The sequence below is a fragment of the Anguilla anguilla genome, chromosome 2 (assembly GCF_013347855.1).
Source record: "Anguilla anguilla isolate fAngAng1 chromosome 2, fAngAng1.pri, whole genome shotgun sequence".
Lineage (NCBI taxonomy): Eukaryota > Metazoa > Chordata > Actinopteri > Anguilliformes > Anguillidae > Anguilla > Anguilla anguilla.
This window is the reverse complement of record NC_049202.1, coordinates 18,250,732-18,311,679: the sequence shown is the minus strand read 5'-3', so window position 1 is coordinate 18,311,679 and position 60,948 is coordinate 18,250,732. Positions and strand designations below refer to the sequence as shown.

The window sequence follows — 60,948 nt, the reverse complement described above, 5'->3', positions numbered from 1 at the left end:
GAGTATATGAGTGTGTGTGCGTGTGTGTCTGTGTGTTTGTGTGTTTGTTTGCTGGGCATTTTATGGGGTTTCTCTGACAGGCTGCACATGTCCAGACACATTGTGTGTGGTACACTGAGGGGAAAGCACTGTGTCTAAAACTGCTGTCTCATCTTCCCATACCCTCACTCGTCCCATTCAACTTCCCCATACTGAAAGCCTTTTCGTACATTTCCGTAAGCGCAGAGAGGAACTGCCAAATTTATGCAAGGGGAAACTGAGATAAGGCTTTCTGGGAGTTGAACAGGGAAACTGACACATAGGCTATTTTAAAAACTCCCAACACTTCCCCTTGGCTGGTCAAAAGGTAGCATGAAAAACCAGGCTTTTTGTTTCTGAAGTCTTTCGTGGGAGGCATCAACAGCAATGTCTTCCACCAGCAGAGTAAAGCAAACTTCCTTGTTCATTACTTATCATCCCTTCCAATGTGCTTCAACAGAATGCAGTGGATCCTGCTGCCAGCTAATCTAACACGATGTTGTTCGGGATGTTGTTTAAATGTAGGGTGTATTGAGGTGTATTGTGTTTTATGGATAGTGATTAGTAAAGCTCTTTAAAAATCCTAACCATGTATACGGCCTAGAGTATTTCATAAACTGTGATGTCACTAGAATGTCATGTCATATTGCAAGTCATGTGGAAAAATTTGTCTTTTTTCTGTTGTCCTCGCACAGGGTTCCTATTTCTTGCATAATCCTTTTCACTATAAAATTCAGGTGTAATATTCAAATATTCCATTTTCCATAAAACGTCAGAGAATTGTCTAGTGTAGTGTCATGTAGTATCTTTTTTCACATGGTTGTGCAATGCCAGTGAGCTGATATTTCTTGGAAATAGGCCTGCTGACCTACTGAACGTGAAAAAATATATAGATATTTGGAATGTAGCACGTCTAGGAAAGCATCCCTCCACCCCCTCACCCCTCAAATTTCATGTGCATTTGACTGATGCAGCAATAGCTGGAAATAAATCATGGAAAATATTATACTAATCTGAGTGCAAACCCTCTGTTCTTTGTCAAGTAGAAGTCCTGAAATGATTCACAATGAAAATAATACCAAGTCATTTCATCACACACCAGTATGAAGGAGGAAAAAATACGCACAACTTGAAAGAGCTGGAATTACGTATTATTACCTATTTTTTAAATTATTTTTCTCAGTCTTGGAATTCCCTATTGTATTGGTGCCATGTTCTATCAGAAATATCCTCTTTCAACACCTGAGGACAGGCTCTTTCATGATGAGGTGGGACATACCACTGTGACCCTAACCAACCCTGTGATCCAGCCTGTTAACCAATCATACTTTACTAGCATCAGCCTTGGGGCATATCACTGTGTGGGAATGTGTTTTCACAGGACGCACCAACCGGCAGCCCCCTGGAACAAGTTTTGTACATTACAGAAAAAATCTGTTGGACACTCTGCTAACAATTCATCAGGAATATCCAAAAGACATGTGTGAAATTACACAAAAGGAAAAAAAAAAACGAAGGGATCATTTCTTTCGTATTGTTCGCCCCACTGGAGATTGTGCATCACATAATTTCAATTGTGGGAAGTTAAGAGTGAAACTCCATCATTTAAATCTGTAATGTAGTGGCATGAATGACATATCAAAAGTTGTTTTATCATTGAACTCAACAGCTTCAGGTCACCCCTCAATTGGAGAACTTCTGTTGTACACTTAAGAAAATTACTCATTTGAATTGCTTTACAAAATATCTAGCTTTATAAAGAAAGATATATATATATATATATATACAACGTACATAATATAAGCTCCTCTGGATAGGGCATTTGATTTTTAAAAAATGGTATCTAATGTAAAAAAAAAAAAAACTATCATGTTAAAACTATAAGTACTTGTTTTTTCGGTGTTCAGAATAGTTAATCCATGTCACTTTTGTGTTTTGAATGTCATGACGCAGGCCAATTTATTTTAATCACTTTAGTCGAAACCGCCTAACCCGCCTCAGAGTGACAAACATGACAAAGCACTCGCAGAAAGGTCAGTGGGGACTGAGGGGGTGAGAGTATGTGTTGTTGGGCTTTGACTGTCTTTCAGTTTCGCAGAGAGTGAGGTTACACGCACACGTACACACGCCGTTCTCCTCTGCCTGTCACAAGCTTGCCCCGCTCTGCCACCGCTCCTCTCTGAATGACTGCTCTTGAGCAATAGGGGAAATTCCTTGCTCTGCCGCCGGCGATCGCGCTGCTTTATGGAAAGCGAGGGCAGGAGCCAGTCAGCTGTTTTTCCTCAGAACAGCTTCATATTGATTCACTGCGAGTGGGCGTGAGGTTCCCTCCCACCCCTTCCTCCTTACTGGGAAGTGACTGTCGGACGCACCGTGCTGAGCGAAAGAGAGAGAGCGAGAGAGCGAGAGGGCGCGGGAGAGGGAGAGAGGAAGACATGGAGGGGAGTGGTATTTAAGAACCCCCCTCCGGTCTCTTCGGTACCACATCGTGTCAGTGTGTGTGTGTGTGTGTGCTTGCCGCTGGAGGGAAGAGACCCCGTGGAAAGGGGGGGGAGGGTGGATCAAAAGGACTCCGGAGCTACCAGATCTTTTGTGGGGAATCCAGGTAAGCCGCTACCATTTAAGAGAGAGTTCCTGAGACAGTAAAAAGTAACTCTTCACATACTTCTTAAAATCACTCAGAGAGAGGTGATACAATATGAGTGCCTGAGTGCTTCTCACCAATATCCTTGTTTACTCACTTATTCAGCCCAGTGAGTGTCTTGTGTTCAATAAATGTTGGTGCTATGTTTTATAAGGCGGGGGGGGGGGGGGGGGGTACGTGTGTATGGGAGGGAAACAAATAATATTTTGAAACACCTTGTTAAGTGTTAAAGTACTGTTCCTCTGTAGAGACAAGGAAGACATATTTGTCAGTGGCAGCATCTCTGACCTGGTTCAGATCACTCAGATAGGGGGATAAGGGATTGGGAATGGGACTCCGGCTGGATCCAGCTGTCCAGCATCGATCTGGATCAGGCCAGAAAAACAGCTCGGGCCAGTGGAAGAGGCACACTTCAGAGAAAAGGGTTTTCTGTTCTTATTTTCTTCTTTTCTTTAAGAAGCGTCAGGTGTGGTTGTAATTTCAATGCCTGATTAGGAATGTTGACACAAGCGCAGTTGGTCTGAGCTCGTTGAAGAATGCTGAATGTTGTAATGTAAACATCCCCCTTTTGGGGGTAGTGTGCTTTGGGATTATGGAGAATAGGGGTCAGCAGGCTCAGCAGGCTGGACATTTTTGTGTAGCACACCCAGCTAAGTAATTCATTGCTATATGGCAGATAACACATGAGCTTAATCAGAATGGCCACAGTATTTCTGAACACAAAAAAAAGAAATGATACAAAATATGTTCAGGGGGGGCAGACCTCTCAGGGGGATTTGTCCTGCATAAAGTGTTAAAACTGAAAGTCCTCTAACTTAAAGCATTTTTCCCCAAATCTGACCTGTGGGTCTTAGTTTCCAGTAAATCTTGGTTCTTATAAACTCCTGTCCAATTTAATTGCGATTATTTACCATTTTCGAGGGTGTAAAGTGACAACGTTTTCCTTCATCTTTTCACATGAAAAAAATTACATTATCACATTAGGGGCATGAGACAGTCATTGGAGTGTTCAAAGTCTGAACATCCACACTCAATGCTAAGGCCATAAAACATTTCCTTGATGCGTACCTGGAGGAGATAACCCCAGTGAATAGAAGCTGTCAGATCGGTTCACCTGACGTTACACCCTGAGGGGAATGTTTACCTCATGTGTTGCCTCATTTGTGAAAACATTCCCGTAACACCGCACCAACAACGAAAAACGTGTTCCCTGGGTAAGCCGAGCCCTTGAGAAGAGTCGCTCGAATCACGGAGAACAGGCCTCAAAAACTCGATGGTTTTAGAATTTTGGAGTCGCATCAAAAGGACGTGTAACCCCTTTGCAGCACTGGCTGCTTCATAGCCATGAGTTCAGGGCATCTGCGTTACTTTGGCATTCATAGTTGCTGGCACCTGATCTCAAGCGGGCATGTGTCCAGCGCAGCAAGCTAGAACAGGCTCAGTTCGTTCCATTGCGTTGCGATTCAGATTCTCCCACTGTTGAAAGCAAGGCCCCACAGGCCTGCCTATGTGATATCACTTGGCTGTGACTCACTGGCACACAGCCCGTCCAGTTACACACCTCCGCACAGCGTGACTCAGCATGCGCAGACACAAGCCAGACGCAATCGCAACGGGTCTTTTTTTTTTGTTTGTTTTTTGGACGGACCTCCTGTTATGAAATACCTTCCCATTCCTACTTCCTCCGAACCGTGTGGTTTGACTCCTGCTTAAGAAGAAAAAAGTAGAAATACTTATTTTTATGTGTGCACTGGGGGAAGGGGGTGGGGGGATGAAAGAGGAGGATGGTTTGGCAGGGGCACAGGGCAGGGGGCAGGGGACAGGGGGGTGGGGGATCGGGTGTGTGTGGGTTGTTTTAAGGAGTAGGCTGCTTTGCTTATTCACCTTCCAGAATACCTCTGGGTCTCTGTGAGACAATATTCCTTTTGCAGTCCTTTACATAGTTGAAAGGAAAATTAAACTACTGTTTTAAAGTGTATTGTAAAAAATTTGAGGCTCTTTTTTTTTTTTTTTTTTGCTAATGACACCCCCTTTCCCCCTTAGGATTTCAAAAAAACCGTTTTAACACCAGTAGGAGGAAAATGTTATCCTTCTGCTTAAAAATAAACATACACCATTTTAAAGTTTGTGTGTGAATGTCTTGACCAGTTGTGCCTCATCGGGAGCTCTGTGCAGGTCTGAGGACTCATGACAGATGCAGCTCTTTGCGGGGAAACAGGAGTCGCTCCCCGAACACCTCTGAAACTGCCCGGAAAGAGTGCCGGGTCATGAGAACTGAATTCCATAGATGGCGGATAAGACAGAAAAACCCATCTATGGACTCAGCTCTTTTTGCCCGGCGCTCTCCAGCTCCTACTCGGGCCGGTCCGCACCGAGCAGCTGCGCAGAGAGGTGCTTCGCCTGCTCCCTCCACCGTGGAGCCCGATCGTGCTCGGCCATCACCAATGCCATCGACTGCTCAGACTAATGGTGTGCTCCTCGTGCCAAAGCGTGTATCTCTGCAGCTTTAAAGGACCGGTCAGCAGCTGATGGCTGATTTAGTGCAACATTTTAATTAGAGCCGCAAGCAATCAGCAAGGCAGAATAACTAAGTTGAAAGGACTTGTCCTGTTTAATATATATATATATATATATATATATATATATATATAGTAAAAGTGATTTATATCTGTATACATAGTACTGGCAGACCTTACTGTATATTTTTGCCTTCAATGTAACAGACACACTTGAGACATGAAATAAAATAAATGAACATTACCTCATAAGATGCAAAGTTGTTTTTCACATTCCATATTAGTCATAGCAGAAGACCAGACTGGCACACGTGAAACTGGATTGGACCAGTACGGCATATCCTCATATAGACTACTGTATGTATAAAAAGAAATACTGTTTTAAATAAACTTTACCAGCAATTTCCTTTTCAATTTCTTGAACTCCTGAATGGTGATAATTCAAAAAATAAATCACTTTTTAAAAAGGAACAAAAAACAGTCCCTGTAGTGACCAGGATGTTTTTCTCCACCCCCCATCGTGAGTTTCCATACCAAGCAGGTCTGTGAGAGGCCAGCGAAATCAGCTCCCACCACACCTACGAGGCGCCGGCCCTCCACAGCTCAATTTACACTTCCGGTTCTCAGCTTTGCCGTACATTGGTCCAATCCAAGCATCGTGCGTGGAAGAGCTGCTCCGCTCGTTTATGAAAATCCATTGCTGTCAGATTGAATTTATACCACTTTTTTCACAATTTCAGGGAAGATCCTCTCAGCCACCAGTAATGAGTAGCGACAACATGTGTAATACAGGGCAGCTATTTTGCACCAGAACGCTCACCACAAATGAGCTGATTTTGAGAGAGGTGGATCTGTCCTTTATATAATGCATGAGCTGCTATGATATTTGATATAAAATAAGTGCATCCACATAATATTTAGAGAATTGATGCATTGAAACTCATAGTGGAGTACTACAATGGCCTTAGGCATTGTAGCCAGCCTACATAAACCGTGCCCAGCAAAGCTGGCTTATTTGAATAATCTCTGGCTCATTTTTCTCTTTACACACAGCAGCTGCATTCCCCTCCTTTCTGTGATGAGTGTTTAGGACACCTGTGATTAGATCTGTATGAATATAGATAGGCAAAACACATTGTGCCGTACATGCGTTTTCTGTAAGTATCACTCACAAAGTGGATAAACAGATGGGGGGTCATGAAACTGGACCCTTAGAAATATTCTAAAAGATAAGAGGGAATTTCCTTTTCCAGTTCATGTCTGAACAACTGTTAGGTTTTTTTTTTTGGCCTGAATTCAAGACGCTTTGTATCATTCAGATAAAAACTGCAAAGCCGATCAGACGAGACTGACAAGTTTTCGTTTTGAAAAAATCCTAGACAGCTACTGAGTAAAGGCAAGGCTACAAAGTCCATGTGAAAAAGAACATTAGAAAATGACACTACTGTTTCCATACAAATGAGATGTAGGCTGAGCTGATCTGTTTTATCTTCAATTATGAACCCAAATTGAAATTTTGATTCTCAGAGACTACATCAGCAAATGTGTGTTCTAAAACTTGGTAGTTCACATTCACACAAACTTTCTCCAAAATATTCACATTCACACAAACTTTCTCCAAAAATATTTTAAAACTGTCTGGCTGGCTGATGACTTTTTGATTCAAACTGGAGTTAATATTTGATTCTACAACATGCATAATAAATCCATTTAAAGTTGCAAAATAACCAACTTGTCTGACCTTGTGACTGTGGAAAGAGATTAAATTAGACTTCATTAATCAACGATGTGTATGTACATATTTGGCCCTCACTCTCCATACTCACACATTTGGGATTGAATGTATGCTCAGTTGATAAATGAGCCCCCTAGACTCTGGACACCACACTGCCAGCTAATGCTCTATATATAGCTCACAAAAATCCCATGAAGAATTGCTGTGGAGTAGGAAAAAGATATTGATTTTTTAATAAATGGCTTTGCCTCCAGTTATTGCCTGCATGGATTAGAGAGTTGTATACATTAAAATAATCAATCAGTCCATCTATTTTTCCTTAAAAAAAAGAATGCATGGGTCCAGTAAAGCTCCTTCTCACAAAGTTTTGGAATTAGTCTGTTTTCCACAGTGAATTAAAAAAAATATGAAATGAAAAGGCCTGTCAAAACCAAATGTGGGAAGGTAGATATTTCATACATATAAGATTTAATAGTTTACAGAACGATATATATTTCATATAAATGTATGAAATTATTTAATAAATTACAAATATATATGTATATCTTAAACATTTTAAAACAATATTTAAAAAATTGCAAATCCCTGAGATTTCTCGGAGAAACAACGACCACAAAATACAATCATATGATAGAGCAATTTTGTTCAGAAAATGTGATATGCATATTTTATATATACGTAGGATATATATAAAAGTCAGATATAAAACTACTATTTTAAATACAGTACTGACTTAATCCTGACTAGAACATACATAAATCTTAATGAGATACACAAACAGGGAGAAATGTTTTTCTTACTATGCAAATTCATTATTCATAGTTTATTTTTAGATTTGGACATACTCGTTGAAAATCGGAACATAAAGTTGATTTGTTGTTACAAAAATAAAATTATAAACTTTATTTTTAAAAGCATGCATGCTAAAATTAACTTAACTCACGTCTACAACGCTTTACAAAACGTTCTCAGAAGAACAGAACCATTCACAGGCTTAGTAACGGCATGTAATCCTGGTACGTTTTATGTTACCATATTACCCAGCCTGCAATGTGGTCAGTTAAAATGTTGAGGGTCGTCTTTTAGCTAGTACGTTATTAAAATATTTGTATGGAAACCTGAGTAGGATTACGTTAAAACTTAGCCTATGTATAAAAATCGAAACGAATTGATAGACAAAACTTTAAAATACGAATACCCAGCACCAATGTACAGTGGACGATACGCTCTGAAAATATTGCCCCTCCCGTGACTATCAGTAATAAAAATGAATTAATTAGAAACAAATGTTGAGAGACGCCCTTTCATTTTAAATTTAAAATTACATTGGCAAATTGGTCCAGCTCATTACAAGAAAGATTATTATTAAACTTTTCAGGCCATCACCTCAGTTTCCCTGGCAATGCATTCTGGGATATCTACATATTTTACACACACTAACCACTAACCCGGTCGACACTATGCATAGGCTACTCAGTGAAATTATTTCTGAAACACAGATGTCCATACGCTCTGAAATCTCTATTTTAAGATGATGAAATAGGAAGGCTACGTTTTGTGAAATTTGACATTTAAATATTAACATTTTCATTTAAAGCGAACATGCATGGCGCTTGGTAGCTAGGTTTAGTCATGAAACGTAATTTCCTACTTTTACGGAAGGTCGGCAGATTTTCGTCTAAAATGTAGGCTACCTAAATTTATATTTGATCAATCGTTGCGTACAAGGAAATCATTCGCTAGAGCCTAAATTAAATGTCACGTTGTCGTCCTAAATGTATAAACACGAAGCCTTGTGCCTGAAACCTGTTGTCGAGTGGAATGTATGAGGAGCAAAATCTTTCATTTAAAAACTATACAGTTGAAAATAAAAGAATACCGGTAGAAAGTCTGATGGCTTTACTATTTTACCAGGAGTGCGTGATGAGTTGACTCGTTGTGTGCGTTTCATGGTGTGTATGCATGGTTGGTTTGAGTACAGTAACTTCCAGAAGTAAATTACATGCTTTTTATCATTTTAGTCAGTAGATGGAGCTTTTCCTCAACACTTTCAACAGGGGGAAGTAATCGCCACAGAAGGGGTAAGGATTTAGCTAGCTAGTCAGCTAGCTAACTTCAGCCAAGCAGCTAGCCACAATCATGAACGAAAGATCCAGCGCCAGTGGGAGGAGGGTTGTCAGGTGACGTGATTAAATTTCCAGGCTCCGAATCTGCCATTGCTTGTTTAAAGAGGAAGAGAGTGGCGGGTGAGGAGCTGAAAAGTGGCCGTGGAAATTCTAATGGTTCTATTGGGACATCCTCAAGCGCTCAACATATCGAGGTATTGATCATATAGTGGTAACTTAAATGACTGTGTGCTGACTTGTATCGATAGTTCGCGTTAGCTAGCTATCTAGCTAGAGCCGTTGGCATCAACTCGTTGCGAGAATTGATTAGCCAGTTAGCCGTCTAAATTGGCAAGTTGTCTTGGTATGATAGCTAGCTAACCAGAAATCTAATTTACGATTCAGATACAGGCTAGATACAGCCTTGGATAAAGCGGTCTACAAATTTCGTTCCTTGCTAGATATTTGTTAGTATATTCCGAATGTACAGTTTAATTAACGATGGCTACTATTTTAAATCCAGTAGCTAGCTGGTTACAAGACTATAATTAACCGTGGTTGCTGAAATCTGTGCCACTTGGCCATAGATTCCTGACTGATTGTAGCTGCTACCTGTGGAAGGACATCGATCAATCCTTTGTACACCATCATTATGAATGCACCCGTTTAAAACTTGCTAGCTGTCTATTAATTAACTCAACGAACACGTTAGCTATCTGACTGTAACGTAAGCTTGACGTGGACAACTCTTGGCTAATGTGTCAATATTTCAGTGTGTTAGCTTTTGTTGAAAAAAGGTAACCGGCTAGTTATGTGATTGTCTTTGAAAGAACGCATAATGCCTTGTTTTTCCACGTTGTATAACACTATTCGACAGTAATTAATAATCGAGGAGAACCCAGACGTTTCCTCTCACTGTTGACTCTTGAGCAACCCGAGAGTGTAGCCTACTTGCTGAGAAATTTAACTTAATGTTAGCTGACACAACAGTGCTTCCAGGATGTATAAAACATGTTGTGTCTTGTTTCCAATATAGCTGAAGGTCTGTAGACAGCAACAACGCTGGGATTATACAGCTAACTTTATAGCTTATTAAATATGGGGTTTTTACTTTAACTTGCTATGGGTAGCTAACGTGATTGATAACAAGCTAACGGTACCGCAATTAACAGCCTGTTGCTAAACCTGGTTTAATTTAAAGAAAATTACCACGTTAAACCATGAGCTGAAGGTTTTAATTTATCCGGAATTGCCTCTGAACAGCTATTCAAAATTAATCAGTTTTCTTATGGATTACTTTCCCTTCCCCTGCTTGTTCTTCAAAAATATTCAGAAGGCATGTGTTAGATAATATAGTTGCATAAATATAGATAATTGATAATAAATAAATCAGTAATTTTATTGTTGCGAATACATAAGGTGATTGTTTTATATAGACTATAGGAAGCCATTTGCCTAGCTCATCGTGGGAAAATATAAATGCCACAAATGTTTCAGAGACGTATGAACCAAAATGATAGCGTCAGTCGGGACGTCACAATTGCAAATGGAAGCTGTGCCTTCCATCAGCCGCTGGGGTGCAAGGCATAGACATGTATATATGTCTATGGTGCAAGGGACCGTGTAGATGTGGTCCAGTCAGGATCTAAAAATCAAATCCAAGCCAACGTTGCCAACTTCGCAGAGTCGCCAACTGTCTTCAAAAGCCACTGTCTGTAAACCGCTGTCCCTTGGCCGCACGGGGCAATGCTGTGGCTATTCAGAGGGCGAATCTAGAGCGTTAAACATTGTAGCCTTTTTGTAACCTTGTGAAGAAAAGGACACATTCTGGGACATCTGTATATAAATGTCACTTGGTTGCTTTAAATAGCTGTCAAACTGGTGTCAAAATCGCTTCAGGCAGCAGCCGCTGGTCTTGTTGCTCACGTAGTATCGAAATCCTGGCCCTTGCTCAAGATATGGAGAAGGGTGTTTGGTTTTCCTGTGACTGCATCTTAGCCTCCACCCTGCCTTTGCTTTGCCACTTGTTTGAGTTCTTATGAGGAGATAGGCCAACCTCCTCCCGTCTCATTTTCTGATGCCATATTTGCCCTGGTCTGTGGTTGTTTGGCCAGAACTCTTTGGCCGCCACACCCACGCAGAAGTATAGAACACGGTTTGGCTGTGTCGTCCTTCCTTGCTACTGGGGAGATGGTGAGAAGGAATGGCTAACCAATGTATTTTTTGTTTGAGGGGTCCCTCATCTCTCTGTAGATCAGACAGATCAGAAACAGTTCCTCGAGTGAACCCTGTTTCATAACAGCACGGAGGGCAGTAGACCTTTCTCCCGTCAACGGTACGATAACCGCACGTGCATGGGGCGCGGGAGCGAGTGGTTTATGCGCCGTCGCCTGCGTCAGATCTGCATCGGTGAGGGGGGTGCGGATACAGTTGTGTTTACACTTGTGCCTCAGTGGAACGTGGCTGCTGATAGCCCAGGGTGGGGCGTATGTGTGCCTGTGTGCACCTGAGACAGCCAAGCCCCCCTGCAGGTGCGTGTTTTCACAGAGCTTGTGGCAAGAGGCCTGTCTGCTAGTTCCGTATTTCTTGAGACCCGATGTCTTGCTGAACTAGGGTGCTGTAATTAGCCTCATGCAGCAAACCTGTACACTAGTTGCTAGTAGTTCCTTTTTTTATGCGTGTTTATGCATGTTTCCGTGCACCTGTTTTTTTGTTTGTTTTTTTCTGGTGCGGGGGGGGGGGGTGTGTGGCTGTAGCTGTCATATCTTGAAACTGAATTCCACATGTTGCAAATTGGTACATTTTTCTAAATGGTGAGCAATCTATACATATACAAAACACACACAAACACATGCACAAATAAAACCACATGCTATGCTGCTACTTACGTATTTTTTAATGACGTTGTTCTACTGGAAAAGGAAGGGGAAATCAATTCTTAGCGACAACCGAATTCACAAGTTACGAGTTCTGGGAATGGAATAGAGTGAGCGCGCTCTGTCCGGGAAATAGGCTGAGCGCGGCAGACAGGTGGGCAGGGGTCGGCCGGAGAGGCTGGGCTAGGCTGGAGGGAGGCTGGGATTATAGTCCGACCATCCAGCTGGCCGTCCACACGACAGGGCCCAGATGTTGTGCCAAAATAATGGAAGAGAAAGCGGGACACCGTGACAAGACCGTCACCTAATATCAAAAATTGTGCCAGTCGCCATGGCAGCCGTTTACGCTAAGGCCTGCTGCACACAGCAGTAGCCAATGAGCTGCCAGTTCTGCCTTCCAAAGCAAGGAGGTTCTACCAGGGTCTCACATTTAACCATAAGCAGTTTATTTAGAATGCAGTATAATTTAAATGTAAGTTAAATTAGTAGTATAACCATCGGCTTGTATTTGAACTTGCCCTGCCTGTACCTTTTCTACCACGTTATTTCACACGAAAGGGCAAATGATCCTGAAGTTTTACCCTACTGCTCTCTGATTGGCTCAGCATTGAAAGAGTTTTGTCAATGAAATTCTATATATGTGGAACTGGAGGAAAACTGCTCCACTACGTCCACGCACAACCAGCTGGTAAAGCATACCCAGGCATGCTTTTCCTGTTGGTGTTTTCCAAACCTACCTGAATTGTTTTCCTGCTGGGGATTGTGAGAGGGACGTGACATTTATTGAGGTTTCCCTGTGATGGGTGACTCAGAATTTGTGTTTGTTTTGGGGGGTGGTGGTATTACATGATTCGATTCTGCAATGGAGACTCCATTGGACGCATGAGGCATTAGCATAGAAGCACTGGAGTGTGTCTGTGTGCGTGCGTGCATGCATGCGCGTTGGCTCTCTTCCCAGTCTGGTTATTTATCTGATGTGGGAACTTTTAAACAAACAAGGATGCTACGTCGCTAGTTTATGTGCAGAAACACAGCTGAGAGAGGAAACTCTCTGAGAGCCCAAGGCAGACCCTGCCAGTAACTTGGACTTAGCAGCATGCAATCGGTGGTTTACCACAGCTAAATTGGGATTTCGTTTTTTTGGGGGGTTTGCAATTTTACTGAGTTTGCTAACAGTATTGCCCCTCGCATTTATAATTTTTGGTCGGCTCACATGGAGCATAGCGATTAAGACCTTTTTTGGGGTGGTTGGGCACTTGCTTGTTTTCGTAGAGCAGTCGTACTTTGTCAGATGAAGCTGTTTCAACCTGTGGGTGGGTGTGAAGGGGCATATTCCTGTCTAAATCTCTGCTTACATGCTGAAATTATCCCTGCGCAAAGGGGTGGGGAAATTAAAAACAAACATGTGGCTTTCCTTTCATGTAATCCCTGGGTGTTAAACTTAGTCCATCTGGCCTTTTTTTTTTTTCTTTTTTCTTTTTTGCTTGTTTATTGAATATAACTGCATGCTTATTTAGCAGCTTGGGTTAAGTGCAGCTGTTCATTACTGAGGTCAGAGTTTAGGTGAACGTGCGCTCAGCCATAAACTGCAGAGTTTACAGTTTTTAGTGAAGGCCTTGCACGCCCCTGGTAAAGGATGTTTAATTTATTACTTGACTCCCGTGGTGGGATTGTTTTGTCTTTTCTCTCCTTTGGAACAGGATCGTGAGCTGACCCGATGGGACGGCTCCAAAAGGGCGTGGCACGGCGGCCGAGGGACCAACCGTGAGAGAGAGAGAGAGAGAACGAGAGAGAGAGAGAGAGAGAGAAGGATGGGCCTGAGAGTATGGAGCTGCTGGCTGGGTATATCCACGGCCGTGCTGTACGGCTCCCTGTCCCTCTTCATCTCCATCCTGCACAATGTCTTCCTCCTCTACTATGTGGAGACCTTCGTGTCCGTCTACAAGATCGACAAGGTCTCCTTCTGGGTTGGAGAGGTGAGTGACCCCAGGAGCCACTTCTGGAATGTTCCCAGGGCTTGACCTTAACGGTTGCCCGGCAGCCCGGTAACCCCGGGCTACCAATCTGTTACAAATGAATTTTTCCTACCTTTCTTAGTGACTTGGTCATCCAGTCGGGCTACCACTTTCTCTGTCATAAATAATGAGTGTATATAATGATACACAAATATAAATAAAAAGAACGGTATTGAAGAGTCCAGCTAGGAACAGTACTTCCTTGCATGCTTTAGGTCAGTTGATAGATTAACTAATATTTGTTGGCTAGCGAGCTAGCCACGTCAGTGCTATGGCCTTCTACCGCTCCTGGCTAATACAATGTGACCCATGTTTTCAGGATACCTGGTTACCAAGAAATGACTAATAATAGCACAGTCAGGCAAACAATTTTCAGCATGAGTATCAGGCCATTAGCCCAATGGTTGGTGTTATTCTTGGCCCGGTGATCTGATGAGGTGTCTTCACTCATGTTTCTCTTTCGCTGTCTCTTTCCTGGTCTCGTCCTCCTGTCTTCCTCTCTCCCTCCCTCTTTCTCTTTGCTTGTTCTCTCTCTTTCACTTCCACTCTCCCTCCCTCCCTGGTCCGCAGACCGTGTTCCTGATATGGAACAGCCTGAATGACCCCCTGTTCGGCTGGCTGAGTGACCGCTCCTTCCTTGGGTCTCCACAGTAAGAGCCCCCCTTAGGCTCGGTCCGTCCTGCACACATGAAGAGCTCCTCCATTCTGGCTGTTGCTTATTGACTTATTGGTTGTCCTTTTTCTAATTAAACTATTCATCTATCATTTTTAGTAGTTATTCCCTGTTTTGTCAAGCACAGGCAGGGTTCCCATGTGTCCTGGATTTTCCACTTGTGGAAAATTCATGGAAAATTGGCTAAAGGAAATTGTTTCTTCCCGCCCCCTCTCCACGCCGCAGGTCAGGTCCTCAGATTTCGTCCCCGGAGGTGGTGGTACGGCGGCTGCGCTCGGTGTCCCGGCACGGGCCGCTCTTCGCCCTCTCCTTCCTGGCCTTCTGGGTGCCGTGGGCGCGGCCGGCGCTGCAGTTCCTGGTGTGCCTCTGCCTGTACGACGGCTTCCTGACGGCGGTGGACCTCAACCACAGCGCCCTGCTGGCGGACCTGGCGGTGTCGGCCTCCGACCGGGCGCAGCTCAACTTCTACTGCTCGCTGTTCAGCGCCGTGGGCTCGCTCTCCGTCTTCCTGTCCTACTCCTTCTGGGACAAGGACAACTTCTTCTCCTTCCGGCTCTTCTGCGTGGCGCTGGCGGGCCTCTCGGCGCTGGGCTTCGCCGCGGCCTCCCGGCTCCTGCGGCGGAAGTTCGAGGGCGAGGCGCGGCTGAAGCAGGACGAGGCCGCCGCGCTCCGGGAGTAAGCGTCTCGTCTCGCCGAGTCGGCGGCCATCTTGGGCCTCCTCTGGCCCTCTGGATCGCTTCCTTTCCCTCTCTAACTTTTTCTCCTCTCGCGCTCTTGTTGTTTCTCCCCTCCTCTATCGTCTTGTCGGCCTTTCTTTCCTTCTCACTTCCTTTCTTCTTTTCTTCCTCTCCTGCTGAGCCACCCTGTGCTGTGGTGGAATGACAAATCTCCAATACCTTAAACACATTATGGTGAGAGTTACCATTATACTGTAAAGTTTTTGTAGGTAAACTAGGTACCCTTTAGTACCAAGAAAGGAAGGCTCTGGCAGGTTATTACCACACTGGACAGGTCTATGATGAGAGGTCAGTGCAGTCAAATTAACGTGTTGTAGAGAGCACTGCCTGCTCACGTGTGCGTGTGCGTGTGTGTGTGTGCGTGTGCACGCATATGTGTGTCTGTTTCTAAGTGAATTAGAAGATGAAGATGTGTGTGATAAGTTATCATTATGAATATGTTTTTTTTTTTACATAGAAGCTCTCCAAAAGGACACCTTTTGACTGAAATACAAGGCTTAGCCAAAAAGACAGAATGGGTAAATAATGAATATTTGTTTTGTGGGGTTCCAGAGGGTAATGCCCTCAATGGAATTAGCTTCTGGAAGTAGTAAATGGCTGGGAAAAAAAGATACACACAATATTCCAATTTTGATGCCATTTGGAGATGTTTTGGGGGGACACTTGAGCCCTCCTTTGGGAAAACACGTCATACTTCACTGCTTTGTTCAGTCCTCTCTAAACTTTTATCCTGGTGTTGTGTACATCCTGGGGTACGATTGGGGGGAAAATATGGTTTTGTCCAGTATCAGAAGTACATGTAATCACAATAGAAAACCATTTTTGGATTTCTTTGTTGTTTTTCAGAATGAGTAATGCACCGTTTGTTCACTGAGTGAGGCTCCCGTAGGATTTTGCCATTTTGGTACAAAAGCCTGTAATCAGTCCAGTTGAGTGAGTGTTCAGTACTTGAGGATATTATAATTTTCTTTGGATGTAAATAGTTAATGCAGTCTTGGCGCAAGAAATGAAGTGGTCCCATTGTGATTGTTAAAGTGGGGACCCAGGCAGGCAAATGGATACAGAGACCAGGGGAAATTATGCTGGCTGACAAATAGTATGTAGGTCCATGTACATAGTCTGTTTAATTTCTCTGTATCATATTGGTAGTGAGTATTGTTGTGATGCTGGTTGCTGATTGGCCCTCTCTCTCTCTTGCTCTCACTCTAATAGGCTATGTATTGGCCAGGCTCCTTTGGCACAAGAGAAGTCGGTCACCCTTGGGGAGTATCTGAGCCAGCTCTCCAAGCACAAAAACTTCATGTGGTTTGTGTCCATGAACCTTGTTCAGGTATGCAGAAAAGAGCAGCTGCGATGGTCACACAGGCAGGGGGAGAGGGGGGGACACAGTTACCGACAGGTGTTCTGTTCTCTTATGATAGCGTAACTTGGACGCGGTACCCGAAGGCCTAAAAACACACTGCATATCATCTTTCCAGAACAATCTTCCTGTTTCCTCTGTAATGTTTTGTTCACCTTCACTTTTCTCCCTATCTGCTCCCGGCTCCCCCTGCAGGTGTTTCACTGCCATTTCAACAGCAACTTTTTCCCGCTCTTCCTGGAGCACCTTCTATCGGACAGGATCTCTCCTTCCACCGGATCCATCCTGCTGGGTACGAACACCCCGGACCAGGGGCTGCACGTTGCATTGTAAACCCACCCCCCACCTCCCCCCAAAAAAGAAACAAAACGCTCTCGTACAGTCGCGTGCGGCATTGACCGTCCTCTTCCCCCTGCAGGAATCTCATACATCGCCCCCCATGTGAACAACCTGTACTTCCTGACGCTGTGCAAGCGCTACGGGGTGTACCAGGTCGTTCGCTGGCTCTTCCTGCTGAAGCTGGCCCTCAGCGGCGCCATGATGCTGGCAGGGGCCGACCAGATCTACCTGCTCTGCGTCTTCATCGCCAGGCGAGAAACTTCTCTCTCTCTCTCTCTCTCTCTCTCTCTCTCTCTCTCTCTCTACCGTCTCTAGCCCCGCCCCTTCTGGGAGTTCCCTTAAGGGCAGAGCAAGGCTGATGTCACTGTCGTTAATACATCACTGTGAAAAGGAGCAGGAGGGTGCCGTTTCTTTTGTTTTGCAGCTGGGAACGCCCAATCTCTTCCTCTTTTCTGTGTTGCATTTTGGTTTCATTGTTCCCGGGAGGGGTCATGTAGACCTCTGAGCACACCACCCCCCATCCCCTCCCTTTCGGTCATGCTCAGTTCAGTACCACGAGCTCCACTGTGGGGGGGGGGGGAGAGCAGAAGACCTCTTCATGGACCTCTGAGGGTTACCCAGAGGGGAAGAAACGGCAGACTTCCCATCCTGAATTGCACACAGCGTTTGAGTTGGGCCAAAGCAGGATTAGCTCTGTTGTCCAGTCTGCCTCTGAGAAAGAGGCTGGCAGGAGCAGAAGGGCTTACCTCTATGTCTCTATTGTCACCTTCAGCATTGAAAGCTTTCAAAAAAAGGACGAAGAAAATGTGTTAATGGAGTTGTCCAGTGCTATGGGAGAGACCTCTGCCTTTACGGGAAAGGGCAAAAGGGGAATATGTTGAAACTGTACCATCAAGACCCTTTGTGTAGTTTTTAGGCTTTTATTTAAACGCCAGCTTAGAATGTACCTATTGGCCTTGGACTGCATTGCTATAAGACTGTTCAGTTTGAACATGTACATGTTTGAACCTGGAAAGTTGGCCACATAAAATAGGGATAAAATATTTGGCCAGAAGTATTACAAAATTAAATAAGTAAGGTGCGGTATGTTTGTGCGGTAAGTTTGTTTTAGAACACGTTTGTTCATAAATTTCCTTGACATCCTTACAAATATCAATAAGTTAAAAGCACTAAGCAAATAAAAACGGTCTCTTGATTGCTCCTGGCTCTGAAATCCGAATTTCACAGCGCCTGAATCTTAACAACTAATCAGCTCAGCTCTCTGCAAGGAGAGTTTTCTACCTGCCTCTCAATCCTATTACACATTCACAGCACAGCCAGAGCAGGCAGGATGGGGTTACATAATAACATAGATAGTGCTAAGGCTAGACCCCTAAACGACAAAATACTCTGATACTAGCTTGTCTTCTTTCATTTAAAACTTTTAAAACTATATTTTTACTCTGCATTTGACATTATGCAAAGATGTTTTTCAAGTAAAATCAGGTGAAATCCAATACATTAGCTTGTTGCTGCGAAACCAGCTGATCTTATGTGACTGGTGACAAGCTGGCTAGCCTCAAAATGACACAAAGAGGGTCTCTCTCTCTCGCTCTCAATTTGCTTTATTGGCAGGACAATACATATAATACACAGAAACATAACCTGGAACATGACCTACAGCTATGTAATAATTATTATTATTATTATTCGTATAATAAGAGTAGTATTCACATGGTGTAAAATTTTTACATATTAATGATTAATGAATGATCTCTCTCTCTCTCTCTCTGTGCCTGTAGTAATCGGGTCTTCACGGAAGGCACCTGTAAGCTGCTGAACCTGGTGGTCACGGACCTGGTGGACGAGGACTTTGTGCTGAACCGGCGGCAGCAGGCTGCCTCCGCGCTGCTCTTCGGCATGGTGGCCCTGGTGACCAAGCCTGGCCAGACCTTCGCCCCCCTCATCGGCACCTGGCTGCTGTGCGTCTACACAGGTGCGGAGAGGAAGCCTTGACCCCGCCCATTTCACTGTCCCTCTGTATGCCACTTCTGCTGTTCTAGGACACGCTGTTTCCAGGTGGTCCAGCTTGCTGCTTTCTCTCTGTCTCCATCTGTTCTGTCCTTGGCCCTTGGTGTTCTATACTGGTCTCTCTCTCTTTCTCTCTCTCTCGCATGCACTCACGCGCACACTAGGTCTTAGTTTTGCGTACTAGTTTCTGTGCATCTCTCTATTAATAATGGCCCAATCCCGCCCCTCTGTGCCTGTCCCTCAGGATACGACATCTTCGAGCGGGGCGCGGCGAAGGAAGCGGCGTCCGCGGCGGAGGCCGTCGCCGGCCCGGCGCAGGCGGTCACCCTGCAGCAGGGCTGCTTCTACCTGCTGGTGTTCGTGCCCATCACCTGCGCCCTGCTGCAGCTGCTGGCCTGGTCCCGCTTCACCCTGCACGGCAAGCGCCTGCAGAACGTCAAGGCTCTGCGCCAGGGCGCCCAGCACTGCCGTGCCACCGACGTCAAGGCCGTCTGACCCCGGAGCGTACCACTGCCACTGAAGGGGCGGGGGGGTCCATGCATCCCACTGCCAAGGGACACCTGCCTTATTTTGATACGAAGAACCAATGAGTGTCTGTTGAGTGTCTATTTATGTACCAGACTGATTACTGAAATGGGGGGGAATAGCACGAATTGAAGGACTGTACCAATGCTGCTGGGCACAGCAGGGGCACGTGTAAGACCTGGCGATGGGAGGAGCTCCCGTTTACGTCGCGCGCCTCATAGCCGAGGCTGCTAGCACAGCGCCGTCGTCGCCCCGGACGGCAGGCCCTGCTTGGCCCCCAGGGCAAGTACGGCAAATTGCGTACGTTGCTTTAGTGTGTGTGTGTGTGTGTGTGTCCGTGTCTGTGTCGTTCAGTGAAGGAACAATATCTTTAAGATTTGTGAAACATTTCGAAACATTCCAAAACTCCACAGGCGTGGATCTGGTCTTCGATGCGCCAAGTCGAGTCCCAGAGGCAGCGCTGTGGAGGCATTCAAGGGGTTGAACCCACACTTCTGTGCCTGACTTTCCTGTTTGAGGGAGCCCAAGTGCACAGTCAGTATTAACCCGCAGAACCGATAACACAAGGTTCTGTTGTCGGGGGCGACGTCCCGATGGCCACGCTCTCTGGGTGTCAACCTGCACTACACACAGATGACCCAACTAATATTTTGATTAAAAAAATATGAGTCTATTGTCTTGTACTAAATTATTTTCTTACTCTCTTCTCACTTTTCAAGGTCACAGCACGGTGACTATTCTTGCAGAACTTGTTGACTTGTTTGTTTCATGTATGTGTAAACCCTGGGGAAAAGTTCTGTTTGTATTGGTTCGAGTTATAGAAGGTGCCTGTGGTTTTAAAGTACAGTTTTTAAATGTGGCTCTGTTTAGAAACCATTACGAATGCGCACTGGGTCCAGTTTTGATGCGAGTGCCCGTTTGCCTGTCCGCCTGACCTCCTGCCACAGTGTCTCCTACGTACATTCCTCAAAGTTCTCATCAAAATGTTTATTTCAATGAGACTGCTTAATTCAGACATTTTGTATGAGCCATGTGTGTCAGTGAGTCTTAAATCCAAATGATAATAAGGAAATTTACAAATGTTTACATTTTCTACGATGGTTGAAGTCGTTTACGATTGTGGTTAATCCCCGTATAATTTAAACATCTGAAGACACTTTAAACCCATGCATTGAAAGTGAAATTGAATCATTGAATGACAAAACAGGGTTTCATCCCTCAATCATTTTTACAGGGCACAATCAAGATCCCCTCTCTTTTCCAAAAAAATAAATGGAAATCCCTGCTCAATGTAGCATGTACCATTTTCATACCATGTTGTTTTGTAATAAATTAATAAATATTATTTGCCTCTGAGTGAATGTGAGTGGGCTACTTTGGGTGCTTTGGGTGAGATTGGAGCCAGTGGGTCTATTTGTCTTGTGTGGGAAAATTCTCAGCAGTTAATTTGTGTGGAAACCCTGGTGTTCATTTCCAGTTCCAGTCCTGTACAGCACGGTGTGTCATTCAGTACAGACTTCCACACTGGCAGTATGCTGATAGTTCCACGATTCCTAGGAAAAATGCTATGATGGTTCTCTAAGCCACTCAGGTCAGGGAGCTCTACCCGTTGAATTTGAAATGACTGCTGAAGTAATTTGCCTAGAAGGGCCTAAGCATTCAAATGTATATGCTATAAAGGCAAGGCAGCCCAGCTTTTATTTTGAAGGCCTAAAACTTGAAAACACAACTTCCACACAGTGCACGTGGTACTTTGTAAATGTTTTTTTTTTTTTTTTTTTTTTTTTTTTACAGTGGCATAACGGGTTTGCAAATAGAAATATCTTTATTGTACTATAGATACAACACTGCAATTCATCTGGCCCCCAACAAGCGAGGGAAATGTTTAAGGCTTTGTTTGAATGTAACTGTTCAAATGACAAAGCTAAATGAAAGCATGTTAGACAGCTTGGATTAAGAGGCCACTATTTAATGTTTAAAGCCACTAAGAAGTAATATTGAGACTAGATTTGTTGAAACGCTTATAATTTACATAAACAAATTCCTAATTTTTTTTACTCCAGTGTTGAGTATTCTATATACTTTACTGGAGGCTGTAGCAGAGTCCAAGCCAGAATGATTCTCAAACTCGAGAAGTATATACCTGCAGATGAACGAGACGATTAACCTTAATTCTTAATTTAATGTCCTTCTGTCTTTGAATGTGTTGGCATGCGAGAGAAAGGACCCGAGTCATTTAGCAGCATGTACTGAACTTAGTGTTAAGAAAAACTGAGTTTTAGAAAAAGTCAACACAACAAGCAATGTCATTAACATGATGTCATCTTTCAGTTAATTTTGAGTGTTACTCAAAGAATTCACATGTGCTTCAGACTTTTATATAGTATTATATATTATTTGAGGGGATAAAGCCAAAGGAACATTGACAAATGTTTACAAATCAGTGCTTTGGTCTTATTCATGTACACTGTGTATAGCCAAGACTAGCATCTAACACTTGTCCCCAGATGGGCTTCAGTATTTCAAAATAAAAGGTAGCACTAGTTTGGCAAAATCACTTTGCATTAACCTCTAAGAATGTACTGTGGAATTTTGATGCAGCATCACCAAAATGATCTAGAAGCCTTAATCTCTTATTTTCAATAAACCCTCCAGCCTTTTTAAGAACTACAAGCAAGGTGCAATAAGGTGACACCCTTACAGCTGCAAATCTGAATGTTGTAGCCAGACAATGGGGGAATGGATGAGGTCAGGAACTGAAGATCATTCAGCATGGAGGGGGAAAAAAAAAAGTGCTTTGTTTGATCTATTCTAGGATGAAAAGCGGATAAGCTCACAATAGAAGGGTGCTGGAATTAAGCCTTATTTTGAGAATAGAGGGACCGGGAGAAAACCGGCTACTGTATCCCAAACCCGTGCGAAATCACACGAGACAATGGAACAAAAGAACCCAGTAAGACTCCCACAATCTATAAAAGCCCTGGATGACAACCAAAAGACCTCTCTCAATAAAAACACAATTGATTCTGCCTGGTAATTGGACAGTAACATCCTGCATTGCAGCATTATTGGCCTTGGGACCTGTGATCCCACACTAAATACACTGTAAAGGACAGCAACAACAAGGCCGCATCAGCACTTGAGTGTGCAGTCTTGTATCCATGGTAACCATGGAACCCGAGTGAACAGGATGGCAGCAGTTTGCTGACAAGCCTCTCTAATCTCTCAAAGGAATAAATAAATACAGGGCTTCAAATTAACTGAAGCTTCAAGTTCAAATCTAAGTTTTCAAAATGCAACAAAAGTCACTGCCATTTAATTCTTACAATAAAATGGCAATTTAACAAAAGTAAAAATAACAAAAACAAGCTCATTTCTAACCTCCAGATTAAATGCAACTCCCCATCACCACCATGCTTTCAAACAAATTTAGTGGCTTTTCCTTCCTTAGAAACTAAAATGACAGTTATATTTATTCATTTCAAACTACAAAATCTGTTCTCTTCCTCCCTTTACAAACTACAAAACTCATTCCCATGTTTCCAGTCAAAGTGACATAACATCCTTGAAAAACAACAAAACTCTGTGACATTTTAAGTCAAAAACGGTATGGTAACTTTCTGAAGATAATACTGTGCAGTGCCCTCCTCTGCACAGGTTCATTGGGCTAAAGTAAAGGGACACATGCGGACACACATGCCCATGCGCAAGCACACACACACACTCACACACACACACACATTTAGGATTAATCTTCTATCTGAGAGGTTTTGATTGGAAGAAGAGTCCGTGCTTTGGTGGTGCAGGAGCGGCCCTCACTACAAGCTGCGCATGGCTGGGAAATAGCAGCAGCAGGAGTGAAAACAAACAGCAATGCTACAAGGCTACTGCAGGAAAAAAAGACTGAAGAAAACTAACAACATCCAGAGGAAGAGAGGCGTGGAACAATTAGTAAGCGTGAGAGGGTTTCATTACGCACACCCAGTTTTCAACACAAGCCCACCTCCTCACTTCTCATTTCAGCTTTTCTCTCCCCCTCATAATTACACTGTTTTGTGCCATTCTTTCATCTCTGTCGTACAGTGTCTTACAGTTTCTTTCAGTTACACACATATGCACCCCACAGACAACCACACTTGACCTATATTGGAGGGAAAGAAGTTCTCAGGGGTGAACAACAACCCCTTCTGTTTTTAAAAGGTCTTCCTGTGAATCGCCCTCACCCCGTCCCCCTCATACTCCTTCTTTGAGATCCGTATCTTCTAGAAAGTGTCCAAGGAGGCCAGGATGGAACCCCTGACACACACAAACAAAAAATAATAAAACCCACCTCATATAGAACGTTGGAAAGAATGTTGGAAATTCAGCATTTCGCAAGAAAAGAGTACAAAGAAAGATAGGTCACTACTGTTGAAACCCTGGTGAAGGCAGAGTGCTTAATCTGTGCAGAAATATAATTATTTGTTCACATTAAAATAGTTTAAAAAAAATAATTAATATATGAAATAAAAATTATGGAAAGTTATCCTGGATTAGGACGTAATAATAAATCAGGATGGAAAAAAGAACAGTGTTCTACGACAGCATTACTGCTGGATTGTTTTTACTGTTGTGACTCCAGTTTATGTTGTTTATGGTAGGAGAACAGAGTCAGATTATTATTATTATTATTATTATTATTGTTATTATTATTATTATTGCATTCTAGCACTTCATTTAGTCTCACCTTTAAAGACTTAAACTGAGACTGCACTGACTAGGTCACAAAAAGCTTTTCTGTGTGAAGTTGCCATGGTTACATACAAACGAGGTAGGCAGATTTCCAAATGACAGGTCATTGTGAGGAGAGAAAACATGTTTATCTAAGAAGGGTTACTTCTTTGTTTCCATAGAAACCTCCAATTACGTGGACAGTAGGGGAAGCCTGGTGACTTCACACCACCAGGCACCCTGAGTATCCACATACTTAAAATGAAGAGCTCATGTGAGATGTCAAAATATTCTACTGAGTATTTACACCAAAAGCTATCCATTTGTTATTTTGGCTTGATTAAACTTTTGCCTCAACAATCCGCCCGTCTCCATATCGACCCCTTTATAGCACTTTAAAACAATTCCTTACCTCTTTCATTGTCACTGCAATACTGACTGAAGGACAGATCTGAATGCCTTAGCCAGCAGTCATACAAAAAATGTGCCTTCCCTATATTGGAACTGATCCATCTTGTTTTGTAATGCAAGAACGGCCTTTCCCCTCCTTCTGAAAAAAGCTGTCATTCCCATTTTGACTGATACAGTAGATGGAAGCTGTCTACCTGGGAGAGATACCCTGAACTTTTTGCATTGCGCTTGTTTCTATCTGTTTGTATTGTTTCTGCAGCCATTCCTTGGTACGGCTGTGGTACTGCAATGAAACCCAAGAGTATTTTATTATACGAACAAAGATAACTTAAAACATTCCTTTTTTTTGTGTGGACACAAAACAGAGGAGATCAGGTACCAAGACTTACCATGGGCAAATTTTCCCATTTTAAATATGCCAGAAAATATGAAATTGTGGGCGTTGGCCATTAACCTAACCTAAGTATTCTCATTTCTGTAGTAGTAGAGAGACAAATCACATTCAACTGGGCCCAAGTGATTCTGAGATTTCATCACTGTGATTTGCCAGCTCTGGTTTGCGAGGTAGAAGAATAGAACGCTGCTCACCCAATCCAAGTGGAGTACAGGTGCTCCTGTGGTCCTGTGGAAAATGTAGTTATTTAAAAATGAAGAGGATGAAACTTTATTGACAAACAGTCCATTTTATATTACCCCAAAACTTGTTCCACACATATTATGTTAAAGGCAGGAGAACAAAGTTTAACAGGTAAAAATTCAGGATGCTTATTTGCAATTCCAAACATCTCAATCAGTTGTCGGAAGCATATCCCAGCACCTTAGTTCACCATTATCCACAAAGGAAGCATAAGCTACTAAAGAGAAATTATTATTTTGGAAAACATAATAAATCAACCAGCCAATTTCACAAATGCTAGAACATTCTCTGGCACCTAAATGAAACAGTATCGCAGCAGCTCTGGACTGTAGATAGGAACTATCGATATCATTACTCTCTTTGTAATTATCTGCACAAAACTTATTTTAAGAAAATATACACTTCAAAAATATGCAAAATAGGTTAAACTCTTAGTTTGATTTTGACATCCTTGGGTGCAAGCTTCTTTACTTCTTTCAGCAATCTGTCCCCAAATCCTGAGGAAACAACAATTGCCAAGCTTGTTTTCAAACTACAGCAGTGCTTTTCAATGTACTGTAATAAGTTATGGCCTTAACAGACACACTTTCCCTTCCACCTCAGCAGTTAAACCCATAACCAGTAGTAGAGTTCCAATGCTATTTTTTCATGTGTGTTGTGAATGAACAATTATTTTTGGACTGAATATTTAACTACGAATGCTTTGCACCACATTATCCAACTCTCATGGAGCAACTCTCATTTTTCTTGGCTCTTTCCTTTCTAAAGAGAAGCTGGCAGATTTTCTTCCATGAACGTGACCTACAGTAAGCTCCCCCATTGGGAGGGAGTGAGAGGATGCTGAGGCCCAAGAAAAACAAATCTTAAGGCTCACGGCCCCTCCAAGGGGGTGACAGATTGGCCCTCGTGGGTGATGTGCTCGCCACATTCTCCTGTTCCATATTTAAATGAATGGCTCTCAACTCTCTAGCCCTGGGTAGAACCAAGACCATTGTTTAAGCTTCTATTTCCACACAGAAGGCCAAAAAAAAGCCAACTTCCAATCATTTTCAGTTGATGAAGCTTCCTCAGTTTGATCTGGCTTGCTGGGCGATCAATGTTGGGAGCCCGTCAAACATTCTCACTCACAAGAAAATGTTCCCCTTGCCACTGGCATCAACATTCATTTAATTTATAATTACCTATTTAATAATTTTACATTTGTTAACGGTATATGAAAGCAGACTGAATAACAAAATGCTGGAACATCGAAGGTCTTGAAGAAGACCTCGGCTGCCCTGTCTCGATTTCTCTGTGGATTCAGGGGGTCCTCGGTCAGCAGAACAGGGTGTTGGTGCAGGCAGGGAGGGTGGGAGAACAAGAGAGAGATGACAAATAAGCTATTATGGCAACCAAACTTATTACAAATGCAAACAATCAAAAAAATCCAATTATCAAATACTCAACATTAATAAGAAAAAGGTATAAACTCCTGGCAGGAGTGGGCTGTTCCAGTCCTCGAGATTTTCAAAAAGATAGTCAGATGTTTCTCCCACCCAAACTACCCTCCATCCCCCACAACCCCCACCCCGTCCAGTAAGGAGAGAAACATCCGGCCCCCAATGGAAAAATTCCTAACAATCCGTAATGATGTATGTCTTTCCATATATTACATTTAAGAGTCCATAACACGGAAACTCCCTGCTTCAGCTGAGGAGCCTAGAGATAGCCTGAATGCCCCATTGGCCTGAATACACTGTCCTACCCTCTGTTCACTGCTGTCTGACGCCTCGGGTAAAAACAAAAAGAACAATGTCCTCCTTTATTCCAAAAACAGCAGCAACCTATGACATCCCACCGAAAGCCTTTCTTTCTATGTAATACAATGTCTTGTATATATGCTTACTGTACTGGCTTAGACTCTGATATGATACCTTTTGACTTTTATAGTGAAGTGACATGTGATTTAATGCCTGTAATGGTACTTGTAATGCCTCTATTAGTAATGCATTTCCATGACTCATTAAGTGCAAGAAAAATTCCCTTTGCAAGAGTAATAATCTCTCCTACTCTCTTCTGTCCAAATGTTCTTTTTGAGGAGGCTTAAGAAAAGAAAGGGAGAGGGCACCTCCTCTGAGAATATCTGTAGCTGGTCTTTTGAGTAGATGTACTGCTATATCCTCTCCATGTCGTTCCAGTCTTTCAACATGCTCCATTGGGTAACGTAATCCCCTGTGCTCCTGTGAAAAAAGGATCTCTCCAGAACACACCCACCATTGAACAAAAAAAGGTGGGTTGGTAGGTTAACGGATAGACAACATAGACAACATAGAGCTTAAAACATCTGCTGCCCACCTCAGTCTTTGGTCCAATGAATATGTCCCCTTCCAGCGCCCCAGCCATGACCCAAACATGTTTTGGCCGGCCAACACTGAAGTACAGCGTGCAGGAAAGAACAATAGAAAATTTGAACAACATTGCCCCTGTGTGGCTTAAGACTGAATATACCCTCAGTGTAATGCATCTCCAACTGCAGTCCGTGGAACACTGTGTCCACTGTTAACATTGCAAAAATTTGCTCAAACAGGTCGACAAATATGTTGATTTGTTTTAGTTTAGATTAAAACATTACAGTACTCATAAGGTCATCATTGCTTCAGTTAATCCATGGGAGAACCACCACAATAATGGTGATATAGTCGATCCACAGCAAAATGTTCACTAGCAATTCAACTCCAACAGAGTTTATACCAGTCCACAGGGATGTAAGGCACCCTATCAGAGTAAAATTTTCTGTAAATGCGGAACATTTTGCTATGACTTCTGCCAACAAAACATTTGTTTTTAAATTTGCTGAAATAAAACTTGGCATCATCTCCCTGTGAGAAATATTTCTGTATTTAATGATCAGTTGCTATTCCAATTTATGCCCACAGAGAAAAAGCCAGTTCCCCACTAAGGGCATCTGAGAGACATGATAAAAGAAAATCTGTAAATAAATCCTTTTTGTCTTAAACAAACTGCGGAGGAAGAGCTCATCTCTGAAAATGAATTATAAACTATACTTTTGACTACACAAATACAACAATTGTACATTCTGTAATCAACATGTATGGGGAATAAAATCCACTGAGAACATTACATTACAGGCATTTGGCAGACGCTCTTATCCAGGGCGATGTACAACAAAGTATATAACCATAACCAGGAACAAGAGAAGAGGTCCCAATGCACATTATAATGAAGAAATACATATGCTGCATTAATTACTTGTCCTACGCTTACAGATAACAACTCATTTTCTAAATCCTTTAAGAGTTAGCTCCCTAAAACATCTGATGGATTTTGTAGTTTCTGGATAGTTAGCCCTGCGTAAACAAATCAAAGAAATACATGCAACAGCGATTTTCATCTCAAGCTGGACTTAATTATATACACTTACTAATTTGGAAGCAGTACTTTGAAATTTCATCTCCAGCAAAGCCAGCCTTTATAACACCAGAACCCTGAAAGAAAAACACAATTGTTTTTTAATCAATCGGAATCAGAATGCTGTGTCATCCGTAAACGTCAGGAGCTTCACAGATGGATCATTATAGGTGCGGTCACTGGTGTACAGGGAGAAAAGCAGCGAGGAGAGCACACATCCCAGGGGGGTATCAGTGCTGGCGATGGTCATTCCAGAAGTGACTCCCCAGCCTCACCTGCTCCTTACTGCCTGTCAGGAAGACGGTATTCCACTGACAGGCAATCAGGCACAATGAGCTGGGAAAGCTTGGAGTGTAGCAGCTCTAAGAATAAAAAGCAGAGCTATAGCCCATAAACAGGATCCCTGCATAGGTCCCTAAGCAGTCACAGTGTTGGAGAATGCAGTGCAGTGCCATGTTGACCGCATAATCTGCTGACCTATTGACCTGGTAAGCAAACTCCAGGGGATCCAGCATGGGGCCTTTCAATGAGCTAACACTAGTCTGTCAACGGACGTCATTACTACAGAGGTCAGAGTGACAGGCCTGTAGTTGTTATGTCCTGTGATCCAGGGCCTTTTGGGAACTGAGTCTATTGTGGAGTGCTTAAAGCAGGAAGCATAGCTCTAGTGATCCAGTGCTGAAGATTTTGGTGAAGACTGGTGCCAGCCTATTTGCATAAAGTGTCAGACAGGAGGATGAGACACCATCTAGGCCAGGTGACTTTCTTGTCTTTTGCCTCCTGAATAGACCTTTAACCTCACCTTCACAGATCATCAGTGCAGGTGGGGTGGTAGACGAGAGAGAATGAGGGGGCTTTTTGATGGCAGAGCAAGGTGTGAAGAGAGGTGCTTTTGATGCTGATGGGGACTAGGACAGGAATTAGGCTTTGTCCTTTCAAATCTGCAATAGAACTCAATTAGGTCATCACTTGTCAGTGTCAACTGTGGCTGGCATCCCTATGGGGGCGGCGTATAATTGGCTTTGCTTGCATCTGACTGGAAACAGAAATGTCAACTGAATATAGCCATTGCTCACAAGTTGGAATTCCTTTATTTATTGGTGAGCTAGTAATGGATGGAAAGAGGAGACAACTGGAACTGAGAGATGTGGGACTTGCTACAGAAGAATTCTGTTTCTCCACTATTTGAGACAAGACTCAAACAACATTTCAGATGCAACCCTCCTCGATGAATCAGAAAACCGTATATTAGTTACTTCTAAATTTGGTATCCATTTTTGAGGAAATGAAGCAAAGATTGCTTAATTTAGATAACAGCATTGCACTCCAGCAACAGGTTGCTACTTTGAGGTTTAGCCTAGCTGACGTAAAAACTAAACACCACCCTCAGAAAATTATAGAAAAAATTCCAAATGCATGAGTTATATGAGCCAAAATAGCTTATTATTATTATTATTGGCACATACAGAATGTCATGCTTTGGGGATTCATTTGCCTAAATATTCTGATTTTGAGATGATGTCAATGTTTAAGTGTTCTATTAGTGCTGGTCCAGTTAAAGCAGTTCCTTTCAGCATAAAGGAGAGCAAGACACATAAGAAAGTGACCGCAACTATGAAGAGGTGACATTTTACTGTCTACCTCAGAGCTGGTAAACCTGTGTACTATCAGCACTGGCCACTGGTGGTGGGAGTTGGCTAAGTAGCAACAGAAAATGAAATAGCCTAGATGTTGAAGACTGCTGCCAGATAGTACTATACCTGCTTATTTAGTTGGGTGACTAGCATACAATATTACAGTGCTTTAAATGAAGTGGGCAAATGTCCAGCTGATAGAAACAAGCTTATTACATTTGATTGGTAACCCACAAAGTAATTATAAACTAATCTAGAACACAATATGGCAAAGAGGTAAGAATCCCGTGGCTTTTACTTATTTAATGAAGTAGGAAGACACACACATTGTAACAATACTCGATGACTGTCCTGGCTTTCTTTTACCTTGTATGTCTCATACTATAAAGTCTGCCTTAAAAAACTGTTAATTGACCTAAACCCTCTACAGGTTTTACATGACAAAGGACAAAATGTATCTTCAGACTATGGCGTTTCCAGCGTCTGGACCAAATAGAGTATTCTGCGACAGCAAGTCTACCACCCTGGTTTGTCGTCATAGAGAAAGGAGGCCAAAATGTGCAGCGATGAGAACCAACAGTTGGGAAGGAAAATCACTGTCGTCTGGCAGAAATTTCAGAATGTGTATTGAAATGCTAAATAGCCTACAAACATTTTGAAGAGACCATGGTCAATTCGCAAGTGTGCTTTGATTGTACTACTAAATATTATATGTGCCTAGCACTTCTGTGTAATTACGACTGTTCGAGTTTCAGAGGCCTTGTTCAAGGCGCGAATGAATTATGGTCGCTGTCCGTTGGAAGACTGTGGATGACAAGTAACAAAATTACCACTCAGTTTGAGAAAGGCTTTAAGTGTGCTTTTCTTCTGAAGCAACCCGAAGGGAGGATATGTAAAGCTACATATTTATTTATTGAACTTGAAACTGTACTAGGTCTCTTGCCGTAGCGCCAAACCTTGTTTAGTGAGTAGGTCGAGTTGTTGTTCGCTGGCTAAATAGTGTCCTTATAGTTATTTTAAAGCACCAAACTAATTTATAGTTTAGTGTTATGCCATCGCTGTCTTTTGATTTAATTATGGTCTAGTTTGTTTTGTTTAAGTAGACATATATTGGCTATTTTAGCATAGGGGCCTATTAAACTCTAAATTGTAGCTGGCTACAATGTAGTCGACCTATAATATTGCTAGCTATGTTTACCTGGCTTAGATAGTAGGCCTATTCATGTGGGTGCAAAAGCTTAACTCAAAAACACTTGAATTAACATTCCCGTTGATTGAACTCTGAGCGGCACCACCCACCTTAGCTAAGGTCAAGTTTCAGGTAGGCAGTCTAGCTTAATTGTGCTGCAGGACTTCGAGGGACACAGAAGTGACTGGACAACTCTCGCTCAAGACATCGCTTGGACTTGGATGGGTGTCTAGGTAAGCGTATCTTCCCAATTTACCAGGTTAATATTTGTAATAATATTGTTTTCTCAGCATGTGCTATATTGCTCATACTTCTTAGACCTACTGAATCCGACAAACACTAATGCACAATGTAGCCTACGCCGTCGCCACTGCCCTCCTAGGCCAACAGTTTGGCGTGAACTCAAACTCGACATGGTTCTGTTTTTATTTTATGTATGATATTGTTTAAACATTTAAGCGGATGGATTGTGACTCTGCACATAAGTCCTGTTCTAGAAAACATAGATCTTTAAGAGTCGTTCTTAGTTAACGTTGGCTACATTGCATGCGAATTAAAATTCGATTACGGTCCGTATATCATTAGTCATCTGTTATGATGGTAAGAAAAAAGCGGGTCTTTTTATTTTTCCGTTTCTCAACTGGAATTGAAAATAAAAACCTCGTGCTTTTCATTTAATTATATTACATTATTAGTATTGCAGTGGGTAGCCTAATCTGGTAACCAGAACACAATTAAAGTGTTCGTTTTCGGTTTACAGTTTGGTGAACTTGTTGGCAGGACAATTACAAACAACTAGCCTACATAGAGGAAACAGGTTATTTTATTTGCTTTATATTTGAATTCTTCAATGTCTACAGATTGGTTAGTTTTTGTGACCATGTGTCCACACTTGCACCAGTTAGGACACTACTGAATCACCTCAGTCTTTAATTTGATCAGTTAAAAATATTTGTTACCTCTTTTTGTAATTGTTCGTAATATAGCACAATGTGAACATGGGACTTGCATTGTTTGTGGCATGCATAGCTATTTCTGACATAATGTGGCTAAAGAGGGTAAATAGTCCCTCTAAACACAAAAAGCACTTAAACTGCTTTTTAAAATTCTGGTATTACAATTGTGGTTGGAACGAAAACCAACATACACAGGGGTACTCCAGGACTGAGGCCGGGAACCACTGGTCTATACTGTTTTGCATTATCTGAAACCTCACTATAGCCGTGTTTCCACCAAAAGTACCTTTTAGTAACTTTTAGTCCCAGGAACTACTTTTCAAGCTAAAGTCCCGCGAAGATTAGGCAAATTAGCCCACTGACGTATTACGTAGTTTGTCCCATCCCCTGCAACTAAAAATGTACGTGTTTTTTAAAAAATTCCTGTTGAGAAACAGAAAATTTTTTAAAAATTACCCGTGTACAAGATTTTTTATTTTTTGCCAGCCTAACAAATTAAATAACAAATGAACAAATGATGCACAGACTCATTACATAGGCTAGGTTTGTAATGATCAGAACAAGGCCCCCTTTCACAAAGCAGGATTACTGAATTAGCTGAACAACTGCACTGAATAAAACCTGGAACATAGGATGTGTGCCGAACTGCTTACTGTCCATACTTAGCATACTAACTGTGACAAAGTGTGTATGTAGTGTGTTTGCATTGTACAGTATGTTTTTTTAAAGTACACAAAGTGCCCAGATGTATACCATGGCTGCATCAGAAACTGCATACTATCTGTACTTGACATACTAACTTGCATATAAAATTAGTATGTACTATCCACTACATAGTATGTTCAGTTTGAATATGCGAAAAGTGTCCAGATGTATACATTAGCAAAATTTTGGAGTATGCAATTGAGCTTACTGAACGGTCAAGATATATAATGATGTTATAATGTATACTTTTGTATAGAAGTTGCAGTGTGCAGCTCAAGTGATACTTGGCCATATAATAAAATGCACACGCACAAACAGGCACACAAACGGATATGACTGGTTGTAACTCCAGAGTAGTTAGCTTACTGAAGCATCTGCTCTTCTGCTGCATCTGTGCACGCACTAACACTTGGTAGCTTGTGCTGTGATCTAATTTAGGTTAGGTACTATGAAAGCCTTGGGTTTGCACCATAGACTGTGGCTGGGAGACAATTAGGTATTCCAAGTGATGGGTGGGAATTGGACATACGCAGCCATGTGTTGGGCTCAATTATTATTATTATTATTTTTAATAGCAAGCTAGCAATACAAATTCTAGCTAAGTAAAGACAAGATAGCTTATGGTGTTGTTGGCTGGCTAGTTTTGGGGCTCAACACCTATTGCCAAAAGTGGAATATTTATGCAGAAACTGAGAGGAATGACATTCATTGGAAAATTATCCAGTGGTTCATATGCATATGAGTAAATGCATGCAACCATGTTGCTAAAAGATCAGTATTTTCACTTGGATGGATAAAAAAAATACATGAATGAATAATGTCAATAAATTAATAATTTCAGAAATACACCACTTGGCCAAAAGTATGTGTTCACCTGACATCCAAGTTCTCCTGCAAAATTATGGGCATTAATATGGAGGTGGTCCACCCTTTGCTGCCATAACAACTCTACTCTTCTGGGAAGGCCTTACACTAGATTGGTGGAGAGATTTGCTTTCATTTAGCCAGAAGAGCATTAGTGAGGTTGTGCACTGATTTGGCAGTCAGGCCTGGCTTGCACTTGGCTTTCTATGTGATCCCAAAGGTGGATGGGGTTTAGGTCAGAGCTCTGTGTAAGCCAGTGAAGTTCTTCCAAACTGTTCTCTATGGACCTTGCTGTGTGCGTGGGGACATTGTCATGCTGAGACAGGAAAGGGCCTTCCCCCAAACTGTTGCCACCAATTTGGAAAGACAGAATCGTCTAGAATATCATTGCATTAAGATTTGTCTTCACTGGAGCTAAGGGGTCTAGCCCAAACCATGAAAAACAGCCCCTGACCAAGGGGTGTCCGTATACTTTTGGTCGTATAGTGTATTTAGGGAATTTTTGTAAATCTAATGAGGTGCATATCAATGTGTTTCAAGTAGGCTTCAGATGGCCGCAGGTTTGCGGTACAGTTAAAGTAACCTAAAAATGTATGTACTAGCTATTACATACATAGTGTACATACTAACGTAGAATGAAGTATGTAGTATGCTAGTATGTGGTGTCAAACGGCCATGGACTGAAGTTAGAAGAGCTGTTCCGAGCTTTACTCCGCACACTTATCAAGCTAATTCAGTAATCCTGTTTCATGACATACCCCCCTGCCACCCCCCACCCCCCCTCCCCCAAGCTAACCAGCTAGCTTTACTGCTGTTTGTCCTTCTGTTAAACATGGCATTAATAAGTTTGTTGCTCAGGTGAAGAGAGTATTTCAACCGTAGGCCTATATTAAGAATGATTGCAAATTTTGAACCACTATTCAATTGTATTTTTGTTGAAGCTTAGACTAGTTTTTAACTAATTTTTTTCTGGGGGAGGACCCCCACACCTCACCATGATTTGGATAATGTTCTCATTTCTGAGGTCCTGTGGTTGGCATAGGCCTATTCTGTAACTGGTGAGAATAATGCAGAAATGGACATAATGTTGTACAGTCACCAAGTGTGTTTTCTCCAGTCTGTAATACCATTTAAATGTCAGACAGAAACCTATTTTTCTTTTGATCATTTGAGGTTATATGTGTAGCTTTTCTGTATTTGTCCAAAGCTCAGGCATTTTGGTTGGAACCCTAGTGTTGGGGGGAGTGGCAGCTGGTATGTTTACTAAGCAGACACAGCATGGCTGAAACATTATAAAGGACAAAGTGATGATATTTAGGTAACCTTTATGACAAATTTATACTTCTGTAATACCTGTCAGGGAGGGATGCAGTTATCCAGTTACACAAGTAAAATGCAGTGTCTAAATCACTGAATCTTACCTGCTGGTATAGGTTAATTCCACATTATTATGTGCCACTGTTAATGAACTATAGCTGACTTGCATAGAGATATAGATGTTTTTTTAGATGGTTAAGACATCAGAATGAGGTTATTGTTTAAACTGAATGTCAGATCGATAGGGAATCTACGCAAGTAGTGGGGATTTTCACAGTGACAGTTCGCACGGGTGTGGTTAGACTTCTAGTAGCACACTTGCTGTACGAAGAGCCCGACATAACCAGACTGCACAGCCACTAAGTACTTGCAAAGATACGCAACATTAAGAACATAGTTAAGCATAACAGCCGTGCACAATATATTAGCAACTTTTCTATGCCTCGATACTCACGTTATTAATAACAACGGGTTGGTTGGCTAGAACATACTCCATGTCTTCGAATGAATTGTATGTCTGTTGTGCGCAAGCGTGAGAATAGCGAGTGGTAGTGACACACGGATCGTTTCGTCGAGCCCTAGTGTAATCTACGGACATTTATTTAACCTAAGTTACGTTTTCCTGCCACTGTATTTTTGGAACAGTTGTCACATTCTATAACGTTTGCTTTCAAGTGCAATGGCTTGCAGGTCTAAGCTGTAACATTAAAGGCAATAGGAAAATTGTTCTACTACAATAATTATGTGCATTTTGCATAAATGTCCCATCATGCATCTGTACTATCATTGGGGGGAATGTGAAGTTAATATTTCGCGAATATAATATTAATTAATGAACTTGGTTTGTCTCTTAAGGGAAGCCAAAATATTTGGCGGATATTAGCTGAATGTAATGGTAAACCCGCTATTTGTAACCGCAATCGAGAATGGTTGAACGGTGGACCCGGTCGTCGGTTGTTTCGTATAGAAGGCAGTACACTCTGGTTTCTCTTCAGATCGTATAAATCTTTCGCCTTTTACTAAAGATTTCCGTGGAGAGGAACATTTATGAGTATCAACTAATTTTTTGATGCCCTGCTTCACGGCGGGGCTTCCTTTCTGTGTGAAAAATAGTTGTGAACTTTCTGTTTTATTTTATGTTTGTACTTGGTATTGTTGCACTGTGTAGTGTGGGTGATGCATAATGCTTTGCACTCTTGGCAAATGCAGGGATACAATGCTTCTGTCTATGTCTTTGGTTTGTGTTGTGTATTGAAATGTCTTAAAATATGGTGGAGGAAAATATGTATTTTATGTGAGTTTGTCTTTCTAGTGTTACAACCTGCTATGCATTTTATAAAAGATAGCGGGGAGGAGTGCTGTCAGCCTTTTAGCTAGAGAAATTATAGTGATACAAAAGCTAGATATATTTGTAGGCTGTAAGGAACATTCTCACCAATTCCTCTAATCGATTTGTATTTAGAAGTATGTGTATACGGCGGTTCTAATCCATGAAACGCCTCACGTCTCTTGTTTTCCACGTCGGTGTTTACAAACATTCTTGTTTACTGCTGTCCAAACACCATATTTCATTAGATCTGAATAGCTTATTCAATAATTCCCTTTAATGGTAACGAGTAGTTATAGGCTACTGCATACATCAAAATCTGTGTCCTGATTCTTGAAACATTTTGTTCTGTGCGGTTTTGCATCCGAGATTGCGCACCTCTAGCTAGGCTATGTCATACTCCGTAGCCTATACCATAATCCGTTCCGAAACACAAATCACATTGGACCCGGTCGGCTGGATAAAGAAAGTAGTAGGGTATACTCTGGTTTCTCTCCAAGTCATATACGTGTGAAGAGGAACATTTATGAATAGCAACATTTTTTGTTGTTCTTTGGGGCTTTCTTTACTGTATTGAAGTAGAAGCGTGTGCGCTTGTGTCGTGTAGGCTATGAAGTCGCTTGGGACATAGGGAAGTTGGGGGAATGGGTTTTAAGTGTGCTGGGTTTCGGTTTCTGCTTTGTCATTTATCATTTATCCAAAAGTCGGTCTGTGGGCAATATAGCTTATTAGCTGGAAATGTTTAAAACGTGCTTAAGTTGAGTTCATTTGTATAAGCAGTAGCATGATCATGAATTCTTCATGTTGCGTTTTGATTTCATTTGTGCAACTGGTGACAGTCCGTAGGCTATACGCGGCACCGGTGTCTTGAAGACTGATGGGATGCTTGTTCATTTTAATGCCTCAATTGTCCTACTTGATTGAAAATTAATCTCCAACTATTTTTCCTTATGGAATTTGGAAGTAATTTAGTTGCGGGTGGGGCGACTCCCACATAGACTATCTAAGCGTTTTGTATTCGCGAGGTGATAGCTGATCGTGGATCAGCGCATGGCAACGGATGTTAATGTGAATAGCCTATGTGCGGCGCTGTACTGCACAACAGACACTGTGTTATAGCCTATGCTATGAAAATTTACATTAGTCTAACCCAGAATGCATGGCTCGTGAGTGCATGATTCGTTTTAACAAATAATTTAATTTAAAGTTATGATGAATAATTCAGGGTCAAGCCTACATCCTTAAACAGCATTTGTAGTCCTAGCTCATTTATAGACGCCATTGTGATGTCACTTTAAAAGGCACCGCCATTGAAACACATGTGGCGTTGGACCCGGTCGGATGTTGTAGCGTTGAAGAATTTATGCACTCTGGTTTCTCTTCATATCGTACAAATCTTTCGCCTTTTACTAAAGATTTCCGTGGAGAGGAACATTTATGAGTATCAATTAATTTTTTGTTAGCCCTGCCTTGCGGTGGGGCTTCTTATGCTGGTTCAAAAATAAGACATTGTTAATGATGTATTATTACCTCTGTTTGTTCTTGCTTGGAGATTCTGGCATTTTGTGTTTTTGAATGTTAAAAAGGGGGTTCACTTAGTTTTTCTTTTGTTTGGAAAAGTCTGCTTTATTTCAGATATGTTGAAACTTTTTTGTAACCTGTTTTTCCTTTCGTATGGTTTCTGTTTTTCGTAATTGAATTTAAAATGAAAGATGTTCAATGATTTGGAATTTTGTAAACCAATAAAGACACATTTCACTGAAGATCTCTGTATAGAAGAACAGCAATGAGGATCAACAACATTTTTGTAGCCCTACCTTATGGTGGGGCTTTCTTGCTGTGTATAAGATAAATTTCCTTGATAATGTTGTCTATGGATCAGATTGTGTTTTGTGACAATACGTTTATTTCGACTGAAAAGTTAATTTTCTGGAGATGTTTTTAAAACAACACTTAGTGGCCACTTCATTACGTACATTTGCTTGTTAACTCAAATAGCCTGCTTTTCCAAACAGCAAACCTACATGGACTGCAGCAGCAGAAGGCCATGCCAGATTTCACTACTGTCAACTGAGAACAGGAAGATTTCAGCTGCAGTGGACACGTCGTCAGCTTTTCCATGACGCACCAATCTTTCGCCTCACACTACTAGCGAGTGTGCGATGAAGGGTTCTGCGGGTGGTTTGTGACATGAGTGGGTGTCCCATTTCTTTCTTTTCTCCTTCCTCCTTCCCTCTTCTCAAAGGTCTGGTGGTGTTCCACAGTATCAGTGGCTTGACCGCAGCTGTGGTAGAATATCAGACTGGCGGACAAGGCCGGATTCAATCTAGAGTTACCACTGGCCTCCCTGACGCGGAAACCGGGACAGTCCACGAGGGCACCCTGTGCTGGAGGAGTCCCGCCATCCGGGTGCAGCACTGCTGCTGCGGGACGCCCAACACTGGAGACCAGAGGGGGGCGCGGAGCTGCCCGTTAGGGAGGCCCGAAAGCGTTCCTCACTCCGGGCCTCCCCAGCTGGTTGCTAGTCCTCCGCGTTGGTCTCTGCTTCTCCTGTGTCGTGTCTCCTAGGCCCAGAGGACCAGCAGGCAGACAGAAGGACCAGACCAGCGGACCTTCCTGAGATGGACCATGACGATGAGACCAGGAAGGTCGTTTCTGAGGGCTGAGTGTGGACAGAAAGTGGCTGGTCCAACTGAAATCCAAGCCCTCTGCAGTGGGGGGTATGTCATCCCCAGCACCGTCACACTGGGTGATTGGCTGTTTCAAAACACAGCCTTGCTTTCACTGAGTTTGTGTGGTGATACATATATATATATGTATATTTTGTGCATCTAACATTTTTTTACTTGTTATTGCCTTTTATCATTTTTGCTATTGGTTATCTTTACAATATTTGTTGTGTGAACTCATATTTAGAAATTTTGATTATGTGAATATCCTTTATCATCCTGATTTTATTAATTGGGCGAGTCCGTGGTTGGGCAAGGCCATGCTGTTTATTTGGGGGAAATTCAGAACTGTTTTTGCCAGCACCCCACTGTTTTTGGTTTTTGCCAGCATCCCCCCCCCCCCCCCCACCCCCCCCACCCAGCACATGGCATCATCAATTGTACAGTAATTCATACATTTCACCCAGGTGAATTTTGAAGCATCACAACACATCTGGCATCCTGATGGTTAGCATGACTAACCCAGATTCCAGAAGAGTGCTAATAAATATCTTCGACGGCATGCAAGTCCTCACGTATAACCCAGGGCTGCCCAACCCTGTTCCTGGCGATCTACCTATCCGGTTTTCACCCCAAACCTGACAAAGCCCCACCATTCAACAGCTAGAGATTTAATTGAGCTGCTAATTAGTAGAATCAGGTGTGCCAAGTTAGGGTTGAAATTAAAATGTACAGGACGGCAGATTTCCTGGAACAGGATTGGGCAACCTTGCTGTAAGCACTCACAAATACAAGTGACATATGAACCGTCCATAACTGCACACCGGGCATCACGAAATCTGAATCTGAAGTAATCCAGGCTGCCACATGTGCACAGACTCAAGTCCCATGTGTGTGGAAAATTGCAGAATTTATTGTCCTAGGATAAAGCTGTTTTACTGTTCTTGTGTGAGTTTGGATTGAATATATGGTTTTATTGCCTTTTAGTTTCTTTTCATAATTAAGCTATAGCCTTATACCCCCATCTGCTGGCTTAAGTGTGGCATTGTGCAGTTTGCAGCAATGCTCATATTGTCAGGGGCTCATTGGTTGTAGATGAGCATGTCGGATTTGCACAAATGTCTTTCCCTGCAACGCATGGTCACTTCCCCTTGAGCGGCCTGGATCATTCATAAACAAATCCTTTATTGTGGCAGGAGGTACAGGGGTTTGGGGAAACGCCTTGAATGTTAAGGACGCGCGTTCAGAGGGTTGTCAAGATGATCTCGTTACAAGGGCTTGACAAGCTGGTGTGCAGCCTGTGGTTGAGGTGCAGCATATGAATTCTCAGATTTCCACCAAGGATGTTGTCTCATTCTGTCATATAAAAGAGTCATTAATAAGAAATCTATCCCTTGTGCAACTAGGCATTTTTGCTAAAGTCTTCCTCTTTTTCCCTGAAAGATCTCTCCAAGATGTCTCTATGGAAATTAATAGGTTAGTCCATGTGAAAAATGTATGTTTTCAGATGCTTCCATTTGCATTCTGTCATTCAGCAGAGATGCCGACAGCAGTGGTCCTCTTGGTTTTGTTAGTTTTCTTCTTGGGAGCTGCCAGCTCAAAATCTGAATTTTGCAATGATGTAGTTTTTTAAAAATGTATTATTTATTTTGCTGCTACCTCAGTTTTCTGTTGTAACAAAAACATAGCGAGTATTCATGGTAGACATTGCGACTTGTGAAGGCTCTCCAGCAGCCACTACGTATTCGCAAACTAATGATGGCATAATTTCTTTTCTGTTTTTTTTTTTTGTTTGTTGTTTTTATCAAAAGGACACGTCTGTGGGAAGCAAATTCAAACAGATATGTGCTGCTGTCGGGGGGAATTTCGCTGACTCCTCACAAACTCTTATTGTGCTTTGCACGGTTTGGAAGATCGGAAAATATGCGGGGTGGGAAAAACGCCATGACAGCAGGCGGGCGTGACTGTGCGAATCTCTGCTGAACTCCAGCCTCAGCCTACGAGGAGCAGGTCCCTGGTCACTGGCTTTAAACTGGGATAGGGTGTCGGGGCTTTCCTTGAGGGTGGGAGGAGGCCCATTGCTGGCTGTGGCTATAGGTCCTGCACGGAGGGAGGCTTCCATTTGGCTGAGTGCCCCCCTCGTCGGGTGGCTGCGATCTGCCTGTCTCTGCTGCAGCAGTCGTACAGACCGCCAGTGCAGAAACCGCAAAGCTCAGCTGCCGGATCGCAGAGTGAAAAGCAGCGGCAGCTGGGCCGTTTGTGAACCCTCCATCAAAGGGCCACGTTACAGCTGAGCACTTCCAAGTTAGGTCCTTAAATTTGGGGGGATCTGTTAAATCTGTTATCAAAGGCATTAATTGGTTACTACAGATGGTGAACTGCTATGAGTGGTTGCAAAAAGAAGCAAGTAAAAATAGGCTAGAAAAATATGATCGGCTGAGCTACCACAGCCCTGCCCTAGACCACCGGCACTGCCAATTAAAAATTCCAGTTCAAGGCCAACAGTCAAAAGGTATGTTTGAGGATTGAACCAGAAGAGAAGTTATTCTATGGGTTTCTGGAGTGCTCGACTGTGACTGCTCTGATTGGTGGAATGATGTCATGATAAGGATGGAGTGATGGGATTTAGAGTCTTCTTGATTGGGGAATGGTGGCATGCTGACCAATTATTTTTTACGTTCTATATGTATTTTCAGAAATAAGTATTCTTTACAAGCAGTAGAGTAAAACTGCATATTTTCAGGCGTGACACACTGGAAACATTCGTACAAGTGCGTATTGGTATAAACAAGCATTGTAAAAATGAGGGAAAACTTATCACAGTATGTTTCACTGTGTACATTTGGACTGAATGCAGCGGTTTTTAAAAGCACCTTCAAACTGACTCACCCACCTTTGTGGGGGATGTACGCATGATTAATTGTGCATTAATTAAATTCTCCTATTCATAGGTGACCTTGTTTTTGTTTTTTTTAAGGATTGCATGGTGTTGCCATGGAGCATATTTACCCAGGTTTGTACATGTACATAAATGTGTAGTTATGTGCTTGAACTCAGAGGTCCTTGAATGATTTATGCAATAGCAGTTGCCTAGAGACCCACATCTTATTATTTTAATTTAACTTTAATTGCATTTATATGAAGCTAAAGCTTTGTATCTTAGGCCTTAATCCTAGCCTTGTCGTTCACCATGCACACCGATCGAGCAAGGTTTTCTTCGTCATTGGTAAAATTCTAAACACTTTTCTAAGCCTTATCTAGATGATCTTTTTCAGAGGAGAGATGGTGCCGGATATTTGACCCCGTGTCGCATTTGGCGGTGCAAATAGCTCACTCCTCTGATGCATTCACCTGCAAATTTTATTTTACACCCTGCGGGCCACACACCACTACTAGCTCTCGTTGGTAGCAGTTGTCACATATCTCTGAATGACAACTGGTAGCCTGTGGACATTGGAGTGTTGCTGAGAGGAACATAAAGCCACCCAACCCTTGCGGTTGGACAAGGCCTATTTTATCCTGTTACTGTGGAATCCCAGTCATAGAGAGCTGATGTGAACCATGGCTTAATCCTGTGACGCCAGGCCCAGTCTGCAGTCCAGGAGTTGTGGCAAGTTTCTTTCTAAGAGCCTTTCGGAACCCTTGAATTATTTCACTGCAAAAAAATAAATGTCTTAGCAAGTATTTTAGTCTTGTGTTAAGATTTAAAATAATTTCTATGACTTTTCTCTAAATAACACTAAGATTTGAGAGTTTGACTCACTTCAAGATTTGCCAATGCCCAAGACAATTTCACTTGTCACGCAAAAAGTAAATTGAAACATGCTAATATTTTCTACTTCAGAGAAGAAAAAAAAGATTAAATAAAAGTCTCATTACGAGACTAAAACACTCAAGACTGACTTTTTTTTGGAGTGTTACATTGAAGTCGCTACCTCTGGATTAAAGGGGGCAGAAATGGGATCAATTAACCTAAAGTCAAGTCTCAAGTGTTCCCCAGAGTAAGCAGATGTATTCAGAGCCTTAATTCAGTAGAGCAAGCACAATCTCATCCAAAGTTCTCAAGACCAGCCAGAGCTGCAAATCACTCTGTAGTCCTCCGTCAGGGCTGTGCAGGCATGTCGAGTTGTGGAGTCATTGAGTACGCCACATAGTATGGATTGTTAGTGCAGGCAGACTACTGTCACCCGATTGACAATAAGAGAGGGATATGCCCGTGACTGTGTTCAAATCTGCCAACTGAACTACTCTCCTCCTCCTGGTGACACTTCAGTCAATTGTGTACCAGCCTGCAAGGCAGTCACTGGCACTAAACCCTAATACCTGGTGTTTTACAAAAAAAGCAATGCCTAAGTCTAAACAGATGGCTCATTTGGAGGAAATCACTTGATCCCATTTTATGTCAGTGAGCATCTAAATACATTCTCAAAATATTTTTTATTATTCAATTTGCTTATAAATGAGTAGGCCTGATTTTGATTAATAAATGTGGTATTCAAAATTGTGGGACGTTTTACATGGGGTGGGTTATTTGACTAAAACTTCAATGAATGGACCTCAATCAGTGGAGTAAACTAGATGGCTAGTGTAGTTATTTTCTACAATCTTCCAGACCTGCTGCTGCCAGAAAGGAGAGTGACCTGGAGAGGGAGAGAGAGAGGAGGGTGACAGGCATGAGGAAAGGCAGCTAATTTCAGCACACTTCTTCCTCGAGTATATAGTACACAATATATTTTCTATTTTAAATATATTTCACACCTCTAAAGACCCATAATATCTTTTTGGAGTCTCCAAAGGGCCTTTTCTGCCTAGACATAGCTCAGGAAAACAATACAGAATACTCGTTCTTGGTTATACTGTCATCAAATTTGAACTAGGATTTGTTCAGCGTTGTGGCTGAGGCTCCATTGCGTTTCTATGCTGACCAGGCGTAGCCACACACACCTGCATCCATTAAAATATATATCTTTAAGGTGATTTAAAAAAAAAACTTCCAACTGTGTTTGAGCTTCTGTTACTTTGCTTCAGTAATATTCACAGTAATTCTGACTCTTGGAAAGCAAACGCCCGAGGGTTACCTTTCAGAAGAGACCGGGATTATGCCTGTTGTCAAGAGGGTTCAAGAATGCTGAGGCTTGTCCTCAAAAAGGGGGTGCTACAGATGGGCTTTAACCAGTTTGGAAAGCAAATCTCTTCCTATTCATGTTCAGTTGGCTGAACTCATCCCAAAAATGATTCATTTATTGTAAATGTTTTATATGTAGAAAATGTTTTTGTCTGTTGTAAATGGTTATTCACCTCAACACTGATTGATTTTCCGATCAGTGGTAATGGAACATGTGGAACATGCATAAATCTATTATTACCCCCTGCCTCCCGCTATCCACTGTGGTACAAATCTTCCCTTGCCTTCTTCTCTTGCTTATAACAGCTCGACAGCATACAGTTAACAAGCCTTTTGCCCCGAATTAGGATGGAGTTCGTTTGAGTTGCGTTTGATCGACAATGAGTCGGCCCAGTTCAGAGACGTACATTGCAGTGCTGGTGCCGCTCACAGTTCTGCCAGCCTCTACTTCACCCATTCAAATGTATGACGCTTCTCAGCGGTCAGTCCTCCACAAGCCATTAACGGGCGAGGAAGAGTGTCCCAGGGGGGCTTATTGGGCACAGCGTGGCGCCTGATCAATTCTGACCATTCATTGCTCGGGCAGGCTCAGGCTCTTCAGCAGGCAAGAATGCATACTGTGTGCGAGTGTGTGTGTGTGTGAGACCAGCATGAGCCTACTCACTATCTCCTCCCCTATCACCCTTTGGGGAAAAATGTTAGGTAGGTAGGTAGGTAGCGGAACGTTCCTCAAAACGTGTTCAAGCAGACCCGCTTCGGCGCATCGCAGCGCTGCACCTGTCCTAAACGCTTCCTCTGAATGGGGGCCAAACGGACAAGTGCGCAGCTGAACAGACGAGAGCAGAGCGACGGAGCGGCTCCAACAGCCAGACCCAAATACGAGCGTTTCCCACGTGACGCGTGGGCGCGCGGACATCGGAAGCTTCCGGAGGAGCGGGCCTGCGAGGGGCCACGTGAGAGAGGAGGCTCGTGCAGGACTGATGTCGGGGCACGTTTCGCCAGCGGGTTTCGCTCGGTGCCCAGCGGGGCATTTACATTTACAGCAATCCTGTTTACAGATGCCATTTTTGTGTGGTGTGCATTGCCGCACAACCGTTCTAGAAACAGGAGAAATGCAGAGATGTGGGAGATTGCTTTGAGAGTGCTGTAACTGACTGGAGAGCAGTGTTCACTTCATAATTTCAATATGGGGTGTGTTTGTTCTTAAATCACCTTATGTCAGGGTGATATCAGGAGTGACCAGCCCAGCTCCTGGAGTCTGCTGGGTTTTCAGTTCACTGAGTAATCAAACTGCTTTAAATGAACAATTAAGTGCTGAGCACCAATCAGTACCAGGACATGCTGTCCTGGACCAGGGTCTGCTACCTCTGCCTTATATCATAAATCACAAATAAATCATGCACTTTATGTAGTCTCACAGGTGGGCTGGGACGTGAAAAACATTTCCTTTGTTTTTGTTTCAGGTACGACAGGTTGTGATTGAGCTTGACTTGATACGATAGTGCCGTGTTTGTTTGTTACAGGGTGACCCAGTGGTTGTGCCTGAAGGTGTTGTAACCCCAGCTGTGGCGCTAAGCAGCTATGGAAGGACAAACCGAACAACAGGCAAGTCGTTCTTCCTGAAGCTGACACGCCCCACTGGTACCTCAGCCAGTACCAGTCGTGAGAGACCGTCTCTCAGAGCAGCGTGTGATTAGACATTAGATCTCCCAGGGAGGCAGGGTTTCATACAGCAGGACTGTATTCACCTACTGCACAAGTGCTGTGACTCAGCGGATACCGTGACGTCTTTCAATCAAACAGCGGTGCCGCCTCCTAGGGTTTGATAATCCTGCTGAACCTGGTCACAGGTCAGTCCCACACCACTCAAAAGCAGGGAGGGAGAGTTTGCAGACAGGCGTCTCCTCCCCTCCTCCCCTAGCTGAGTTCGTTCGCGCGCTTTTCTCAGGTGAGCATTGAGACACTGCGGAGACTCGCGCTCGTGCCTTGAGTAGAGCAGGTGGTTGTCTCTCTCTCTCTCTCTCTCCCGATGACTCATCCCTGCTATCTGTAGGGGCCAACTGCGACTGGGAGTTTTCCAGAGACAGACGTCTGGGCCCACAGAGCCATAATGCATTCCGGTGCCCAAGGGCTGCGACAAACGACTCGTGTCAGAAGGTCCGAGTAGTCCCTGCGAATCCGGCGGTCCCTGTTCTCGTGTGACCGGGGCGGAGGCGCGATCGCTTCGTTTGTTGTTTTGATCAGTAGTACGTGGATGAGCTGAATGAATAATTCACAAGCGTGGGGGGCAGCGGGCTAAAAATAATAAGAGTGGGGGAGGGGAGAGGGGTGTCTTAGTGTTTGACTACAGGTGTGAGCGTTGTCTCTGGAAAGGGGGGGGGGGGGGGGGGGAGATGCAGCTCCGCGCAGCCTCTGCGGGAGGAGAGGCAACCCAGCCGCTGCTGACAGAGGGGCCTTTGTGAGGGACAGAAAGAGCCGGGGGGGCAGGGGGGCACCGTGGCGCTCGGGTGGCCCACATTCAAAGGTCTCATCTTCAGTACGCCCCCCAGGGACAGATATCAGCTCCCTTCACAGGAGATAGAAGAGACTGTTTTATGTTTGTGTGTGTGTGTGTGGCGGGGGGGGGGGGGGGGGGTTCTGTAAGTCCATTTGCGCAGTAGACATAGGATAATTCATTACTGCTGGCCCACCTATTTCCTGATTACTTCATTTCCTGGTAATTGTGATATCGAGCTAACTTGACAAGACCGAATGATTCAACTGAATGTTTTTTTTTTTTAATGGCCAAAGAGGAGGGCACAAGGCCCCTGTTTACAGGTACACCAGCTCTGAGTCTGATTCGACAGTTCCCGCTAGTCGCTGTTTATTTGTCATTCTGAACTGCCTGAAGAGGCCGAAGAACACAGAAGTTGAGCTGGAGCCCCGAATGGACTTCTGCACCTGACCAAACACGTCTGCAACGCCCCCTTCCTGGCCCGGTTTCGCAGTCCGCTTAAGTATAGGATAGGTCCCATTCCAAAAAGGGCTTGTTTAGATCTCACAATCTGTCAAACGCTACCACCAGGCTCTCTCACACCCCCTCCCCCCCATGTAGTCTTTTGATCTTCAAGATGGACAAGCTGTTTCTGAAGCCGATGTTGGAGAATATGAATGGGGAGGAGGGAAGGAGAAGATCCAGAGGCACACTTTCCAGGTGTTTCCCTTCCCTCCTTCATTCCAGGAAAGGTAGCTCTGTGAAGACATCGCTGCTGATGTCCTCTGGGGGGAGGAGGGGTGGTGAGTGATGTCATAATCACGGCTCTTTTCTGAAGGGTTCCATTGACTTGGTGCCATGAGGCATCAGACCCTTGCAGCTTTCAGGATGTACAGTTCCCATGTGTCTCCCATAGTTAAAACCCATAGCTGCTCAAAGGCACTCAGACCACGTTTGTTATATAAATGTGGAAATTGCTGAAATTAGCTTTTCATATTGATGCTTTTTATATTTTTTGTTTTATGAAGTTGACATTGACAGGCTCTGTACTACTGGCATTTGTTTAAAAGCTGAGTACACAAAAGTACACACAGTTTAATTTCCAGACATGTATTTGACAGTTACAACAACCCTGCCTGTTGTATGCTTATTAAATTGTGTTGTGTTTATATCTGAAGACCTGTTTATATAAAGCCGAAGCCACACTTCTGCCTGCATGCCAGGTACCAGTTGGAGAATTATCTAGAGAAGTATTAGAGTCTATCATTAATTGATTGCCCTGAATTAAAACACACCCATGGTGTTTATTTCTTACGTTTAACGCCTATTTTCTATTATGGAATAATTGTGTTTGCGCGTACTTGCTCGTGCCTGTAAGCCCCGTTGTTGGCTCAGGAGAGCTCAGACGAGCAAGTCTCCCCCGTCTAAAACGTGATGCGAGCAACTGTTCGCTGCACGGTCCGCCAGTTCAGCTAGCAGACATCGTATCGGAACAGACTGTGGGTGCCCAATAAATGGCCTTACTGCACGATGGAAGCAAACATTTCCTGCTCACTGAAATCCCTCCCCCCTCCATGCAATACGGCTACGGCTAATTATTAGCCACACTGTGGGGCCGGTGTGTATGCAGGTTTTTGTTTCCACCAATTACCCTGGAACTAACTGACTGGGTACACCAACACCGGTTCACTCGCAGATTAGATTACAGTGAAACGTTCACATAGGGAAGTGAGACTTCGGCTGTCATTCATGCGCTTATCTAGAAGTGTAGCTGAAATGTCAAATGGCATACATGTTAGGGCTAAGTGAGTAATTAAGACCAGAAGTTGCCGTGAAAGCCAGAAACAGATACGGTCCTCCTTCCCCACCTCTGCTTTACAGGATAAGCCAGCTAGGTGGCTCTTATTTTTTTAACAGCAGGCCTTGTCTATGTCTAACTCCCTTCTTCCTGTCCCTCACCAAACATTGGCTTCTATCTGAATAACATTTTGTCATGTTTAGGTTGTCTACATCCCCTCTTCCTCCTTTTTAATCTTAGTGTTTGTGTCCATTTTGTCCAAATCGGTGGGGGGGAAATGAGTTGGGCTAAGGCACCACTACGCATGTACACACCAAGCAGACAGTTCATGCGTGCCCCATTTATCCTTCACACCTCCAGTTCTCTCAGGAATCCCTGGCAAGTGTTAAGGATGCTACATGGAAAACCTTATTTGGGGGGGGGGAAAAAGGTTAGCTGTCCTGTTCATTTTCAACTGCCCACCAGTCTGATCACATAGGGCAGTTCTGCGTAGGAGGGGCTTTGCAACCTTGGCAGTCAAAGTTAATTGTTGGTAACAGTTGCCCAGTGGTTTAGTGCAAACAATTCCTTTGCTTTGTGCTACTGAATACATTTCCAAGCCTGTACCACTTTTAATTAATACTAAATGCCATAAAAACCCTCATTTGGGGGGGGGTGCCTGCTGGGTCATCCTATTAAGGCACGGTTCCAGCGTGCGGATGGGTCTCACGGTCTGATACTGAATCCGTACTGTGATGGTGCCAGCTGAGGCTGGCAGCCCTAAGGGGCGACGCATGATTGGCTGGACATCGTCCATTTTGCAAATGCACCTTCTTGGGAAAGAACTGGAAATCAAATGCTTTTCCATTTCACACCGGTTTTGTATGAGCAATCAGAAACATGGTTGTCTGTGGCTACATGTGAAAGCACCTAAATGTGTTTTCCACTGTCCTCCTGAGCTAGGCAAGCTTCTGACTGGGAGTAGGAGAGCACCTCATTGAATAAGCGTTTTATCATTAACCCCATAATGGGTAAAATGGTCACATGCCTTCAATTCCTAACATATGAACCGATCAAATGAATTTGCTTTCCTTTACAAAAATAATTTGATTGGTTCATGTCCATGTCTCTGGTAATATGTGCTGGCTTCTCCCTTTTTGGAGTTAATGAAGCCAAAGACACTAATCATAGCACTACTTGTCGCTACATCTCAACTTACATGTTAGCTGGAACCGTTTCTTTATTTTATAACCCCCTAGATTCATTTACTTTTTTTAAACGTTTGTTGTACTTATACAGGTGCTTATTATGAAGTGCAATGCAAATTCCCTTTGAGGGTAAATCTAAGTTTCAGTTCTACTCCATAAAAGCTGACAAACACAGAACCAAATTTTCATTGTAACCAAACTAGTAATAGATGAAAAAGTAAAATTTAATTTGAATTTAAACCAGATCTTTAAGTGCCTCTGTCCTTTTCCTAAATATCTCCATGGGTATCATTTGTTTATTTTTTGCTCAGTTCTTGTACTTATCAAGTGCATTCAACAGCTTATGAACTTATTTTCCACTGTTGTTTCATCCTTGTCCAGTGTGCTTAGCACCAACATTGAATGGTAATAACAGGATCAGCAAATAACAGGATTTGAATGGGTCCATCGCCCCGTGACAACGTAAGGCCTTCCGTGCTATTCTGAGCTGTTCCCATCTGCAGCCGGTTCAGAAGGTTCAGAATTTCCCTTTTCTGGTTTCTTTTTATGGTTTTTGAGGAAAATCCCACTTCTCTATGCCAGAGTGCTTTCCACACTTGTATGAGAATAGTCTTGTTTTGTCAGCCAAGAGGAAGGACAACATTCACAAAGCATTTTATCTACTTTCTTTTATGCAGTTGTTTTAAAACGTTTCTACATTTAGGGCCTAAGTTACAATGCATTTTAGCACACGCAAAACCAATAAAATGAGCAATGATTAGTCATGTTATTTGTTTTGCACCTATCATTGGTTGTCTTATTAGTTTTGCATGTGCTAATGTTTTGCATATGCTAAAGGTATGCCCTTAGTGTCCATGTTCCAGGAACAAGGGGCATTCTGCAGAGTATTACATTTATTTACATTTTTTTATTTTATATATTTACTTAACATGCAAAGACTGGAAAGTGTTTTTGATGGTTGAAACCCAAAAGCTTAAAAATGCTGTAATCCTTTACAGCAGACCAACACCACAAAACACAGAAATTATTCAAATTCACATTCCAGCGGGCCAACTAAAATCAGATTTGATATACAATCTCCTTAACTTACGAAGAAGTGCTGTGTTTCATATGTCCGGTGAAGACTGATCTGAGTACTGAATAATCAAATTTGCGCTATCAGGAAATGAAAGTACAGTTTAACAAAACGTGGCTGAACACTAAGGAACACTAACTTTTTATAGAACAGACTGGCAAGAGGGTTTAGCCATGCCAACAAGCCGCCTATCATATTCTGTCATAGATTTCTGAGATCAGAAGAGGATGGCTAATGTGTCACAAAATCTGCCCTCATTCCAGTCTGTGATTGTGTGGCCCCCAGAAGTCTGCTGTGACCCAGCAATCCAAAGACATGTAGGTTGCATTACATCACTGGCATTTAGCAGACGCTCTTATCCAGAGCGACTTACACAAATTTTTACATAGCATTTGCATTACATCCATTTATAGAACTGGATAAATGGTTGGGGGGGGGGGGGGGGGGCATTCACAGGGTGTTTCTGCAAAAAGCATGCATGCTCAGTCAACATAGCCTGTTTAAATAAAGGTTAATAAGAATAAATAAATAATCACCCAGGGGCTTTAACTTAGAGGCCTAAGAACTGCAAGTTAAATGCCAGCTGTGTGACTAAATATGTATTTCAGCTCTGAGCATCAGGTGCCAGGGCTGAGCTCACTAGCAACTGTACTAAATGCATAATCCTTGTCCAGCATAGTCAGAGACAGACCACAGACACAGCACTGAAAGCACTTACTCTCATTCCAGGAGAACAACTAGGGCTAGAGGGAAGTGCTAAACAGGCTGTGTGATGGCCAGCAACATGTATCCTGTATAGACATGTTGCATTGTGTACTTCATGTAGTCTATACTAGGTTCTGATGATTCCTCAGCACAAAGACCTCAAGGCAATAAAAGTTCCAAATGGCCACCAGAAGGCCACAGATTAGCATCCACAATATTGGGTAGGGTGGATGTCATCCATCATGAACCCAGAATTCAGAACTCATACTGCCTTTCCAGAAGACATTGCTCAATTCTGCAATCAAATTTGCATTGTAAGTTAATTGCTAGTAGGTAAAAAGTAACAGTATAGGTACAAGTAGTACTCTTTATAATTTGAACACCATACTGGTTTTTGAAGGGTAAATAAACCCAATGTCACTATTAAGTACTTGGATGGGAGATGACCTATGAAATAAAGTGCTGCTTGAATTGGTGCTGGAGGGCCAGTAGGGGGCAGTCTTTCCTCTAGACCAAGCAGGAAAACAATTAATCTGTGATTGGGATACTGATGTATGATTCATCTCCAATTAAGCTGTGTGCTCATTGAAGTTCAAAGTCTTACCTTGCCAAATCCCAATCTACCTCCCTAACTTGGCAATCAAATCATTCTCCATTTCATAAGTAATTAAGTTTAACCCACAATGAGCTGATCCATGATGAGCATTATGGTTCAAAATGGCTGTCTTTCATTTCCTAGTTGGGTGCTAACACTGAAGGTGGTTGAAGTGCTTTTTTCCTTTCATAATATTTAGCATGGAAAAATATTTACATTTACACAACCATAAGTTGGTTACATTGGATAGCAGTTACTCATCACAAAATTGCAGTTTTGAAAATGTGCCAGTTACCTTTCTTGTGTCGAAACAATAAACTGACAATACAAGTTTAACTCAGAAACATTTCTACATGGGCTACATTTAGTTGGGTGCGCATGTGGTAATTATGCCAGGACATAAATCATTCCTGAAATTGAATTCAGACTAACTTTATTATTAACTAAGTTATTATTTAATAACCCACAACATATTTGCTGACTAAGTCAACCTTCATACATTCTTTTTAACTAGATGAGTCAGTCATTTTCATCCAACAAAAGAACCCCCTCCCGCTCATTAAGTCTTCCAAAGCGCTTTATCAACCATAATTTTGAAAGACAGGAATAGAAAGATTGCCTGTCCTCTGTCCGCTGATCTTGAAACATATTTTACGCGTAAATGTTTGTTTAAAGTATTAGTATTTCTCCCTGTCCTGTATGTAGGTTTCCTCATCCTCTTTCGGGAAGGGGAGAGCAAGAAGGAGTTCACTGGTGACTAACAACTATTAACTCTTTACACAGGAAATGACTCACTTCCAACGAGTCTGCGTGTAGCCTACTGTTTAGCAACCCCCGGGTATGTGCAATTATGCAGCCTACATCACAAGGAAAGAATTTGGGTGGTATAATATTCTTTTTGTGTCGTTATGAATTCATTGCTAACGTTTCAAATCGACCGAGTCACAGGCTTTTTAAATCCGGGTAACTTATTCCAAAAACAATTACATACGTAAATATTTAGTCAGTGATCACAAATTAGTAAACCCGGGATGATCAAATCGTCACGTGGCTTCCAATAAATCCCCACTCTACCTGCCTATGACATGTAGGGTACTTCCGAGAAATACGACACCTTCTGAGGGATTGTCTGCGTTTGTGTATCCTGGAAGTCGCCGTGTTTGCAATAAAGGCAAACGTTCCATGTCTTAAAGGGGCAACAACCGAGTTAAACTATACTCATTATTAGAACATATTTATAATTTAGTAAAGTCTCGCATTATATTGTGTAGCGCTTCCTCTGGCTACTTGCGGCCGTTAATCAGCTATTAATGGCCTCGCAGTCGGTTCCTTTTATATAGTTTCGTTAAAAATCAAGGTCTTTGGCTTGTTCCACATTGCTCTGGATGGATGGCAGCTCTTTGTCACTTGTAACGCTTCGCTTATAAGCAGATTGAACCACACCCAGAAGAGTGGCTGGCTGCCGCTGCATAATTCCCGGAGTTCAGTGTTTTCCATCTGCGTGACACGGACAGCTCTGTCTGCCTTCCTGTGATGACAGTGACCTTTTGCACCAAATGGTAATGAGCTCAGCTCAGTGATTCGGCGCCTTTTATACAAGCTCTTGGGGAGGGGCAGAGAGAAGGCCCACAATTTCACTTCTGACCTGAGTCCTCATGGAGGTGAAAGGGTACAGGGAACTGACTCACCAAACAGCCCACCCCTTTCAACCCAAATCCCACCCCCCCCCCCCCCCCCCCCCCCCCCCCTTATCCTCCAGTCTACCAAACCCTTTGCCTTATCAGCATGGGAATACCAGTGCTGCTCTGATTCTAATCGCAGTTCTGCCTACAGAAGCAGGCCAGTGTGAATGTGGGAAAGCTAGGCTACAGGAAGGGGGCCTGTGTGTGCGTGCGCGCATGTGTGACAATTGTCCTTTTATGTAATGTTTTTTTTTTCTTTCTTTTTTAAACAGGCATGAATGTCACTGAAAAGGAATAACTCCAGTTGGGACAAGTTATGAAATCACAAATGACAGGACAAGCAAATAATCCACATCACAGGGTAACCTTGAAGGTGAAGTTGCCTCTTGTATTCTAAATGTCATGCAAGAAGTAATTTAATGAGCAAAGAAAATGCACAACACTGATAGTTACAATATAATTTTGCTACTGGTGAAATGGTTCAAGGGCTTAGTGTGAGTGAAGATATGCAGAAAAATATCCAAATTCCTATTGGGCTGAGGGGAAACTACTGGTAACTGGTAGTAGATTACATGCATTTAAAAAAATACCTGATGCTGTCAACTAATGCTGATCAAATATAATAATAAAAATGTGAAATGTATGAAAAGTGTGAGCTTTTGCAGTTTCTTTTTCAGTAGCCAGCAGTGGAGGCAACAAACCATGTTCAGTTCAAGAGCAAATGTAAAATCCAAGACAGACAGTTCATTCTCTCATGTGTGGGGGAGGGGGCTGGGGTAAATGGTTAGAGAAAATATTTACAATGGCAAGCCATGGTTGTCTTGGTATGGAAAGACATTCCAAGACACGGACTGAAGAAAAAAAAAAATCCACCTAAGGCATGCATTGCTTCCCTGTGCAAACATCGTCATTGTCAGGCATTTCGACTGCCATTTCAGTGCATAGACCGAATGCATCTGGTCTGGTCAATGGGAGGGGGGAGGACACCCCCCCCTTCCTGCAATCTCCTGCAGGCAAACACTGAGGTCACAGCAATGGGACTCATGCTATGAAAGGTAAGGATGAGTCTCAACTGCCTCCCATGGCCCCATGCTATTGAAGCACAGTTAAGAAAAACACTGCAGACAAACAGACAATGTCCGCAGCAGTCCTTGTACAGATATCGCACTGTAAATTATTAGGTGTCTGGAACTGAATCGCTGACCTAATGATGAGAAGATACGAAATGCTTACTGTTCATCAGCCACAATCAGAGGGATCCATTTAACGCACTTACGAAAACAATGAATACAGTGCCATATGCATACTGTGTATATTCCTGTTTTACTATTGGTAATGTCGTGATGGCAACAAAAGAGCCCATTCTCCCTCCAAATGTAGGTTTATAGAGTAATTGTGTATAAAAATGAAAGACCACCACCTTGATGTCCTTTGTTTTTTTTCTCTGTGGTATTGCCCTTTTAAATTTCCGGCTCATTTCTTGTCCAAACTGTATTATTGAGTGTAGGTGTCATTTTCTTTAAGAATTCAGTCTAACCCCCTCCCCCTCCTCCATGCACTGATTTAATAATGTCTTGTATAAGCACCTTGCTTTTATTGATGTCTCCCTACCAATGCAGTACCGAGGTATGAGGCCTGAACATCTTATCAACAAGACAAAGGTGCCAATAGCCAGCCTTTATTCTGTTTAAAATTCTGCATATCTGGGGTGAGGTATGATGTGAGGTATAATCCAGTGTTCTGCTGCTGGAATTTAATATTTGTGTGAATAAGCATTTTATATATACACACACACACGTTCAAAGCAATGTATTCTGTATATATGACTCTGATTAATTTTTACTATGCGGCTTTAATGGAAATAATTATTTGAACAGCACTTGAGACAATATTACAAACTGTGGTAATAGTAATCCCCTCTGAAAGTTTTCTATCAACTACTCAACTAATCTACCATAAACCCCACACATTGAGACCGGTAATCTTTTGAAACACTGAAACATACATTAAAAACTAGTTGCCACATTGTAATTATTTTTTATTCACGTCAGTTTCTGAAAGAAATATTTTTGCTAATGACCATCCCAATAGTAACTAGGACAGTGGAGAAATTCTCTGTTTTGGTAAGAACAAAGGGGGAAAAGAAAATTACCATGAATTCATTTTAAATGCCTTGCTCCTTCCCGGAGAAATCCATGAGATTTTGCCAGAAGAAAACATTGCCCTTTTAATTTTAGACCCCGCCCCTTCGGCCTCTTCAACTCCTCCTGGTTTAGTGTATCAATTCAGGACATATCACGTGACCCGGGGAGGGAGGTGTTAATGCGAGCTGTATTGAGCCTCGCAGTTCAGTGCCTGCATTCCTCTCTTCGTCAAAGCCTGCTTTAAAGAAAGAAAAAAATCATAAATAATAACTCATGCGGACTGGACTAAACCATAAAGAGAGTCGACTGGATTTATGACAGAACTCGTGTCCAACGGAAATATATGCGCAGGAGAATTTGTTAACCTTTTTTGATTATTTTCGTTTTTATTTTGTATAAACAGAAAGCAAGCGAAAGGAGGTTGAAAAATAAACATAAACGGCGCTTTTTCCCCATTTAAAAAGAAAACAAAATGGCTGATGACAGCAACCGATAACAAGGGCAAAACGACGCTGTCCCCTTTAAGAGCAAAAAAAGGTACCAATTATTTTTTATACAAGTTAAACATCAAAATTGGACACTTCATTTCCTGGCTATTGTTTGTAACTCTACTGTCGGTTAATCATAGGTTAATCATAATAGAGGAATGGTGGTAAAAATTGTAAATCACTGTCTCCTGGAGAATTATTTCGCGTAGTTAAATTAAGACAGATAGGTAATTGTGGCAGCTAGGTGAGGTGCGAACTAGCTGCCAGACCGGAGCCGAAGGGGGCCGAACAGAGGAAAAGAACGTAGCTTATCTGTGCCGTTAATAGGTTTTCTTGATCACAGTATCAGGAACTGTGTTCATTTACTTATAGCCTACACATTATCTGGCGAGCTAGCGTCATTAAAAGCAGCGTTTAACCAGGTCCATTTCCTTTTATGCTGGGGGAAATTAAAATGTCGAGAAATTAATAGATAATGCAGTATGTAATAGACTATCGACTTACGATGAATATATTCTAAATGTTTATTTTTTGAAATCAAATACTTTTTATAAAAATCATCTTACCTAACAATAAGTAAAGAAATGGCAGGGGCCTTGTGTATAGATCGATTTTTTATGTGATCGGATATTTTAATAGCTAGGTTACGTTGTTTTAAAACATAGCTGTACTGTTGCTAGTTATTGCTGGGAATCGAGCCCGACTGATGCTGCTACGTGATACATGATTTAAGGGCTAAGGGTAGTTTTCTAAGGTCATACGTTTCCGATTATACGTTTTAAAAAGACCTGTTTTTGTTTTGTTTTTTTGTTAGATAAAAGGCGGTCGCAGGCGTATTCACATTTACAGAGATTAACTTCAAAATAGGCCCACCTATTAAAAGTAAAATCAACTGACTACAAATAACTATGCATTATGTTACAATGTTGCCGGTTTACTTCACAGCATTGTTGTAAATAAGAATGACAGGGATCATCGATACATAGTTACGCGCTGAGCCAGGGAAAATGTGGGGGTTGGTGTCATCAGCATTCATGTAGCTACGGTTAATTCCTATTCGTTTGCGCCGAACGTAATTGTTGCATCGTAATGAGCTAATTCTAGATTATTCTGAATTCCATAGCTGTTCCATCGACAAAGATTTTAGATTTACTTTGATGTTGTTGGTTCTGAACGAGGTGTCGACATCCTGGGAAACCTATCGCTCGGGAAAAGGGAGGTAACTAGCTGGCAAGCTACGTCCTTTTTCCGAAATCGGATCTCGAAATTTGGAATGTTTGTCGTTTTCATCAAAGACTTAATCTGTACGGATTTTAAAACCAACGAGTATTTTTGTCTGCTCCTTTTCATCAGTAATTGTGCCTTTGCTAGCACAAATGTAGCTTAAAAAGCTGCTTGGATGCCTGCGCTGCATTGTACTTCGTCACAGTTGGGGATTCATTGGAGAAAAATTTAGTAGCCTTGCAAAAACGTTTGATCCGGGCTCAAGAGCTACGTCTCTCGTGAGTGTACAGTACGCTAGGGTGAAAGTCTCGTTTATTAAAGCACATAAATTAATATTAGACACCACACCGAAGTCTGCTGGCTTTGTTTTCTGCTCTGGAATTCGATTCCTCCGACCTCAAGAGTGGAAGAAGCGCCCCCGTGGCTTCATGAGGAATTCTTATCAGCCTTCCTAAATGGACTTCCGAGGATTTTACTGGTAGCTAGCTAGCTAGATAATTCCTAAATAATAAACACACGACAGATTACTTCAGTTGGACTATAACCCGTCCTGTCACGACTGTCGATTCATGTAAAACTGGAACTTTAAATAGGCTAACGACAGTCAAAAGGCGTAATTTTTTCCTTAATTTCTTTTCTCTAAAGGAAATCCTGTCAGCTAGCCAATTAATGCGAAAATTAGCCGGAAGTTTCTCAGAAGAGTTGAGATGGCTGAAAACTGGAAAAATTGCTTCGAGGAGGAGCTCATTTGCCCCATATGTTTGCACGTATTCACTGAACCGATACAGCTGCCTTGCAAACACAACTTTTGCCGCGGATGTATCAGCGAGGCCTGGTCGAAAGATACGGGTATGGTGCGTTGCCCGGAGTGCAACCACGCCTACAACCAGAAACCAAGCTTGGAAAAGAACCATAAATTATCAAACATCGTAGAAAAATTTAACGCACTGAATGTGGACAAGCCACCTGCAATATTACAATGTATCCTCTGTCGGCGAGGGCCACCGCTCCCGGCGCAGAAAGTTTGTCTCCGCTGCAATGCACCATGCTGCCAGTCCCACGTTCAGACACACCTTCAGCAACCTTCCGCCAATCCGGGTCACTTGCTAGTCGAGGCCGAGGATGTACGGGCCTGGAGCTGTCCTCAGCACGATGAATATAGACTGTATCATTGTGAAGCGGAGCAAGTGGCCGTCTGCCAGTACTGCTGCTTCTCCAGATGCACTGCCAGCCACGGCCATGCCGTTTGCGACGTGGAGGTCCGGCGCAACGATATCAGAGTAAGTGAACTCTTCCAAAGCAAACTCCACGCCTTGTAAACGTACACACACATTGCCTTGCCTACTCTCTTATGTGTGCTTCTCTGACCGATGACTCCTGTAATGTCCATCACCCGCAGTTAAAATAGATTATAAATAATATAGCCTAGATCAATTTAACGTATTTTCTTAGGACTTTTCATTTGACATGGAAACATTTTAGATGCTGGATTGGTGAAGACACCCCCTTTAAACTTGGTGCAAGTTCTACCCTTTCATTCGCTGTCACATTGGATGTTCAGGTGCATGTGGTTTGACAGACTTCCGGTCCATATGTTTACTAAATGAATGTTCAGGGCTGGCGCAGTGAGTCTGTGGAACAGATTACACGTTTGAAAGTTTGTATTTTGCATAATTTCACCTTTATGGTGCTGTCAGCATTAGACTGACAATGATGTAGATTTTAGGTCCAGTCATTTGACGCCAGGGATTGGCCTACGATTTGCCTGAAAACTGTAGCCTTACATTAGCATTGATTCATTTTATGAGAGAGCGTAAATTGATAGGTAACACGGTGCGAATCGGGGTTTGGTGGATTTTGAAAGAATAGTTATATAACTTGACGGACAAGAGATGCTATTTTCTAGAACCGGACCAGGTATATGATGGGATTACAAACAGGATGCCAGTTGGGCTAAGAGATTATGTATGCTAAGTAAAAAACGTCTTTATATCGTCCTGGTTTGAATAACTGCAAATTTCTTCTGAAACCAGACAACTAACTATTTCTTCCTCGGTATGCGTGAACATGCGATGTGTATATATATATATATATATATATCATATGATATTTTTTTTTTGTTTCCCTCCCCACACACATTCGTATTGCAACTTGTGAAACACTAGTAAGCAATACCACTTCCCTTTCTCCTGCTTTCTGTTGTCGTCAAGTCAATTCAGTGTGCTAAGTTGAATTGGTAAAAGATTGAATTGGAGTGGGTTTCCCTTGGGTGTATGAATTTTCAATTGTGATGCATTCCAGCTCGTTTCCTATTCACTATTATTGGAGGGATAAACAAATGGGCAGAGTCTTGAACAATGCAGGAGCCTCTCTCTGCTTATCTCCCAGACACAGGTGTGTCCTTGTGCAGCACCCAGGGAAGGCTGGAGAAATGGAGAGAGATTCAGTGTATTGTGTGACGCAAGTGCAAAGGGGGGTTGTGGTTAGTTTTCTGTTTCTTTTTGAAAAAATATTTCCTTGACCCATGTGAAACATTATATTTGAAGTGCGTTGCCTTTACCTGTTTTTTGCGCGTTGAGTTTTTACCGTCCTGAGTAGAGATTTAGCCTCTTGTCTGACTGCTCCGAATAACTGCTTTCTGATTGGCTTCCCTATGTTTGACAGTTGGTTCCTTGTGAATCTAATCTCCAGCGTGATTGTAGTTTGGGGGATGCAGTTCAGACATTTGTATAAATTCATAGCAAATTCATAGCAAGGCCCCCAGCAGCTCTTGTTTGAAACCCTGGCTTACACACAGGTCTGTGGCCTAAATATAAGGGCCAGCCTGTGCCCATGCACCAAAGGAGTAGCAGAGGAGTGGTGTGGCGATGTCAGATTTAAAATGGAGAAAGGCAAATGAAAAAAGGTTCTGTCTAATGTAGCTATCCCTAATCTGTCCTGACTCAGCTTCCGTCTCCTGGGAGCGTTGACCTAACCACCGCGTGGACTGGGGCTTGGTAGAGCTCTCGATAGATTCACTCCCCCCAAAAAAACAGGAAATGGTGGCATCTGGGCCAGATGGGGCTGTAAGTG

At 42.6% G+C, this 60,948-nt stretch overlaps 2 protein-coding genes, 2 long non-coding RNA genes and 2 other non-coding genes across 7 annotated transcripts in view; 5 read left to right on the top strand and 1 right to left on the bottom strand.

Annotated features, from left to right (window-relative positions):
• The first annotated feature begins 8,575 nt into the window (after nt 1-8,575).
• On the top strand, nt 8,576-20,909 carry mfsd13a (major facilitator superfamily domain containing 13A). The gene is made up of 9 exons (XM_035406628.1): nt 8,576-9,233; nt 13,595-13,870; nt 14,480-14,559; nt 14,808-15,257; nt 16,532-16,649; nt 16,875-16,971; nt 17,098-17,269; nt 18,800-18,993; nt 19,273-20,909. Exons 2-9 carry the CDS (start codon nt 13,706-13,708, stop codon nt 19,521-19,523), a joined length of 1,527 nt encoding a protein of 508 aa, XP_035262519.1. The 5' UTR covers nt 8,576-9,233; nt 13,595-13,705; the 3' UTR covers nt 19,524-20,909.
• A 6,513-nt stretch (nt 20,910-27,422) lies between these two features.
• On the bottom strand, nt 27,423-36,112 carry LOC118218111. Its single transcript, XR_004763362.1, has 3 exons — nt 35,839-36,112; nt 28,733-28,796; nt 27,423-27,721 (listed from the first exon to the last, which is right to left on the bottom strand). It is a non-coding gene; the product is annotated as an uncharacterized LOC118218111 (long non-coding RNA).
• LOC118218116 lies at nt 30,920-46,815 on the top strand. 2 transcript variants are annotated; one of them, XR_004763364.1, is made up of 3 exons: nt 30,920-31,775; nt 38,957-39,431; nt 46,029-46,815. It is a non-coding gene; the product is annotated as an uncharacterized LOC118218116 (long non-coding RNA). The 2 variants fall into 2 exon arrangements; XR_004763363.1 differs by having other exon boundaries at nt 38,727-39,431.
• Nucleotides 36,360-36,476, top strand: LOC118221958. The gene has a single exon (XR_004764222.1). It is a non-coding gene; the product is annotated as a U5 spliceosomal RNA (small nuclear RNA).
• On the top strand, nt 38,077-38,194 carry LOC118221959. Its single transcript, XR_004764223.1, has one exon. It is a non-coding gene; the product is annotated as a U5 spliceosomal RNA (small nuclear RNA).
• Nucleotides 46,816-56,328: 9,513 nt separating the features above from the next.
• Nucleotides 56,329-60,948, top strand: part of trim8b (tripartite motif containing 8b) — a 17,953-nt gene continuing 13,333 nt past the window's right edge. Inside the window, exon 1 of the mRNA XM_035404808.1 lies at nt 56,329-59,156. Within this exon, the coding sequence (XP_035260699.1) occupies nt 58,584-59,156 (573 nt within the window). The 5' untranslated portion in view covers nt 56,329-58,583. The remainder of the gene's footprint in view (nt 59,157-60,948) is intronic.

What these genes read in the sequence shown, in the direction of transcription:
- mfsd13a (XM_035406628.1), top strand. Translation starts at nt 13,706, where the DNA reads ATGGGCCTGAGAGTATGGAGCTGCTGGCTGGGTATATCCACGGCCGTG. An exon ending in GAGGCCGCCGCGCTCCGGGA is followed by an intron (nt 15,258 to 16,531) that starts GTAAGCGTCTCG and finishes TCACTCTAATAG; the next exon opens with GCTATGTATTGGCCAGGCTC. An exon ending in CTCTGCGTCTTCATCGCCAG is followed by an intron (nt 17,270 to 18,799) that starts GCGAGAAACTTC and finishes CTGTGCCTGTAG; the next exon opens with TAATCGGGTCTTCACGGAAG.